The sequence below is a fragment of the Pelophylax lessonae genome (genome assembly GCF_965119305.1).
Source record: "Pelophylax lessonae genome assembly, chromosome: 5".
In the NCBI taxonomy this organism is placed as follows: domain Eukaryota; kingdom Metazoa; phylum Chordata; class Amphibia; order Anura; family Ranidae; genus Pelophylax; species Pelophylax lessonae.
This window is the reverse complement of record NC_138772.1, coordinates 65,067,309-65,139,397: the sequence shown is the minus strand read 5'-3', so window position 1 is coordinate 65,139,397 and position 72,089 is coordinate 65,067,309. Positions and strand designations below refer to the sequence as shown.

The following is a 72,089-nucleotide window of genomic DNA, read 5'->3' as shown; positions in this document are numbered from 1 at the left end:
AGATATTTTTTTACTTTCTGCTATAAAACACTTCTAATAAAAAAAATCTAATTTCTTTATTCATTTAGGCAAATATGTATTCTACTAAATATTTTTGGTATAAAAAAATCCCAATAAGCGTAAATTGATTGGTTTGCGAAAAAGTTATAGCGTCTACAAACTATGGGATAGATTTATGGATTTTTTCTTTTTTTTTCTTTTTTTACTAGTAATGGCGGCAATCAGCGATTTTTTTAGCAGGATTGCCGCAGACAAATCTGACACTAAGTGACACTTTTTGGGGACCAGTGACACCAACAGATCAGTGCTAAAAAAAAATGCACTGTCACTGTACTAATGACACTGATAGCGAAAAGGTTCAATGTGTTCCCTGGGAGTGCTTGCTAACTGTGTGTGGGAGGTGCTTTAATTGGGGGAAGACAGAGACCCGTGTTCCTGCTTAGCAGAAGCATAGGATCTCCATCTTCCCCTCTGACAAAACATTCTGCCTCTCTCGGAAATTATTATGGGGTGCCGGTGAACATTGGGTCCCCCGGACATTCTGATTGGCTCTCAATGTGTCTAATCACAGCGGGTCAACTGGGGCGCGCATGCATGCATGCCCCAGCCCCGGAAATGGAAATCACTTATGTGATTTGATGCTGAAGGGCCGTCCTGCTGCAGTATATGTATGTGAGGCAGTCTGGAAGCGAATAATGCAGAGAATGCATAAAACTGGAAAAAAAAGTAAAAAAAAAAAATATTTAGGGTTGGATTTACTAAAGGTAAATAGACTGTGCACTTTGAAAGTTGCACTCTGCAAGTGGATTTGCTCCAGAGCTTAGTAAATGAGCAGAAGCTCTGCTGACTTCCATCATCCAATCATGTGCAAGAAAAAATAAATTTTTTTGGGGGATTTTTTTTCCTTGCATGTGATTGGGTATTCTTTGCAAAGTGAAGCTTTACCTTATTTACTAAGCTCTGGAGTAACTGCACTTTTAGAGTGCAACTGCACTTTCCAAAGTGCACAGTTTATTTGTCTTTAGTGAATAATTACCTTAGATTTCCATCCCATATTAACTCCCCGGCCCCCTCAACATAGCAGAGGGAACTTCAATTTTGGAGTTTTAGGGCCGATTCACACCAGAATGTGGTGCTGGGAACTGTGTTCCATGTGCATTTTTCACACTGCATTCAAAATGCACTGCCTTTGTGATCTGCTGCTAATACATTGGGGTTGATTTATTAAAGGCAAATAGATTGTGCCCTTTGCAAAGTGCAGTTGCACCAGAGCTTAGTAAATGGGGTAAAGCTTCACGTTGCAAAGAATACTCAATCACATGCAAGGGAAATAAAAAAAAAAACAACGCATTTTTGCTTGCACATGATTGGATGATGGAAGTCAGCAGAGCTTCTGCTCATTTACTAAGCTCTGCACTTTGCTAAGTGCACAGTCTATTTGCCTTTGGTAAATAAACTCCGCTTTTAACAGCTCCCCAAACGCAGGTCACAAATACAGTTCTGATGGTACAGCAGTACCATGCAATTTGGTGCATTTTTTAAAAAGTGCATGTGTCTACTTTTTGTGCATTCTGGTGTGATTCCAGCCCATTCAAATGAATGAGCTGCAAAAATGCACTGCAGGGGAATGCATAGGAACATGCATCACATTCCTGTGCAATTCTGGTGTGAACAAGCCAATAAATAAAAGTACAAGTAATACGTAAGCAGCATTTATATCGTTTTTTTTTTTTTTTTCAGTTATACTTTGTGAATGAGAACAAATATAAAGTAGAGGTTATCCAACTTGGCTGCAAAAGTGTAAATACCTTTTGGCCCTCATTCACATTGACTGCGGCTTGACTTCATCTTAAATTGCACGATTTCAAAGCCGTATGTCAGTGCAACTTCAAGTGTGATTTGGAAGACATCTGTGAGACTTCATGATATGCCTATTATAGCACTGTAAAGGAATCACTGTGTTCCAACTGAAAGGAAATTACATATATCTCAAACACCTCCCAACGCTGTTTCGTCAGCCTACGTCTGATGTCATCAGGAGTTACATAACCGCTGATTATATATTCTTATACAATACATGCTGATCCCTGTCTTCTCTAAAGTAAGTACAATACAACCTTCTTTTTTAACCACTTTACCACCGGAGGATTTTGCTGTCTTACGTCCAGGCCACTTTTTTGCGATTCAGCACTGTGCGACTTTAACTGACAATTGCGCGGTCGTGCGACGCCGTACCCAAACGAAATTTACGTCCTTTTTTTCCCACAAACAGAGCTTTCTTTTGGTGGTATTTGATCACCTGTGCGATTTTTACTTTTTGCGCTATAAACAAAAAAAGAGCGTTTATTTAAAAAAAATAACAATATTTTTAACATTTTTTTATATGAAATTCCCCCCAAAAAAGATGTAAAAAACAATTTTTTAAAAAATTTTTGGCCAATTTGTTTTCTGCTACCTATGTTTGGTAAAAAAAATCACAATAAGCGTATTTTGATTGGTTTGCGCAAAAGTTATTGCGTTTACTAACAAAGGGAAAGATTTTTGTCATTTTTGGTGTTTTTTTTTTAACGCGTAATGGCGGCGATCTGCGATTTTTTTTGCGGGACTGCGACATTGCGGCAGACAGATCGGACCCTTGACTGACATTTATGACACTTTTGGGGGTACCAGGGACATTACTGCAGTAATCAGTGCTATATATATGCACTGTTACTGTAAAAATGACACTGGCAGGGAAGGGGTTAATTTTATTGGAGAGGGAGGGGTTAATGTATGCCTGGTGCTTACTGACGTGTAGGGGGGGAGGTGACTGTGTAAGACAGGGACAGATCGGATGTCCAGCTATGCTGAACACTCCGATCTGTCACTTCCTGTCACTATGGAGATCCGCCCGCTTGTGTTTACACAGGCGGGCGGATCTCCACACTAGATCCCCGACGATCGGGGGAAGAGCGGCGGCTGCTCCTCCCCTGGCCCGACTCCCGCTGTGACTGAAAACAGCGGGAGCGAGCCTCCGGCGGCGCGAAAGCGCCGCCCAGAAGGGGGAGTGTCTGACAACGTAGTACTACGTCGTCAGACGATAACGAGCCACTCTGCCGCAGTAATATTACTGTGGGCGGTGGTAAAGTGGTTAAATAAATGATTTGATATCAGTGGCGGCCCATTGGGGGAGCAGGGGCGCCGCCCCCTCATCCATACGTCCGGCCCCTAATCTGCATGCAGGGCGACGGACGCATGGATTCCAATGGGTTTTTTTTTTTTTTTTTTTTTAAGCACGTGATTAGAGCCAGAGGCTCTAATAGGCTTCAAAAAAGGGAGGGCTCGGGAAGCAGAGCTCTGCGCCCTAAGCCCACCCAGTTGTGTGACAATAGCGAATGAATTCTCCTCCTGGCCAATCAGATAGCGGCTTCTAAAACCCATTTCCCAATTGGCCGAAAGGAGAAGCCATGCTATTGGCCAAGGAGGAGGAGGAGGGAGGAGATGCAGGGGTAGCCCACTGAGGAGACTGAGGGGAAAGCCGCCGCCGTCCCAGGGTGAGTGAGCCGGCGACCGGGGAGGATGGGTTTAGGTGTGCGGGCTGGAGCTGGTGTGGTCCGGGGGGGTATGGTGTGGCCCGTCTGCCCCCCCCCCCCCCCCGGCCCGGCCCATGAAGCAACAGCCGCCACTGTTTGATATACTGCACCATGAGAGTGTTTCTTCCTCTTCCTCTCTATATGGCAAGACTGGAGCTTTGAATACTCTATTTATATTTATTGAATGGATGAAAGCAGGGGTTTGATATCATTCCTGTGACCTCATGTATGACGTCTTGCATTTTCCCATATGTGTATTTTGACTACCTGTAATAGGGGTCAAATTAGTCTGTTGAGTGTTTACTGGTGGAGAGGGACCTTTCCTATACTCACTGAGGACATCATTCATCTGTGGGATTTATACATGGACTTCACAATTTTTAAGTATTTTTAATAATTCAAATGAAGATGTATTTATTTGTTTATTCACTGTGCCGATATGTAATTCATGATATAAGAGCATGGTTCCTTTGTTTCTCTTCTTGCACAAGACCAGTCCCTGTAGCTCCTGCCTCCCCGTAATTCAGCGGTCTTGTGCATGTTAGGACATCAGGAACAGTCCATCGCTGGATTGTGGGGGATCGCTGTTTGCCAGTGGAGAAGAGGACAGGGTGAGTATACAACTTTCTACTCTCCCCTGTAGAAAACAAGCAGTTAACCCATGCACAGCCCTACTACAAGGGAAGATTTTTTTGCACGGAGTTGGGCTCTAACTTTTTTTTTTTTTTTTAGCTTAGCATTGAGTTGTGCAATACGTTTTTTCTTTTAGACAAAAGGAAAAAAAAGAGATCTGCATAGATGAAAGGCAGTACCACAACTAAGGGCTCGTTCACAGATGTGTGCTCTTTGAAGAGCAATGTTCTGATCACTCTTCAGAGAGCATTTGACAGGAGGTAAGGAGGCATTGCATTTAAGGGGGCATTATGGGGCACTTGCAGAGTGCCCCATTTTACTTAGCGTAGCGACAGGGGGTATAACTCCTGCCGTGGCTGCCAGCAGAGCATTACAGTTGTAGCATGTGTACACCCCCAGCGGCTGCCTCTGCAGCTAAAGGTTCAACTGCGGGTTTTACTGCCCCCTCCTGACCAACTACTAGTGTCAACAAGCTCTTAGTGTAAAATGTACAAAATTGCCTATTTTCACTCTATTTTTTCTATTGTGTCAACCTGTAATAACAGCAAAATACACCAATTACTCAAAAAGAAATAAAGTACATTTGAGAATATTTATTTTACGTTCTTGTTCTTTTATAGCATGATGTGCGTTCATGGTCAGTTATCATGATCACAAATGCTGTGATGAAAGTAAATGAATACATAAATAACCAAAAATATCTGTAGTTAAATACGGTTTTGATCCCTTTTTTGGGTGCATTTTCTTGTCATTGAATAGCAGTCCAATTAGCAATTTTAAAAAATTCAAGAGACTGTACACATATTTTTAAAATTTTTTTAAATTTTATTTTTTTTTTGGTTTGGAGTTTTGGTTTGGGCTGCTGTAAATATATGATCAGACCCTTAGTGCCGGTTCACACTACGTCGCTCCGACTTCGGGGGCGACCTGTGAAGTCGCGTGTAGCGCGACTTCGGCGCAACTTGCACGGACTTCATAAAATCAATGTCTATGCAAGTCTTCTCCAGGTCGCCCCGGAGTAGTACAGGACCCTTTTTCTAAGTCGGAGCGACTTGTGTCGCTCCTATTAGAATGGCTCCTGTACTACACAATGGGAGCGTGACGGACCGCGACTTGTCAGGCTGACAAGTTGCGGTCCAAGTCGGACTAGTTTGAATGCGGTCTTACTGTGCTATTTACACCTATGTATTAAGTTCCCCTCTCTTGTTAAACACTGAAACAAGATGTATTTATATCATTCTGATTTATCTGACCTATGATCTACCTGATGGGTCATTCATGGTATAATATCGCCACCTAGTGCATAAAAAGAGAATGACAATTTCCTATAGAAATGCATTGATGACATTTCCTTTTGGTCAGCAGAAGGCATTAGGCTTAGGGTATTGGCCCAGAGGGGTTGATATACTAAAGGCAAAAAGACTGTGCACTTTGCAAAGTGCAGTTGCACTCTTCAGGTGCAGTTGCTCCAGGGTTTAGCAAATGAGCACAAGCTCTGCTGACTTCCATTAAAGAGGTTGTAAACCATCTCATGGAACTTGTACTTATATTAACCACTTTACCACCGGAGGATTTTGCTGTCTTACGTCCAGGCCACTTTTTGCGATTCGGCGCTGTGTGACTTTAACTGACAATTGCGCGGTCGTGCGACGCTGTACCCAAACGTCCTTTTTTCCCACAAACAGAGCTTTCTTTTGGTGGTATTTGATCACCTGTGCGATTTTTATTTTTTGCGCTATAAACAAAAAAATAGCGTTTATTTTGAAAAAATAACAATATTTTTAACATTTTTTAATATGAAATTCCCCCCCAAAAAAATGTAAAAATCTAATTTTTTTTTAATGTTTGGCCAATTTGTTTTCTGCTACCTATGTTTGGTTAAAAAAAAAATCACAATAAGCGTATTTTGATTGGTTTGCGCAAAAGTTATTGCATTTACTAACTAAGGGAAAGATTTCTGTCATTTTTGGTGTTTTTTCTTTTAACGCGTAATGCGGCAGACAGATCGGACCCTTGACTGACATTTTTGACACTTTTGGGGTTACCAGTGACATTACTACAGTAATCAGTGCTATAAATATGCACTGTTACTGTAAAAATGACACTGGCAGGGAAGGGGTTAATTTTATTGGAGAGGGAGGGGTTAATGTATGCCTGGTGCTTACTGACGTGTGTGGGGGGAGGTGACTGAGTGACACAGGGACAGATCGCAGGTTCAGCTATGCAGAATACTGCAATCTGTCACTCCTTGTCATTTAGGAGATCCGCCGCTCTGTTTACACAAGCGGGCGGATCTCCAAACTAGATTCTCCGACGATCAGGGAAGAGCGGCGGCGATCGCCGCCGCTCCTCCCCTGGCCCGACTCCCGCTGTGACTGAAAACAGCGGGAGCGCGCCTCCGGCGGCGCGCAAGTGCCGCCTACAGGGGGAGGAGTCGCTGGACGGAATCGTGCCACTTTGCCGCAGTACAGTCCCAGTGACTGGTCGGCAAGTGGTTAAAGGCTTACCAATAGGTACTGTAATATATCCTAAACTTGCACCGTTTAGGAGATGTTTACTTTTAAAGCAGCTGATGACGTCATCGGCATGGCCACCTGTGCTGGAGAACGTGAACCAGGAAGCAGGACGGCCAAACATGTCGGCCGTCCTGTCGCTGAGCTGGCAGCACTGCAGGGGCTTCAGGTATTGCACTGCATTTTCAGAACATTACAGCAGCTGTAGATTGAAAAGGAAAGGTCATTTTTATTAAACGTTCAATTACAATATGATTTGTGTCGCAATTGTATATGCTATATTGTTTTTTTTTTCCCCACGGAAGTGGAGTTATTTTTTGAAAAATAAAGTTATAAAAAATAATAAAAAATTAAATAATACAAATAAAAAACTATTGACACCAATCTCTGCCCTACTGACCCTGTCAGCATATACAGTATACACATGCACACACATACGTGTTTAAGCTTTGAGGTGCACACTCTAATGCAATAGGCTATGCGCACCAATGACTGTAAGCCAAGAGTGCTAAGCATGCATGATCCATACCTCCCAACTTTCTGTGATGGGAATGAGAGACACCTATTAGCAAAAGTATGTAGGCATAGGACACACCCCCTGCCACACCCTACTAACGAGGAATAAAAAAAAAAAGCACTTGTCAGTTTAACTAATCTTTTTTTTTTTTTGTATACCACTACTATTTCTTTAGGCTGGGTTCCCACTGCCACACAGAGTGTCTCAAAGCAGGGGTCTAGAGAGTCCCTGTTTACCATTTCAGGTCCGATTTCAGTCCAAATTTTTGGCTGAATTCGGACCTGAAACAGACCGGAAGATGCACAGAACTCTTGCGCAATTCGCCCTGGAAGCCGCTCCGGAGATATTTGAACCGGCTTCATAGAAAGCCGGTCACAATCTCCTGACATGCAAAAGGGGAAGCGAGGAAACCCACATCCAATTCGCAATAGTGTGAACCCGGCCTGATACTGGCTTCTGATATTCACAAATTCAGCAAATTTAGAATTTGGATGAATGGTTTAGCACTGGGAAACACTTTTTGAAAGATAAATGAACTGCTTTAAGACCGGAAGGATTTGCCCCCTTAATGACCAGGCCCTATTTTGTGATTCGGCACTGCGTTATTTTGACAGACAATTGCACGGTCGTGTAGCGCTGTACCCAAATAAAATTGATGTCCTTTTTTCCCAAAAATAGAGCTTTCTTTTGGGGGTATTTGATCACCTCTGCGATTTTTATTTTTTGCGCTATAAACAAAAAAAGAGTGACAATTTTGAAAAAAAAAAAAAACAACATTTTTCACATTCTGCTATATAACATTCCCAATAAAAAAGAAATTTAAAAATCAAAATTTTTTAACATTTCAGGCCAATTTGTTTTCTGCTACATATTTTTGGTAAAAAAAAATTGCAACAAGCGTATTTTGATTGGTTTGCGCAAAAGTTATCGCATCTACTAACTGCGGGAAAGATTTATGTCATTTTTATTGTTTTTTTTTTTTTTTCTATTAATGGGGGTGATCTGATATTTTTTGCGGGACTGCGACATTGCGGTGGACAGATCGGACCCCTAACTGACATTTTTGACACTTTTGGGGTGACCAGTGGCATTACTACAGTAATCAGTGCTAAAAATATGCACTGTTACTGTAATAATGACACAGTATAGGTGATCAAGGGGTTAAATGTGACCCTAGGGGAGTGATTCTAACTGTGGGGGGGCGTGGCTTGTGGAATGACCATGGAGACATATGATCCAATATAGAAGGATCACAGGCACTCTGTGATCATTCCAGGGAGAAGAATGGACAGCTGTGTTTACAATAGCCGGCCGTCTTTCTCTCTCTGCGGGGAGCGATCGCTGGTGTCAGGCAGCAATCAGAGCCGACTGACACACGCATCGGCTTCCCCACTGCCGAGTGGGGGCGGGAGCACGCTGCGGGCAGCGCGCGCTCGTCCCCTAGCTTCTCGTGCGTGACCGACGTAGGTCTACATCGGTAGTAAACAGGCGACGGGTGGTCAGGAAGTGGTTATACAGACCAAAATGAGGATCAAAAGAGGAAGAACAAGGAACTTTGTTCCAAATCAGGGGCAGTTCCTCAAAATCAGGGACAGTTCCTCGAAATCAGGGACAGTCCCTCGAAATCAGGGACAGTCCCTCGAAATCAGGGACAGTCCCTCGAAATCAGAGACAGTCCCTCGAAATCAGAGAAAGTCCCTCGAAATCAGGGACAGTTCCTTGAAATCAGGGACAGTCCCTCGAAATCAGGGACAGTTCCTTGAAATCAGAGACAGTCCCTCGAAATCAGAGACAGTCCCTCGAAATCAGAGAAAGTCCCTCGAAATCAGGGACAGTTCCTTGAAATCAGGGACAGTCCCTCGAAATCAGGGACAGTTCCTTGAAATCAGGGACAGTCCCTCGAAATCAGAGACAGTCCCTCGAAATCAGAGAAAGTCCCTCGAAATCAGAGACAGTTCCTTGAAATCAGGGACAGTCCCTCGAAATCAGGGACAGTTGGGAGCTATGCATGACCTCGTGTGTCTGAAATAAGAACTGAATTGCCTTGTGGCAACCAATCAGATTCCGAGGTTCATTCTGCATCTGTCATTTACTAGTGCAGATCTGAATTTGCTAAACACATTTTATAGAAAGCTGTAGGAATATCTCAGCCCCACCAAAGTGCTTGAAATAAAGAATATGTCAGTGTACAACAACACGAATGTGTGGCGGCACTCCATAAAACCGTGGAAGAAACACAAGGCAGTTGATGAATGTAGTGCAGATATCAGTGTATGTAGCAATTAGCTCTCATCCCATATGTGTTCTGAAGTAGGTGAAGAATACAACCGTATCCAACCCTGGCTGACATAAGTGCGTTATGCAAGCAAACATAAGCTACCATATGCATCAGGCTTCTCGGAAAGCATTTGCAAGCCTTTTAGGCAGCATCTGCAAATCTCATGCTAATCGTTTTTACTCTTCTCACCGAGGCGCAATGTGCGGGATGGTGATAAACTGAGGTTTAAATTCAATTTTTTTAGATAATGCGGAACATACATGTTTAATCATTGACAACGGCTTGGTGTTGATCACACAACGGCAGAGCGTGCATGAAGGAAAGATGCATTCAACGTTCATAATCCTCAACACATCAGTTAAAGAGACTCTGTGACTATTGTAAGGGAATCGCTCAAATGTTTTGCTTTTCATCAACTCCAGTTCATCGGGGAAAGTATGTTTTCTGGGCTTTTGGCACACTTTTATTTCAAAGTAAAAATCCCAAAAACTCACACAAGGTTACCCTTGCAGGGTTTTTCAGCATCACCCGCGGAGAATATACATTTCTCAGCCTCCTGGCTGTCACAGCTCGCCAACCTTGCACTACACAGGCTCCTGCTCAGTTACAAAAATCAAAGAAGGAAGGCGCACACACCTAGTGCACAGTGGCGGCTGGTGCTCAAAAAATTTGGGGGGGCGCAAACAGAAAAATGTAATAGGCATTGCTTTGTGGCAAATAACGCTGTAAAAAATTGCGTGACTTTGAGGTCGCAAAAGTGTGAAAGGGGCCTTCAGTAATTAAGGTATAGTGTGCCCCCTTTCAATGCAGAGAGACCAGCATGCCCCCTTTCAATGCACAGTGACCTCCCTCTCAATGCACAGTGACCAGCGTGCCCCCTTTCAATGCACAGTGACCAGCATACATGCCCCCTTTCAATGCACAGTGACCAGCATACATGCCCCTTTCAATGTAGTGACCAGCATACATGCCCCTTTCAATGTAGTGACCAGCGTACATGCCCCTTTCAATGCAGTGACCAGCGTACATGCCCCTTTCAATGCAGTGACCAGCGTACATGCCCCTTTCAATGCAGTGACCAGCGTACATGCCCCCTTTCAATGTAGTGATCAGCATACATGCCCCTTTCAATGTAGTGATCAGCATACATGCCCCTTTCAATGTAGTGACCAGCATACATGCCCCTTTCAATGTAGTGACCAGCATACATGGCCCTTTCAATGTAGTGACCAGCATACATGCCCCTTTCAATGTAGTGACCAGCATACATGCCCCTTTCAATGTAGTGACCAGTATACATGGCCCTTTCAATGTAGTGACCAGCATACATGCCCCTTTCAATGTAGTGACCAGCATACGTGCCCCTTTCAATGTAGTGACCAGCGTACATGCCCCCATTCAATGTAGTGACCAGCATAAATGCCCCTTTCAATGCAGAGACCAGCGTGCATGCGTGCCCCCTTCAAAGCAGTGTGCGCCCCCCCCCCCCCGAGGCATCACTTCACTTACCTCACACTGGTGCAGTCACCGTGCCTGGCGTGCTGCTGCTGCTGCTGACGGGAGTCTGGACTCGGGAGACTCGGTCGGACTGTGCTCTCGTCTCTGGACGGACGTCTTCTTCCTCCTCGACCTGCATGCACGCCGCTGCCCTCCTCTCTGCCGGCGGGCGGGAAGGTGGCGTCGGGACGGTGCGTGACTAACGCATGCACCACCCCCCACGCGACGTCACCCGGGATGTCCTCTATGATTGGTCCAGGCTGGAGTCTGGACCAATCACAGCCAGGACAGCGCCACAGTGGGGAGATGACACTAAGAAGGCCGCCAATCGGCACTTTACGTGACGCACGCGGGGTGCAAAACGGACAATTGCGCAGCCGTGCGACGCTGTACACAAATAAAATTGATGTTTTTTTTCCCACAAATAGAGCCTTCTTTTGATCACCTGTGCGATTTTTATTTTTTGCACTATAAACACAAAAAAAACAACAATTCTGAAAAAAATATATATATATTTTTCACTTTCTGCTATATAACATTCCCAAAATAAAAATGTAAAAATCAAAAATTTTTAACATTTTAGGCCAATTTGTTTTCTGCTAAATATTTTTGGTAAAACAAAAATCGCAATAAGCTTATTTTGATTGGTTTGTGCAAAAGTTATTGTGTCTACTAACTATGGGAAAGATTTATGTCATTTTTATTGTTTTTTTTTACTAGTAATGGCGGCGATCTTTGATTTTTTTGCGGGACTGCGACATTGCGGCGGACAGATCGGACCCCTAACTGACATTTTTGACACTTTTGGGGGGGGGACCAATGACATTAGTACAGTAATCAGTGCTAAAAATATGCACTGTTACTGTAATAATAACACTGGCAGGGAAAGGGTTAACACAGTGGGTGATCAAGGGGTAAATGTGAGCCTAGGGGAGTGGTTCTAACTGTATGGGGGGATGGACCTTTGAAATGATCATAGAGACCTGTGTCCCTTCATAGAAGGATCAAAGGCACTCTGTGATCATTACAGAGAGAAGAACGGTCAGCTGTGTTTACAACAGCTGACTGTTCTCTCTCAGCGGGGAATGATCTCGGGTGGCAGGCGGCAATCGGAGCCACCTGCCTCATGCATCGGAGTCCCCTATGACAAGTAGGGGCAGGAGCCCCCTAGCTGCAGGTGTGCGACTGACATAGACCTACGTCGGTTTGCGCAGTAGGGGCTGCCTGCCGCAGTAAAACTGCGGCGGGCGGTCTGGAATCGGTTAAAAAGGATAAAAATGGGTACTCACAAAGTGCAACTGACAATTAGCCATAGGAACACACAATGCTAAGCAGTACGGACGCACATGTGCCGTTCCCATCAAGGAGTGTGGAGCTGATGCGTTTTGGGGGCGCACCCCCTTCCTCTTGAGTAACCTAGCTCTGAGGAAGGGGGTGTACCCCCGAAACTCATCAGCTCCACACTCCATGATGTGAACGGCACATGTGCGTCCGTACTGCTTAGCATTGTGTGTTCCTATGGCTAATTGTCAGTTGCACTTTGTGAGTACCCATTTTTATCCTTTTTAATATACAAATAAATGTTGTTTTATAATGCACTTCTTTGTTTGTTTTTTAGTACCAGTTCGGATTACCCAATCTGAAGAGGGCTGCATCTGCCCAAACTTGAAATTGCCATTGTCCTTTCTGCAGCAGAGGACCTCTGAGCACTGGAAGTGACTGTTATCTTTTGTGTTCCTGCCCAGTTACACACTGATTTACTGAAGGCAAATAGACTGTGCACTTTGCAAAGTGCAGTTGCTCCAGAGCTTCGTAAATGAGGTAATGCTTCAGTTTGAAAAGAATGCCCAATCACATACAAGGAGAATTAGGGAAAAAAAAAACATTTTTGCTTGCACATGATTGGCTGATGGAAGTCAGCAGAGCTACTGCTCATTTACTAAGCACTGGAGCCACTGCTCTCGCAGAGTGAAGTTGCACCTTGCAAGGTGCACAGCCTATTAGCCTTTATTAAATCAACCCCACTGTCTCATAGGCTGCATTCACACCCCGGCGTTTTGAATCACGGCACATTTGCCATGATTCTGCCCGCGATTTCAAAGCGGCGAGGTGTGAGTGACATATCGCAGGACACACATTTGAGATGCCATTCATTAGAATGGGCAACAAGCTTCACGCGATGTGGTTTGCTGCGATTTATCGACCGTGATTATAGGTGCCATTCAGATGAATGGCATCCCTAATGTGTGTTCTGCAATTTGTCATTAACACCTGGGTGCTTTGAAATCACGGGGCAGAATCGCTGCAAATCTGCTTGCGATTCAAAACACTGAGGTGTGAATGCAGCCTTAGGAATTGATTTACTAAAGGCAAATAGACTGTGCACAGGGCCGGCGCTACCTGTAAGGCAACCCAGGCAGTCGCCTAGGGCGAAACTCAGCAGGGGGCGCCAGCATCCTGCCCGCTGCACCGGAATCAATATAGACCGGCGGGTGCGGGCGGCGCCCCTCATGCTGTGATAGCTTGTTCTAGCTGCGCCCTCGGCCCCCTGGGCGCTTTTGAGCTGAGTGACAGTGAGTCTCAGGGGCAGGGCTGAGTGCCGAGATCCAGTGTCCGAAATCTTCGTATCGGCGGTACCGCGCATGTGCACTAGGTTTCCCCTGCCGATGACGTCAGCCGGCAGAGAAGACGAGGCAGGGGAGACCTAATGCACATGCACGAGTCAGGACAGTGGGAAAGTATGACTCAGTGCCGACTCCACCAGCCACCAGGTAACTAGTCACCGACTCTCACTGTCTGAAGGGGTTTTAACCCCTTCCACTAGGGATTGGTGGTGGGAGGCTGCCTGGAACACAGGCTCTCCATTGGTGATGGTGAGGCTCCTCATTGGTGAAGCTCTCTAAAGCCCCGTACACACGCAACGATTATCGGCCGACCGATCGTCCATCTTTTGTCCAGAGTGGTGTTTTGTTGGTTGGAATGTGCCTAGATGGCACACGAATTTTCTCGCCCAACAAAATTCTACTTCAGAAGTGATGTCATGTGTTGGTTTGCTTTCTTTGTGTTCTTTCTTCATGCCCAGACTTGCTCATTAGATTTTTCCCTGTCGAAATCTGTACTGACTGCACGAAAATCGGCCATGTTTTGACGGCAGACAAAAATGTTATAGTCTGCACATTTTTTTCGGCCGAAAAGTCTGATTCGGTTGTCGGAAGCATCATACTAACAAGCCAAAAATCGGTCGTTGGACGAAAATTCCCTGCCAATTTTCGACGCGTGTGTACGAGGCTTAAGTCTCTATATCATATAGACTATAATATAGAGACTTAGAGAGCCTCACCAATGACTCTATCACATAGTATTGTAAATTAATAAATGCAGGATTAATGTATCTGATTCTTGCTTGATTTTTATGGAATGGAAGTATTGATTTTCCTCTTTGTTTTCCAAACTTCTTTTTATTAGGTTTGGAGTATAATTTTTTAGTGTGGCTGTTTTTCTTGAAAAAAAGTCTTCTCTACTTCTCCTGTGCTCCCTGTTTGTATTCTGCAGCCAGATTTTCTTAGGCCTAAAGGCTGCTACATATTTTAGGTAAAAAAAAAATCGCAATAAGCGTATTTTGATGGTTTGCGCAAAAGTTATCCCGTCTTCTAACTACGGGAAAGATTTATGTTATTTTTATTGTTTTTTTTTTTACTAGTAATGGCGGCGATCTGCGATTTTTAGCAGGACTGTGACATTGCGGTGGACAGATCGGACCCCTAACTGACATTTTTGACACTTTTGGGGGGACCAGTGACATTACTACAGTAATCAGTGCTATAAATATGTACTGTTACTGTAATAATGACACTGGCAGGGAAGGGGTTAACACTGTGGGTGTTACATCATGATACTGTAGTCCCATGGTCCCATGGTCTCCAGTGTCTCCCATTTCAGTCAGCTTCCCTGGACCTCTGGGTTTAGCTCCTCTTAACCACTCCTCTGGTCCTCAGGACAACCTTCTGCGATCGCATGACCTCCCTCCAGGACTCCGCTCTCCAGCCAAAGACCTTGCAGCACATGTGCTCCTGGCTTTTATACAGCATCCCAGAATGCACTGAGGCGACCTGCCCTCTACCAATCATCAGGACTTTATCAAAGCCCATGCACCCATTTGTCAGGTTTCCTCCCACTGTTCAACATGCCTCCCTATTGGACCAGTGTGAAACACTCTCCAGACTGAATGAATCGCATACTGAGCACAATGAGCAGACCTCACTAACAGATCCTGCTCTCTGATTTACCTGCAGCCCCTCTGGTAAGCAGACAGAGCTCAAAACTATACTTCCTCACTAGTACTTACCTAGAAGGGTGCTACACTTGTATGTGATTGGGTATTTTTTGCAAAGTGAAGCTTTACCTAATCTATTGCTCTGGAGCATCTGCACTTGCAGAGTGTAATTGCACTTTGTAAAGTGCACAGTCTATTGGCCTTTAGTAAATCAACTCCAAAGTATCACTTTCAGGCCACAGCCTGGTCAGATCTGACCCTCTCTCCTTGGGTCCAGGTAGACACTCTTCACCTCTCCACCTATAAGACTGCCCCAGCAGAAGCTTGTCTTCAGGGGAAAAGAACCCTGAACCATCCCCTTGAATAAAAAGTCTGTGCACACCTGCACTCTCAGGCTGCTGGTCTCCAGTAAGGCATGGGCACAGGATTAGAGGCTTCATACCTCCCAAGACTCTTTGTGAAGCCTCCAGACTCCAGAACCTAATCCATGAGTTACCAATCCTGTAGAAAACTGTAAAACCATTTTACCACGCATTTCATTTTTTTTTTTTTTTTAATTTTAACATGGGTTCCTATGGAACACGTTCACATCAATGCATTTTTGTTGCTCTGTGTTTTTGGAAAGGGTCAGGGACTTTTTTTCCTACAAAATGCAGCATTTTGCATGTAATAGACTTCAATAGGAACGCAGTAAAAATGCAAGTCCTTGTTTTTTTTTATACGTTTCTGATGCGTTTTTGACGTGTTTTGCATTATTTAATTTGCCCAACAACAAATTGGCCGAATAAAAAGAAAAAAGAATCAAAAACGCATCAGAAATGCCTCAAAAACACGTGTCTGAAAAAGCGGAAAGCACAGCAAAAAGCACTGCTGAATCTCTCAAAAGCAACATGCATAGGTGTGAATGAAGCCTTATTCTTGTTTGGGTGCGCTGGTCAGCATTGCCCAATGCAGTCCCAACACATACACAAAGCAATTTGCCTCACGTCCTATCAGTGCCAGGACATGGTCACGTAGAGCCCGGGTCAAACAGGCCAAACTACCCCCCCCCCCCCCCCGAAAGTTTAAGCATTATGTGTAATGAAAATCCCCCTAAAAAATCCTGAGCAATAATCTGCATGCTTACCCCCTAAGCAAAAATTCCCCCTCCTCCCAGTACAACTCCACCCCCTTGCTGAAATTTCCCCCTCTCAGCACAAATCTTTGCCCCCCCCCACCCCAAAAAAAAAAAAAACCTCACCCCCTTCTAGCACAGTTCCTCTATTACTAAAATGCCCCCTCCTAGTACATATCTCCCCCCCCCCTTCCACACACACATCAAATACCCCCCTCCCAGCACAAATTCCACCCAAATTTCCCCTCTTAGAACAATACTTATCCCCTGCCGCCCCCCAAACTCCCCCTTCCAACACAAATCTCCTGCCCTTCAATCTCCTTTTGGCACCCCCCACCTCACAGTGCCCAGGGCAGCTATCCCTTCTGCCCACCCCTTGTCCTGGCCCTGTGTCCTATCGTTTTAGTTCACACCAATACACTGCTTTGGCTTTTGCTGAAAAAGTAGGACAGGTTACAACGAATCACAACGTGCTAAGGCACATAAAATTGAATGAAATGCAATCTTTTCAGTAAAGTTAAAAAAGAGAAAACTGCAACACAGCTCCAATGCACATGCGTTGTGGTGCACCACAATACTTGGTAACACACAACCCTGCATTTGTTGTGTTGCAAAAAATGCTGCATATCCATTTTTTTTTTAACATTTTGGTGCATTCCCAGCAAGAAATGTCTGTATTAATGCAATGCACATCAACATGCAAGCAAGGTCATTAACACACATGCATTACCCCTTTGCACTGCATGGGCAAAATGTGAACCCAGCCTGAATCTGCCATGCCTTACTATAGAAGTGCCCACAGTTATGCAGAAACTAGAATATTTTCACACATTGCTGTGCAGCCCATTACTCTGTGTTAGCTATCGCTGGCAGCAGAACCAAGCCACAAAGTGACAGTTGGCATAAACTGGAGTTTTCTATTAAGATCCTGCAAAGGAAAATGAGCTTGGTGTAAGTATAGGTGTATGACACAGTAATAGAGCGCCCCCTGCTGTATTCACAGACACATTCACTGCTCAGTGTTTAAATTGATTAAGAAAAAGGATCCAGCCGCAACCTTTAGTTTCTAAATTTACATCTCAGTAATAAATGCATCTTAATTCAATCATCACAATTTGCACAAATGCACAGTACCTATTATTATTATTATTTTTATTCTTAACGTAAATCTAAAGCCAAACCTTTTTTTTTCTTTTTTTTTTTCAGTGTGGGATACAATGAGGAATGGTTAAAACTTCTGCCAGGTTTATTTTATTGGATATGTGTCACCTTGGGTAGATTTCCTTTCATTTCCTGTCTCCGAGACATAACAGGATATGAGAGGAAATTGGCTCTCAATGGAAGAGTTTCTGAAACTTGTCCCTGTTGTCCATAATAGATACAAGTCGGGGGGGGGGGGGGGGTGACAGCCCATCACACTCCACCTATAACTCAAACGTTTAATTTTTGAGTAGACGAACACCTAAAATCTTCATATAGGATTGTTCAGGTGGTTGTTTGGCACATAAAAATGATTAAACGCAGGTAGACAGAGATTTCTAGCTCTTAACCGCTTGCCGACTGCTCACAGTATATTTACTGCGGCAGTCAGCCCCTCACAGGCAGAGTGACGTAGGGCTACGTCGCTCGCCTGTGAGGCTCTGGGGAGCGAGCGCGCGCCTGCGGATGCGCGCTCCCGCTCCCGCGCAGTCACGGACCCCCCCGCGCATGTGACCAGCGGACGCGATGTCCGCCGGTCACTCGGTGATCGGCGGGGGAGAGGGAGAATGTCAGGCAGCTTGTGTAAACAAGCCACCTGTCATTCTCCTCGCTGTAAAGACACTGATCACACGGATCTAGTATGTAGATCCGTTGATCAGTGTCCTTACAGCTCAAGCCACAGCCAATCACAGTTAGAATCACGCCCCTAGGGACACACACAGCCCCTCCCTCCCAAATAAAGTTAACCCCTTCACTACCAGTGTATTTTTACAGTAACAGTGCATATGTATAGCACTGATTACTGTAGAAATGTCACTGGTAACCCCAAAAGTGTCAAAAATGTCAGTCAAGGGTCCGATCTGTCCGCCGCAATGTCGCAGTACCGCAAAAAAAATCGCAGATCGCCGCCATTACACGTTAAAAAAAAAAACAACAAAAATGACAAAAATCTTTCCCTTTGTTAGTAAATGCGATAACTTTTGCGCAAACCAATCAAAATACGCTTTTTGCGATTTTTTTTACCAAACATAGGTAGCATAAAACAAATTGGCCGAAAATGTTAAAAAATTTTGATTTTTACATTTTTTTTTGGGGAATTTCATATAAAAAAATGTGAAAAATATTGTTATTTTTGCAAAATGTACGCTCTTTTTTTGTTTATAGCGCAAAAAGTAAAAATCGCACAGGTGATCAAATACCACCAAAAGAAAGCTCTGTTTGTGGGAAAAAAAGGACGTCAAATTCGTTTAGGTACAGCATCGCACGACCGCGCAATTGTCCGTTAAAGTCACGCAGTGCCGAATCGCAAAATACCCCCTGGTCGTTTAGCAGGAAAATCCTCCGGGGCTTAAGTGGTTAAAGTGACCCTGTTGTTAAACCAAAATTCTCCAAAACAGCTTTACTTGTAAAAGAAGGGTGTACATACTTACCTCTCCCCGCAGCTCTAGTGATGCGGAATTGTCCCCTAAAGTCTGCAGAGAAACTGACACTTCTGGGGAGAACGATCTGCTGTGTCCCCTGTTCAGTACCAGGGTCATAATGTACGACTGCGCCCCCTTCCCCTGCTGCTATGGCATGACACAGAATGGGTGTACAACCCTGCGCCCATTCTCTGCCTGCTCACGGGGTGTGCACTGCACATGCATGGCCAATCGCTGCTAGAAGGTAGTTGTGCATGCGCTGTGTATTTTTATGTCAGCTGGTGGTAGATGGGGAGGATAGTGGGCAATGTTGGGGCACACTGTGACGGCAGAATCTGTCAGAGCAGGCATGAATAGCTGAAGTCTGGGCTATGTCTATGTTATGAGTAAGCACGGGTGATTCGTGTGAAACGCGTAAACTAACTATGTTCCTGTACTTTTGTCTGGCATGGTGACAATAAAAAACTTTCAAGATTTTGATGTCACTGCAGTGTGCCTCCATTTTTCTGTCTTCATTTGCATTTTCGGTGGAGAGCCGGAGTGAGCACTTTCAGTGATCATCATCCTTTTGAATGCCTGAGCAGGGTACACAGGGCCATCTTATCGCACGGCACGCTGGGCAGTTGCCCGGCGCCCCCCCCCTTCCCAGCGACCCAGCCCCATCCAAGCATTGGTCCTGGCTCCCGTGTGCATTACGCCACTGAACTTAGCAGGTGGCAAGTGCCTGCCAGCCCTGCGCTGCTGTCAGTCTACTTGGGCTGTGGAGGAGGAGCCCACAACTGCAGGAATGCCTGTCCACCTCCACGGGAACAGGCTCACACAGGACAGTCGGGTCTGACTCCCATCCGTGTGTGTGTTCACTGGACCCAGCCGCCAAACCTAGAAGCTGTCATTAGCCTGGCACTGCTGTCAGGCTAATCGGGCCATGGAGAGGTGCCCACAGCAGCAGAAGTGCCTGCCTGCTTCCAAGGTCTGCCGGGAGACAGGAACACACCAGGACAGCCCCAGCACAAGCCGTAAGGGCAGGGGCACTGCTGTAGAAGCCTAAAGTGGAAGCCAGGAGAAAGGAAAGAAAGACAGAAAGGGTAAGTACTAACTTGTGCAGGAATTAATATTGTTTTCTTGTTTTTCAAGCTCATGTTATATTGTCCAAAGGTTTTGTTAATATTTAAACACTGATTTTGTTGGAGGTACCAATAAATATTGCCTTATCAATAATTTGCATTTTTATTCTTGTGGGTGATTGTGTAGGCGGGGCCCCAGTGCGCTGCATTGCCGGGGGGCCTATAATGCTCTTAAGATGGCACTGGGTGTACACATTGTGGTGAGAGCAGGCATGAAGCTATGGCCCACTGGTATTCAGCCACTGATCTGGAGAGTGCTGTAAAGGGAGCACGAGCTTCTTCCATCGCTGCACCTGGGGGCTCCTGTCCCTCCTGCCCACCCCTTGTCCTAGCCCTGTCCCTGTAGGACTGAGTGTTTTTTCCCACCAACCCCTACACTAGTACACTGCATTGTAGCGACATGGAAGTCAGCTGTAGAAACCACTGAACACTGCATAATCCTAACAAGCCACTAATCAACCCCCCCTCACCATAGCATTTTTTTTTTCTAGTATGACATACTTTATTTATTCATGTTTATTTCATTATGTTGTTTAGTGATGTTGCATTAACCCCAACCACAAAAAACAAAAAAACAAAAAAAAAACTTTACTTTATAATAATCAGGACACTGAATACAATTTAGTTTTTATTTTCTTTCATGTCAAGTAAAAAAGGAAAATATAATCATGTATACTACAGAAAACACTAGACGTATTACCATTTGGGCATTGTAAATAATATAATTAATATAATGACAGCAACTAACAAATAAGGCAAGTTGGTGAAATATAAAATTGTCCGGATCTATGAGAGGGACACAACTATTAGGCCCCGACCACACTTAGTGATTTGGAAACGTGGGCAGAATTGGCAAAATTCTGCCCGCTATTCCAAATTGTGCTCAAATCGCAGCAAAGAGCGCAATGCACATTTGGGTTTCATTCATTCCTAATAGCACCCCAATCGCAGTGTGATTTTGCCATGATTGCCGTGAATGCACCATAACAAAACATGCAAACATCGTGGTAAAACATGTAAAAACGTGCTTATTTCCAGACCAAAATTTGGACCATGAACTTCTTTGCCACAGCAAATGCGCATTGGGCAGCCCATTTATTTTAATAAAAATGCGTGTTAAATCGCAATTAAAAAAAAAAACACATGCTTCCGCCACATGAAATGTGAACGGGGCCTGAGTACTGGAGTGATTGAGAAAACAATACATACAAATGTCATCAAGAAAAATTTCCAGGTATTTTTTTTAAATTGCCATCATCCCCTACACACCAGCTGGAAGTTCAGTGACAATACTACAGTCATTTAAAGCAGTATTAAACCCAAAAGCAAACATTAATTACTTTGCAGCTTACCAATTCTTAGATGTGATGGCTGCATTAGTTTTCTTTTTTAGGCTTTCTTTCTTCTATTTTCATCTGGTGATCCAGCCAGCAAGTCTGTTGTTCTTCAAAAGCCCAAACTCTCCAGCAGAATGTATCAGTGTACATGGAGGAGACCACGTAACAATAACAGAGTGATGCAAAATCTTTATCCCAAAGGGAAAAAAAAAACTGGTGGGAGCTGGAGTTTCGCTTCAAATTGTTAGTGTATTTAACTCTGCTAATACATTTTACATTCCCCTCCCTCAGACTGTCTGCTGTGCCTCATGTACTCATTCATCCAGAGTTGTGTCTCACTAATACTGGAGGTGTGTTACTTGCCAGATCACCAGGTGAAAACAGAGGGGGGAAAAGACAAAGAAAAGAAAATGAATACAGCCATCACATCTAATGATTGGTAAGCTGCAATATGCACTGCTCTGTCTGGGGAAGCATATCCATGGAGGGACGCACAGATCTCTATAGGCTAGACAATGACACCCTGACTGCCATTAGGTATTGGGATGAAACCTTTGGACCCATTGTCAGACCCTACGCTGGTGCAGTCGGTCCTGGGTTCCTCCTGGAACACGGCAATGCCCGGCCTCATGTGGTGAGAGTATGCAACCAGTTCCTGGAGGATAAAGGAATTTATATCATTGAATGGCCCCCACGCTCCCCTGACCTAAATCCAATAAAACACCTCTGGGACATTATGTTTCGGTCCATCTGACGCCGCCAGGTTGTACCTCAGTCTGTTCAGGAGCTCAGTGATGCCCTGGTCAATATCTGGGAGGAAATTCCCCAGGACACCATCTGTTGTCTCATTAGAAGCATGCCCCAACGTTGTCCGGCATGCATACAAGCACATGGGGGCCATACAAACTACTGAGTACCATTTTGAGTTGCTGCAATGAAATTTCAGCAAAATGGACGAGCCTGCTGCATCCTTTTTTCACTTTGATTTTCGGTGTGTCTTTGAATTCAGCCCTCTGTAGGATGATAATTTTAATTTCCATCAAACGATGTGGCATCCTTTTGTTCCTAACACATTACCCAGTCCATATCAGTATAGATATCCAGCATGATAGTTTTCCCTATTAAGATCTGATGTGTTTTCAAAGTGTTCCTTTCATTTTTGGAGCAGTGTATTACATTTTGGGTTTTGGGTTTAATACCACTTTAACTGCTAGAAATATAGAACATATACACTCAAAAGTCATTCTGTTTTGGGGGGTGGAGTGGGGCAATAATTGATTGCCCACCAAGACTTCATCGCTATCTGGGACCCCAGTATGGTCTTCTCCTTCATCCCTAAAACTGGCCATACACGTTATAATCTGATGGTACAATCCCAATTTCTTTAGGATAATCTACACCTACGTAGTACATGGGCTTACCTCAATAATTCATACAGTCAGTATCCAACCAGGTAAGCCCTTGAATTACATAACTGTTATTGGATCCAACCCTTACCATATACATTAGTTTTATGGTGGCCATACATGCTTCAATTTTAGCATCCGCTTGATGTGTGATTTGATGAAAAGGATCAAATCTGCAAACAATTGAATAGCCATAACTTCCCTTACAATCGATTCAGACTCAATTTGCATTCGATCAAACTGAGTCAATGAATAGCCATAACTCCCCTTCCAATCGAATTCAGACTCATTTTGCATTGGATCAAACGGAGTCAATGGTCCAGGGTGGAAAATGATCAACTGTTTTGCAATGCTTGGCAGTGCTCTACCAGATTAGGAGTTTACAAGGTGGAAACAGAGATTGGTCATTTATGATTGTAACCTACAATCATATGTTATTTATCCATCTAAATCGACTTGCCCACTTGTACCATATGGATTGAATGGGTTGCTGACAATAGATTGATTATTCCTATTAGAAGAGATTGTCTGGAAAAGAAATTGATAATTTATTAAAAGCGCGTATGGCCACCTTTAGGCTTTGTTCACATGTTCAGTAGAGTCTACTGCCCCTCTGAAAAGCGATCTGTGGTGGATTGCTTTTCAGAATCAGCTGACATGCTGAACCCTGGCCCCTATAAAGTAGTGGAATTTGCTTTGTTGGCGAGAAGACCCCCACGCCCGTGTGTGAAATTTGTTTCTCTTGGTTTTTATTGGCTAACCCCTACCAACTGCCATTCCCCTGTCCATTGAGAGTATCCTTGTCAGCCACTGAGGACAGGGGAAGGACAGTTGATGAGCTTATCCCTGAAGTCTGGCCCCGAGTGACATAGTGAAACTAGTTTCAGTGAGGCACACAAAGGAGGGTTTTCCAGCCTTTAAAGATAATGGACAGGTTCAGGTCCTCACTTTTTCTGTTGCACTTTGTCACGGTTTTAACTTTTAAAGGGTAAAATGGCTGACAGTTTAAGCAGTTTACAGACTAGTGACTGTATATGATATAATATAAATGTAGGACTGTTACAGGGCTAAAAGAGGTGATGGCAGTGCAATGACAAAGATTACATCATAGCTTTAGTATATAGTACAATTGGCAGTAGAATACTGGGTACATTTGAAGTCATTGGTGAATTCTGCGAATCCTGGAGCTGAGACCAAACTGGAACCTAAGACAAGAACAGATTGTTAGAAAACGGTCATCCACGAACCATAGAAACTCCTTATATCAGAAGATAGAAAATAATACAAAATAATTATTTTGATATAATGTTAATGTAGTATCCTCCAAGTTAGGTTGCTAGGAGTTTAGGCAATTTTTTTTTATTTAATTTTTTTGGCTTCTCTGTAATCAGTAAAGCAGTTATTGATTGCTTTGGGCTGTTCTGGATCTCACAGGCTGCGGGTTTGATTGCTCTCCCCTGCTTTCTAGAGGTTTCTGGAACATAGGAGCTTGAGTAAGGCAAATGAGCAACATAAATATGTATTGTGCTTCAGCCAATCCCTAGGGAGGTGTGCCCAGTAGGTGGCAGGGGAGGCATATATGGTCTGAGCTGTAGAACAGCAGGGTCTTCTTCCTGTTGGAGGGATTACACTCATCTGGAAGGGGGTGTCTACCCCCTGCAGCTTTTCCACTGACTCAAGCTGTTGTTCATCAAGGTCCCAGCTGTGGCATAGCTGGGGGGCCTACTTCTAAAAAATATATTTTTTTAAGCTAACCAAGGGAACCCTCATCCAAAGACCTGGTCTGGAGAGCTCACTGACGAGTACCTGGTGTAGTTAAAGAGAGTCTGTCTGTCCTGTGGCATTGTGAGCATTAACCTCTCCCTCAATGAAGAGTGTCCGGTGGATACTTGAAGGAGGCATCCGGTGATCCTGTGACATTGGGAGTACTGACCTAAGCTCAGGGTCCTAGTGAATGTGTACTGTTTTCCTTTGGATGGAAGAGCCAGTGGTAGCTCTAACTGGGATAGCTTTTAAAAAGGACTCAGTTCCCCCATCAGTGCTTGTTTCTCCATAGAGAATGTTCAGGGAGGATTAGCAAAGTGGAGTGTCCTGCTGCAAATATTCTGTAGATCTGGATTTTCCAATATCACCTTACATTCCATCCAAGTTCCTCAGCAATATAAATCCATAAAAGGCATCCCCTAGACTGATTACTGAGCCAAGAGTAAGGCTTCATATACACCCTGCCTACAGGCGTGGGAAAACGCCGCAATTTTACCACGGTTTTCCCATTTCGCGTTTTCCTGCGGTCAAAATGTTCCTATCCTGAACGCGATTCTTCTGCATTTAGGAAAAGGAGGTTGAACCTCACCAAACCACAGCAGCTCCTAAACTCTGCTTAAAGCCAATGGGGTTGATTTACTAAAGGGAAAAAAACTATGCACTTTGCAAAGTGCTGCTGCACTCTGCAAGAGAAGTTGCTCCAGAGCTTAGTAAATGAGCAGAAGCTCTGCTGACTTTCATCATCCAATCATGTGCAAGCAAAAATGCTGTTTTTTTTATTTTCCTTGCACGGGATTGGGTATTCTTTGCAAAGTGACGCTTTACCTCATTTACTAAGCTCTGGAGAAACTGCACAAGTACACAGTCCATTTCCCTTTAGTAAATCAACCCAGATACTTAAAGTGACACTAAACCAAATTCTTCAAAAATAATCCATACACATTCACTACTGAACCTGTATTTTTCATTAAACAGTTTCTTACTGTCGTTTCTGCCTCGGATTGTCCTATGAGGCTGCAGGACCCCCCGACCCTCTCTGTCTGGACAGTGCTGATTGGCCCTGTGCAGATAACATTCACTCTCCCAAGAAAAAAGAAAAACTCTTTAGCCATACACACCAAACTGAGCATGTGCAGCTTTTCCCCACCCCCAGCTCCGTACTATCAGGAAATGATTAGGGGACAATGGGAAAAGGGGAGGATCACAATGCAAAGGATTAATCCCTTAGGTTCCACAGTGAGTATAAAAAGGATGTTTTACTGCATATACAGACTGATTTTACTGTTGTGTGTTTAGTAACACTTTAACCACCTCCTGCACGTCGTATACTCAAATGACGGCGGGCGGGATCTCCTCTCATTCTGGGCCAACATCATATGACATTGCTTAGTCTCGCTGTGATCGCGCACTCGGGGGCGTATAGCAAGTTGATCGTGGTCGCGCCGATTTCCTGGGACACAGCGTGACCCCTATCTCAGTAAAGAGCCGACGACGCAGCTCTATACTCATGTGATCGGCTGTGTCCAATCACAGCCGGTCATATGTAAACACGAAAGTGCCGTTTATAGGCTCTCCTTACTTCACACTGACAGAGTGTAAGGTGAGCAGTATCTCCTTACAGGGGAGACCTGTACAGGTAATCACTGCTCTGCTCATAAGTGTCGCCCATAAGTGCCCATAAGTGCCCATTAGTGCCCATCAGTGCTGCTTCTCTGTGCTGTCTATTATTGCCCATAAGTGCCACCTATCAGTGCCCATTAGTGTTGCCTATCAGTGCCCATCAGTGTGGCATATTAGTGCCTCCTCATCAGTGTCGACTCATCAGTGTCCATAAGTGCCCCCTCATAAGTGCCCATCAGTGTAGCCTCTCAGTGGCCATCAGTGCCGCCTCATCAGTGCACACAAGGAGAAAAAATACCCAATTTCCAAAATTTCCTGACAGAAACTAGGAAAACATTTTTTAAAAATACATTTCGGTCTTCTTTTATTTAGCAAAAAAACAAAAACAAAAAATAACAGCAGTTATTAAGCCCCCGTTCACACTGGGGCGACCTGTCAGGCGACCTGGTCGCCTGACAGGTCGCCGTAGGTCGCCTGGCATAGAGAAGCTGTGGACCCGTTCTAATAGGAGCGACACAAGTCGCTCCGACTTAGAAAAAGGGTCCGGAGCTTCTTTGGGGCAACCTGGAGCGACCTGCATTGACTTCAATGTTATGAAGTCCGTGCCGGCCGCTCCGACCTGTGAGGTCGCCCCAGGAAGTCGGATCGCCCCAGTGTGAACGGGGCCTTAATGCCACCAAAAGAAATCTCTATTTGTGTGAAAAAATGTATAAAAATTGAATTGGGGTACAGTGTTGCATGACCTCGCAATTGTCATTCAAAGTGTGACAGCGCTGAAAGCTGAAAATTGGCCTGGGCAGAAAGGGGGTAAAGTGGTTAAGAATACATACTTGAATAGAATGTTTTTTTTTTTTTAAACCAGAGTTTGGTGCCATTTTAATGGTATTTATCATGAAAATAAATTGAATAGTAACTTGTTAAAGGATCCCCATTCACTGACTGTCTAAGTGAAATGGATGCAATCTTTGTAATAAAGCTTGCTGGATGCTTTTTAACAAATGGGTCACATTTCACTTAGGATGTACCAGATGTCAAATATTGAAGATCTCTTATGTTATAGGGAACATCTAGAAATAGTAATTGTTAATCTGAGCACTGCAGTATCGCAGTTGGCTTCCTGTGCCTAGCACAGCCTTTCTCAGGCCTTTTACCTTGGAGGAATCCTGGAAAATGTTTCTAGTCCTAAGGAACCTTCACTAAAATATATATCTACAGCTCACTGTACATTTACATGATCAGCAGCTTGTAGAGAGTTCTAAATAAGGAACGAGATTTACTCCCACCGCCCCCCTCCACTCTATATAACAAAATTATCTTCACAGATAATCCTAAAATTAAATGAATAATACACTGAAAATTGTAGTGACTAATTACTTTAGTGATTTATGTAGGCAAGAGATTAGTTTGCCAAAGTTCTATTCTCAAGGCACCCTTATCCACCACTGGAGGAACCTCAGGGTTTCACACAACTCTGGCAGAGAAAGGCTGCCCTAGTGCCACATAGCTGTGCATTTCCAGTGTGATCATCAGATTTGGAGTAGGATTTACTATTTTTTTTATTATACATATATTTATTATTGATGTAACTACTATGCTGCTGAATGCTCATCTTGCTGGAGAGGAAGCTGTACCTAAGGAACTCTACTGCAAGAATCTCCCGGCACCTGCTTCATTCATTCTGTGGATCTGTGCTTCCTCCACCCCTTTTGTTTGATCATAAACCCACTCGGCATTCAGATAACTGATCATTGGGGGGGGGGGGGGGCTTTATTATAAGGAAGCAAAGTCCTGTCTTTACCTAGAAGGCCACATCCACAAAGCATGGAACAAGTCCTGTTAAAGGAGAAGTTCAGCCAAAGCTTGTGAATCAAAGGAGTGCAGTTTGTTCTCGTGTGACGCATTTACAGCCTGATGTCACAGAGCCATTCCAGGTAGGAGAAAGATGGTCGGGATTCCACCCCTCCTTAGCTCTGTCCTCCAGTGATCTCAGGAGGGGCAGAGCAAACAGTGGTGATCCACAGTCATCACTCTCTGCTCAGGGAAGCCGGGAGAACTGATCATTTAGCCTCACAGATATGGCCTTCTACTTCTTAGGGTATGAAGGATCTTACCCTCAGCCAGGTTGTGGAGGTTGCAGTAGTTGATGCCATTGTCCAGCACAATATACCAGGGTTCTGATACAGAGAATGCCTGCGAAGTTAGACATTAAACATTGTTAGGTCTTTTATAATTCTTTACTTAAATTCTTTAATTCTCTAAATAAATGAAGTTATCACATTAGCAACCACATAGAATGAAGGAGTCTATGTAATCTATATCACTGTACTCTATTTCTGTAGACCATTTTTGTTCAAAAGAAAACCATCTGTGAGCTTCTCTTTTTTATCTTTGCTTTACATATTTTAACTTCTTCATGGCAAAGGTAAAGCAAATCTTAGCGCCTGAAAGCAGTTTTGCAGCTTTGACACGTGTTGGTAAAACTGTACATATCATCTCAACTACTTTGTGTATCCAGGCGGATTTTATCTTTTTTTTTTTTACAGGACAAATTGGGCTTTCATTTGGGCATAAATGGTAATGGATATCTCCTGATTTTTTATCAAGTTGGCTAAAAATATTTTAAAAAATGTAGTGCTACTTCCGCAGGGGCCGCTAAGTAGTGTATGTTCCTCTGTGCAACCTTGACCCTGTGAAGTTTCCAGCCCCTCTGACACTCTAGGTTCAGACATGATGTGTATACCTTTAAATAAGACACCGACACAATGCAAATAGACTTCAGCCTTTTTAGGTTTTACTTAATCAGGAAAAGGGAGGAAGTCTAATCCACATTTTCACAGATCTTACTGTGAAAAAGCCTTTCTGTATTTGGAGATTAAATCTCTTTTCCTCCAGACGTAAAGAGTGCCCCCTAGTCCTCTGTGATAACCTTAAGGAGAATAACTACACCAAGTTCACTATACGAACCACTAATGTATTTGTAAAAGTTGACCATATTCCCCATTAATCTCCTCTAGTCAAAAGAGAATAAATTCAGTTCAGCCAATCTTACGCCAATCCAGCTGAGCTCCTTTATGCCTCTTATCAGTTTCCTTTATTTCCTTTTTATGTATTTTGTTCTAATCTTTGTAACATTTAAATTATGGTGTTCCTTCATTACTCTTTGGATCTTTTAACAATGGTGGGGTGCTTCAATTTCTATTCTTGTTACATCACAATACAAGCCAGTAAGACCATGGAGATCCTCTGGGGTGTTGAAGCCTCCTGCCCGGGAACTTTAAAGTAGCAATACCATAAGATAACCTTACAGGTCCAGTGCTTTTTTCCCACTTTCCTCACCTAACCCTACCCTAGATCAAACCCTGGTAGCTAGTTTATCTTGACTGAAGCCCCGTACACACGTACCGATCGTCGGCCAAACGATCGGCCGTCTTTTGTCCGCGGGCTGTCTTGTCTGTTGAAAAGTGCAAAAGACTGCACACGAATTTTGTCGGCCAACAACAGCCGACTGCAGAAGTGATGTCATGTGATGGTTAACTTTCCTTGTCTTTTTTCTTTTCTGAGCATGCTCAGTCTTGCAAATCTGCTGTCTGTCGGCCGAAATCTGTACTGACTGGCGAACAATCGGCCGTTCTGGGGTCGGCATACAAAAATTTTAATGCTTGCACGACAGATTCTGTTCGGCCGAAAGTGCGCTGTCGGCTGTCGGAAGCATCATACTAACAAGCCGAAAATCGGCCGATCGGTCGTTGGCCGAATCTTTTCGGCCAACAATCTGCACGTGTGTACGGGCCTTAAGGCACCCCATATGTAATCCTCACCCTCATCATAACCTCTAACCAACCCAACCACTTTTACCCCAGCTACCTGCAAAATACCAAAACACCATTGTTGGAGTAAAATTGGCCGTAACGGCCCTTTATTAAACCAACAAAATATAACAAACATTCCTTAAAACAGGAACCAAAATAATAACACAACAACAAGAAACATAAGGTTGCCGATGTTTGGAGGCACCAAGTATCAATTATCCACTTTGTATCTGCGTAACTACTTACACGGTCCCCAGCCGCACCACACCGGCTCGGGGATGACCTCAACATTCTGAAGATACCTCACAATTTTAACCTACCAATTAACCCACCATTAGCTGGCATTCCACAGGTGACTCCATACCTTAGATGGGTCCCTAAACTGATAAGCACAGCAGGTTTTTTAAACACCTCCAAATACCCCAACCACCAAGTCATGAAGACCACTTACAGATGAACAAATCCAGTGCAGGAGCGGGCGGGTGGGAACGTTCTCCCCCCCCATGTGCTCCACCAGAAGTTGGGAAGATGTGCAATCTTCTTGAAGACCCCCCCCCCCCTTGCAGTCCCTCCTCCCTGCTGAAAGCCACCAATTGGGTATGTGACCAAAGAACTACCTGGTTAACCCTATCTCTCCCTGAGTACCCTGTCTACTCAGTCATGCTAGCCCTACGCTTCATTTATTTATTTTTTGCTTTGGGCTATACTTTTTGATTTTTATTTAAGGGCTCTTTCACACTATCCATCCGTCGGACGGACTCCGTTTATCTCAGAGGGGGATCGATCCGCCGATCCCCCACTGAGCAGGAGGATGACAGCTGTTCTCCACGCTGTGTGCGGAGACACAGCTGTTAGTTCCCCATACACCTCTATGGGGGAATCGGATGAGAACGGACCGTCGGTCCGATCCGCTGGACGGATGGAAAATAGGGTTTCCGTCCGTCCAGATTTGACGGATCAGATCGGATGTCAGCGGACATGTCTCCGCTGAAATCCGATGCCCCATAGGGATGCATGGGGGGACCGTTCAGATCCGCCAAAAAAACGGACAGGCGGATCTGAACGGTTCGCCTGTGTGAAAGGGGCCTAACACATTTCTTTTGTTTACATACTTCTCTAGCAAGAAGAAAAAATATACAATGTATAATTTTTCCCAATTCAAGAGCAGAAAGTATAGGGGTGGGAGCTGCAGTTACTGATCACCGTGATAGCCAATCACAAAGATCATGTGATTGCAAGCTGGTCCAACAGCTCTTGATTGTCAGTATTAGCTGCGGTCGCAGTTCGATCTCTGTCCTGGGAGGATGCTGTGCAGCGAGTTCCACAGGTACACACATAGGCGGCCCCATGGAAGAAGGCTCACTTCAGTGAAGCTGCATATTTGTATGTGCTTGGCAGGAAGGGGCTAAAGCAGACTCTGCTCAATCAATGTGCACCCAGTGGAACCCTTTGTGTCTGTGGGGTTATACTTCCTAAAGCAGTGTTGTACTGTACGTAGGTAGAGATGTACCGAACTGTTCGCCGGCGGACAGTTCCCGGCGAACTTCGCGTGTTCGCGTTCGCCTCGGCGGGCGAACATATGCGATGTTCGGTCCGCCTCCTATACATCATCATTGAGGCAAACTTTGACCCTGAACTTCACAGTTAGCAGACACATTCCAGGCCAATCAGCATGCCTCCCTCCCACACCCTCCCACCTCCTATAAATAAGCAAGGGCAGCATCCATCTTAGATCATTTCTGAAGCAGTGTGTTAGTGAGAGCAGGGAGAGTGCTGCTGATGCTGCTGCTGTTAATAGCTAGGGACAGTTGTTAGTCAGTGTTCCCGGTCTTGTTAGTCAGTGTTCTTGGTACACTCCTGCTGTAAGGACAGCACCCCAAAAAGCCCTTCCTAGGGCTGGTATTTGAGTTTTTTTTTTTGGATATATATATATCTATTGTCCCCAAAAAGCCCTGTTTAGGGCTGGTATTTGTGTAATTTTTTTTGTTCTGTGATATATATATATATATATATATATATATATATATATATATATATTGTCCCCAAAAGCCCTTTTTAGGGCTGGTATTTGAGTATTTTTTATATATATATATATATATATATATATATATATCTATTGTGCACTGCAGTTGCCTGCCCGCTGTGTGTGAGATGCCACAGACCCACCACAGACTGTATTGTGTGCACACCACACTCATTTCGGGTGGCACAGGCACAGTACCTTGCATTTTAAAAAATATTTTTTTTTTTCCTCTGTCATAATTGCAGTGAGTGCTGTGTCAGGTCCACAGAGTGTACTGTACCCACTGCAGTGCCCACCACTGATATATATACGGTGGCACAGTGTACTGTGCCCACTGCAGTGCCACTGCCCACCCACCACTGATATATACGGTGGCACAGCAGCTTGCAAATTAAAAAAATATATATTTTTTTTTATAATTGCAGTTGCCTGGGTGCCAGTGACTGTCAGGTCCACAGAGTGTACTGTGCCCACTGCAGTGCCACTGCCCACCCACCACTGATATATACGGTGGCAGGCATGACTTTTTTTGGATTAGTGTCTGGGGGGGTCTAAAAAGTGTACCTGTGATGTTTGAGCTCTGTAGCATGTCCAGAACCAGAAAAAAAAGATCATATAGGTGTAAAAGGGGTTCCCACCATCCCTGCTCTACTGAAAAATTATCTTTTTTTTCTGGTTCTGGACATGCTACAGAGCTGAAACTTCACAGGTACACTTTTTAGACCCACCAGACACTAAATCACACACAAAAAAAAAATGTTCTTAAAAATTGTCATTTTTGACAGAGTGCCAATTATTGAAAAAAAAAAAAAATTTCTTTGGATTTATTGTCTGGGGGGTCTAAAAGGTGTACATGTGAAGTTTCAGCTCTGTAACATGTCCAGAACCAGAAAAAAAAATTAGAATTAGGGTTAGGGTTAGGGTCAGGGCTAAGGTTAGGGTTATTTTTAGTGCTTAGGGTTAGAGGGTTAGGGTTAGAGGGTTAGGGTTAGAGGGGGAGGGGTAGGGGTAGGGTTACTAACTCTAACCCTAAGTATCTCACCGTAACCCTAACCCTATCCCCTAACATTAAACCTAATCCTAACCCTCTAACCATAACCCTAACCCTCTAACCTTAACCCTAACCCTCTAAGCCTAGCCATAAAAATAACCCTAACCCTAAACCTAACCATAATCCTAACCCTAATCCTAACCCTAACCCTAGCCCTAACCCTAACCCTAGCCCTAACCCTAACCCTAGCCCTAACCCTAATTCGTAATTTTTTCTGGTTCCGGACATGCTACAGAGCTGAAACTTCACAGATACACTTTTTAGACCCCCAGACGCTAAATCCAAAGAAATTTTTTTAATTTTTCCAATAATTGACTCTCTATCAAAAAGGACAATTTTTAAGAACTTTTTTTGTGCGATTTAGTGTCTGGGGGTCTAAAAAGTGTACCTGTGAAGTTTCAGCTCTGTAGCATGTCCAGAACCAGAAAAAAAATTAGAATTAGGGTTAGGGCTAGGGTTAGGGTCAGGGCTAAGGTTAGGGTTATTTTTAGTGCTTAGGGTTAGGGTTAGAGGGGTAGGGGTAGGGCTACTAACTCTAACCCTAAGTATCTCACCGTAACCCTAACCCTATCCCCTAGCACTAAACCTAACCCTCTAACCATAACCCTAACCCTCTAACCTTAACCCTAACCCTCTAAGCCTAGCCATAAAAATAACCCTAACCCTAACCCAAGCCCTAACCCTAACCCTAGCCCTAACCCTAGCCCTAGCCCTAGCCCTAACCCTAACCCTAATTCATAATTTTTTTCTGGTTCCGGACATGCTACAGAGCTGAAACTTCACAGGTACACTTTTTAGACCCCCCCAGACGCTAAATCCAAAGAAATGTTTTATTTTTTTTTTTTTTTTTCCAATAATTGGCTCTCTATCAAAAAATGACAATTTTTAAGAACTTTTTTTGTGTGATTCAGTGTCTGGGGGTCTAAAAAGTGTACCTGTGAAGCTTCAGCTCTGTAGCATGTCCAGAACCAGAAAAAAAATTAGAATTAGGGTTAGGGCTAGGGTTAGGGTTAGGGCTAGGGTTAGGGTTAGGGCTAGGGTTAGGGTTATTTTTAGTGCTTAGGGTTAGACGGTTAGGGTTAGAGGCGTAGGGGTAGGGTTACTAACTCTAACCCTAAGTATCTCACCGTAACCCTAACCCTAGCCCCTAACACTAAACCTAACCCTAACCCTTAAAGCCCAGTTCCTGTCCCATTTTGGTCAGTTCTGGTCTGTTTGCGGTTGTTTGCGGTGCGTTAAACGGGGAGTTTGGTCTGTCACTGTGAAGCGGGCGTAACCCTTACACTACCTGATCGATACAACATCATACCTGATCGTATACACACACTGGATGTTTTAAAGCACGTTATTCCAAACAATTTAGGAATGTTATGTGATTTATTCCCTTTATGGATTAAAACCCGACTCTGCGTCAACTACGTCATTTTCCATGGGAGTTTTGCCATGAATCCCCCTCCGGCATGCCACAGTCCAGGTGTTTGTCCCCTTGAAACAACTTTTCCATTACTATTGTGGCCAGAAAGAGTCCCTGTGGGTTTTAAAATTCGCCTGCCTATTGAAGTCTATGGCGGTTCGCCCGGTTCGCCGGTTCGCGAACATTTGCCGATGTTCGCGTTCGCCGTTCGCGAACATTAAATTTTATGTTCGCGACATCACTATAGGTAGCTCAGATTTACAATGAGGCAGAAGTTCTTATCTGTGTATTTATTTCAGGGCCACTGACTCAAAGCTTTGAAGTCAAAGGGTTAGCATGTCAGCCAAGCAACTAGCATTTTCAGAAAATGAAGACAGCCTCCGTAAGGCTGAACTCAAGCCCCACATCCCCCGATACAGTTTCCTGTTACAATAGTAGTTTAGCATTTGTTTAGTTAACTTAGAATATACAGTATTTCCTCCAAGGGAATAGGATGACTCTACAACTTTTGCATGTAATATTCTTTATTACATTCACAGATTGACATTAAATTAAATCAATGCATTAAAGTATTTAAAAACACACAATAAAAACGTGCAAGGTCCCTTCTGTGAATATAATAACCCGGTATCGATATTGAGGAACTGTGTTTTTTTTTCACCATGAAAATCATGCAAAGAACTTAAGCAAAAACCTGAATCATATATTGCAAAATAATCCACAGCTCCTCCAAGCACATAATAAAAACAGTACACTAAAGTCCATTTATAAAAAGCTTGATGTGTGAAAGGCTCAGAATTTGCACATCCATCACAAACAATTGGTTTATTGTGTGTAGAGCCCCCTGTGTATAGTAGGTACACTTAGATGGGCTCCTATTGTAGCCAGAGGAGCCAGGGTTAATTGGTTCTTGGGAGTTAGGTTCGCAGTGCTCCAAGGGCTGATTCTCTTTTGACTCCCCCTGGCTTCTTGAGCTTAGGAAAGTTCTGGGACTTGGAGGGCAGAGGAGCAGAGATAAGACCTGAATATTTACTATATAGGGTCTCTTCCAATCCCTGGGTAAGGACAGCCCAGAAGGTGGAGAGATAGCCCTTAAAGATTCTGAAACCTGGCCATGTGGCAGCAGAGTCCAGGGTCCTGTGGCCTGGGAGGCTCTGCCTTTGGGCAGGAGAAGCCAGAGAGAAAGAGAGAGAGAAAGCAATTGAGAAAGCCTCACACCCTTTCAGCCTTAGCAGGGCTTAGCTGGGTCACCCTTGGAGCAATTGGCACCTGTCCGCCAGGAGGCCTGTTTAGCAGTCACCACATGGGCTACAGGATCTTTCCAAGGGACTAAGTAGCTTAAATTCTACACCCCAGAGCCTATAGAGGAGAAGCAGCCAGGTGCAATACCCAGTTAGCTATCTACAGGGGACATCTTAGAGCCATTTAAGCCATCACAGCTATCATATAACTTGGCTTGGGGATTCTAGTGAGGAGCCAGGTGCTTTGGCATTACTCTGAGGAGGGAGAGTACCTGCAGTCAGAAGTTCATAATTGATCTTTTATCAGTTGGGCTGTACAGGTTGTCCAATGGGAGCACAGCCTTGTGATCTTTATGGAAGCCAAAGACAGTTTGTTGCATGTCCTCAAGTTATTTTACACTACATTTCTGAGCATCCCAGATCACCCTTTCCTCATCGAAGTTGATTCCCCTATTAAAAAAAAAAAAAAGAAAGCCCTTGGACCAGTTTCTGCCTACAGAGTGTATGCTGAAAATACTTGGTACCTGGCTGTGTATGCAAAGGGGGACGCAAAATCCAGCGGCCCCTAAGGGGGTAGCTCTACATGTGTAATATGTTTATTATCTATAATTGTCAGCTCCATCTACTGGCCATAAAGCAGTATTCTCATGAAATACCTCCATATTGTATTATGACCACTAGATGGAGCTGGTGATTGTAGGAAATAAACATATTACACACTTTATGACAAATATTCATGAAAGCTGTGGGAATGTATTAGGCATAGCAACATTTTAATAAACTGCCCCTTTTGTGCAGTTCTGTTATTACATGGGGGGCAGCTTAATGCACTAAAATCACATTAAATCTTTGCAACTGAAAAAACAACAACATCAACAGTGTCTACATTCCCTTCCAGCTTTTTTCAACATTTTCTGTTGTCTGAAATAAACCACGGGCATTAAGATACATACCGACACCTTGCAGGATTGGATTGCAGCAATAGGCCTCAACTTAAACGTCAGGTCATCCACATAATCGTGTATCAAGTTCCTGTGCTTTGCCACAATATAATGTTCATTGGCTGACTGGAGCTAATAAAACAAAAATGACCTTCATGAGAAAATAATATTGATATGTTATATACTGGATCTTAGGTATAAAATTAGCTTAACCCCCCCCTCCCCCCCCCCCCGAGTGCTGGCGCCTCCTGGTCCTTTAAGTGGTTTTAGATGCTGGGAGGTGGTAGCTGGCATTTCAGTCATGTAACCGCCATGATTGGCTGTCACAGTGGTCACATGATTGGAAAGCATGCGGGTTGTGCGCTCTTGGCACAGCATTGTTTACATTATGGAACGCATGTACAGTATCTCACAAAAGTGAGTACACCCCTCACATTTTTGTAAATATTTTATTATATCTTTTCTTGTGACAACACTGAAGAAATTACACTTTGCTACAATGTAAAGTAGTGAGTGTACAGCTTGTATAACAGTGTAAATTTGCTGTCCCTTCAAAATAACTCAACACACAGTCATTAATGTCTAAACCGCTGGCAACAAAAGTGAGTACACCCCTAAATGAAAATGTGAAAAATCTGGCCCAATTAGCCATTTTTCCTCCTCGGTGTCATGTGACTTGTTAGTGTTACAAGGTCTCAGGCGTGAATGGGGAGCAGGAGTGTTAAATTTGGTGTTATCGCTCTCGCTCTCTCATACTGGTCACTGGAAGTTCAACATGGCACCTCATGGCAAAGAACTCTCTTAGGATCTGAAATAAAGATGGCCCAGGCTATAAGAAGATTGCCAAGACCCTGAAACTGAGCTGCAGCACGGTGGCCAAGACCATACAGCGGTTCACCAGGACAGGTTCCACTCAGAACAGGCCTCGTCATGGTCGACCAAAGAGGTTGAGTGCACGTGCTCAACATCATATCCGGAGGTTGTCTTTGGGAAATAGACGTATGAGTGCTGCCAGCATTGTTGGATAGACATTATTACTGGCTCTCTGTGCTTCTCTACACAATGCAAGCAGACAATGACTGTATGGGAGGGGTGGAAGGGTGCTGATAGCTTCTGAGAAATGTCACATCACATTGTCGCAGTAATCCACTCAAGAGCCCTCAGTTCTGATGCAAGCAGTGGGCTGGCTCTTGGGAGGAGTTATGCAAATATCAAACAAATACATTAGGAGGAGTTATGCAAATATCAAAAAGTCTTGATGGGTGGATGTCAGTCTGGAGACCACCCTAGGTAACGCCCACATGGGTCGCTGAGCCTCCATTAATTGAAAGGACTGAAATCAAAAGGGGGCTCAGGGACAGTAACACTGGAGGAAAGACCAGATGATACTGGATGTCCTCTAGCCAGGAAATGAGATGGGCTCTGTGCAGACATGGGAGTAAGTCACACATGTGCAAGTCACAAGCAAGTCTCAAGTCTTAGGCTGGCCATACACTATACAATTTTCTTATTCAATTTCCTTTAGATTTACCTTAAACTATGTAGTGCAAGGGCCTGCCTGATTGCATACAAATTGAAAGTTTGTAGGTTTGACCCTATATTACATGGTTTTGGTAAATCTAAAGGAAAGTTGCACAAGAAAATTGTATAGTGTATGGCCAGCCTTAACCTTCAAGTCTCAAGCAAGTCCCAAGTTACTGTGGCGAAAAGCAAGCAAGTCAAGTCGAGTCCCTGCTAGAAGTCAAGCAAGTCAAGCCATTTATATTGGTCAAGTCACAAATCAAGTCAAAATACTGATCTACCCCAATTTTCTCATTTAAACCAGTTAAAAGTCAGTGGTCAGGAAAGGTTTTGTTTTATTTTCAACATTAACAAAACTGCTTAGTGCTTTTTCTTGGCATATTAAAGAAACACTTTGAATGCCCAAACAGCTCAAAATCCTTCTTCTGGTCATGTTTCAACACCACAGTCACTAAAAACATGTTAAGCATTTGCATTGTTAAACAGCCAGTGTCCTAAAAATCAGAACACACTGAGGTGTTTTAAGTGACTGTGGTGTCAGAAACATAACAGGCACATGCATTTTGCTTTAACACATCTTGAGAAAATGCAAATATTTAATAACTTAAAAAAGTAAAGTCATTTCGAGTCATATGTCTCAAGCCAAAGTCAAGTCTCAAGTCATGAATACCAAGTCATAGTCAAGTCGAGTCTTTTAGTCATTTTAGTCAAGCAAGTCTCAAGTCCTCAAACTGGTGACTTAAGTCAAGTCATGTGACTCAAGTCCCCCACCTCTGGCTCTGTGTGACTTGCTGTCGCTTCTAATGCACACTGTGAGAAGTTTATAGTGTGAAGTGAAATCAGAGTAAGCAACTCCAGTACAGGACAGGAGTCTGTACAACTTTAGAAGACCCTATCACAATCTAGGCAATTCTACCTGGGCATACAATGAATAACTATGAGGTGGTATCAAAAAGCTTTGAGACTGGTTTTGTAACATGCCAACAGATGGCAACACAAGGTTTCACCCACAGTCACAGGCCTTCAAAAGTCAGTGTGCCAAAACACATCGTCCTGTGTACATCGGGAGTTGTGCAACTGGTGCTATTCTGACTACGTCTGCTATGTCATCATGGACAGCAATGACGACAACAACGGCGATGCTGCAATGAGTCGTTCAAGGTGTTTTGAGTGGCACACACACTTCAAGAGCCGAAGAACATCACTGGAAGACGACGAGAGATCAAGAAGACCTTCAACGAGCTCAACCCCCAAAAATGTCGAAATCATTCGGCAACTTGTGCATAATGATCGTTGGATAATAATCACGTGTGCCACTGAAAACACCTCGAATCACTCATTGAAGCATCACCGTAAACTTGCTGTATCATGTCATATGTCTCTGTGGCAGATTTGCCCAGTTTCACGCAGAATTTCATGTATGGTCTTTGCTCTAACTTTCTGTTCATGACAAAATAGCAGACATGGTAACGCATGTGGACTTAATATAGCACCAGTTGCACAGCTCCCGATGTACACAGGACGATGTCTTTTGGCACACTGACTTATGAAGGTCGGTGCTCCTGGTGACTGTGCGTGCAGCCTTGTGCTGCCATCTGTTGGCGTGCTACAAAACTAGTCTTGAAATCTTTTGATACCACCTCAGACATAGGGAGGGGTTATCTCCAGTAAAAACCTGCATTAACAACTTCAGCTCTGGAAAGTTTACCCCCCTTTATGACCAGACCATTTTTTGAGATACGCCACTGGGTTACTTTAACTGAGAATTGCGCGGTTGCGCAATGCTGTACCTAAACAAAATTTATTTCCATTTTTCCCCCACAAATAGAGCTTTCTTTTGATGGTATTTGTTCACCTCTGTGGTTTTTATTTTTTGCGCTATAAACAAAAAAGACCGACAATTTTGAAAAAAACATTTTTTACTTTCTGCTATAAAATATATCCAATAAAAAAAAGTAAAAAAAAAAATCTAATTTCTTCATCAGTTTAGGCCAATATGTATTCTGTTACATATTTTTGGTTAAAAAAAATCCCAATATGTGCATATTGATTGGTTTGCACTAAAGGTATTGTATCTGCAAACTATGGGATATTTTTATTTATTTTCACTAGTAATGGGGTCGATCAGCGACTTATGAGGGACTCTGATATTGCGGCGGACAGTCAGGACTCTGATACTTTTTCAGGACCAGTGACACCAATGCAGTGATCAGTGCTAAAAAAAATATGCACTGTCACTGTACTAATGACACTGGCTGGCAAGAGGTTAATATCAGGGGCAATCAAAGGGATAAATGTGTGCCTGACCAGTGCCTTACTACTGTGGGGGAGGTGTTTGTACTAGGGAAAGGCATGGATCGGAGCCTCTGCTTAGCAGAGACACAGGATCCATGCCTTCTGTACAGGGCCGGCGCTACCTGTAAGGTGACCTAGGCAGCCGCCTAGGGCGCAACTTAGCAGGGGGCACCGGCATCCTGCTTCATCCAGAATTAGTATGGACCGCCGGCCGGTGTGGCGCTGCACAGGCACTCCTCATGTTGTGCCGCCTGAGTGCCTACACAGCAAGCCACACTATGTTGTGAGAGCTGAGGGCTCCAGCGTCTCCAAAATCCCCATAGGAAAGCATTGAATAATGCTTTCCTATGAGGAGGTCTAATGCGTGTGCGCGGGCATTGCCACGCATGCGCATTAGGTCTACCCTGCCAACGTCAGCCAGTGGGGGAGACCTAACGCACATGTGCGACAAAGGAGAGAAGTAGAGCCTGACCCAGCACAGAGGGAAGTCACTGAAGGGGTTTTAACCCCTTCAGCAACTTGGGATGGGGGATGGGAGGGACAGGGGCACTACAGGGTCCTGCTGTGCCAGAAAAACGAATATGTTTTCCAGGGGGCGGCAATTTTTATTTTGCCTAGGGCGGCAAAAATCCTTCCACCGGCCCTGCTCCTGTACTAACAGAACAACGATCTGCCTTTACATTGGAAGAACGCTGTTCTGTCTGTGTCCTGAAGCATCAGCGGGTGCCAGGGGGCATTGAGTCTGCCGTACCTGCCAATCAGATCCCTCTGTGTCCAATCACCCCTGTGTCAGCCAGCAGAGGCTGCAGGGGAGAGGAGGGAGAACCAACAACAGATGGGCCATTGAAGCCTTATGGGTGACGTCATGCTTCCAGACATTACCAGCCGTTGTCGAGCACTAGCACTCTCCCCTGCAGCCAGTGTCGGCTGACACAGGAGATAACGTCACCGGACCAGTGTAGGTAGAAAATAGGTAAGTATACAGATCTTTCTTACACAGGTTAGTAAGCATAAGTGTGAGGAGCAGTCAGGGTTATCCTGGAATTCCACTTTATATGTATATCCAATCTCCTAGGTCCTGGCATTACATAGTTGTTGGTATTATCAGATTGTAATGTGTGTGGCCAGCTTTGCCTGAGGGCAAACGTTTTCTGAGAATGGACCACTTACCTCATACAAGCACCGCTCTCCTCCATTTATACAGCTGTCCACAGATGTCCAAAGCTTTATTTGGGTCACCAGACTCGTGTACACATCAAAACAAGAGATTCCAAAATTCCTGCACAATGCAATTCAAAAAGATAAATAGAACAGAAATGGAGGATTGATTCCTGGAGGGCCGACCCACCCAAAGTGATATTTCAGTGTTTGGTAGATACTGGAGAATTAAACCAACTGACAGTTTCCTTTATCTCTTGTGGGCTCTGTTGGTGAGATCTCAAAACCAAGTCTGATGTGGCCATTATGAGGAGCTCCCGCTATACTTGGTGGATTTTCTTTTATGTATAATGGATCATTTTGTTTTGATTCGTTATTTCCATACATTCCATACATTCATTTAGTTTATTTTATTCATTTTCGGAATTTGTTTAGTTTATTGGAATTTTAATTGAATCGATTTGAATTTGAATTCCATTTGAAATTGCATTTATTCTGTTCGAAAACTAGAATTTTGGAAGATGGTTATATTCTTTCTGTTCCATTGTTTTTGCTATTCGAATTTGAGTTGAATTCCATTGAAATTCCATTTAAAAATTAATTTATTCTATTCGAAATAAGAATTTTGGAAGATGGTTATATTCTATTTCATTTTATTCTGTTTTTTTCTATTCTGTTCGATTTTTTCATATGCTTTTATTTTCTCTTTTATTTTTTTCTTGTATATTATATTCAAATTCAAATCTATTCTATTCCAAATTAGAAATTCAAAAGATGGTTATATTCTTTCTAGTCTATATATTTTTCTTTTCAATTCTTTTTTATTGTTTTTTTTCTATTCTATTTCTATTCTATTTAAATGTATTCTATTCAAAGTTATTACATGTGAAATTTAAATGTCATAAGCTGGTTGTATTCATTCAATTATATTCTATTATTTTTATTATATTTTATTTTCTATTCAATTCTAATCTATTATTTTCTATTCTGTTCGAATTTCAAGGTATTCTATTAAAAATTGGAATTTCGGAAGAAGGTTATATTCTTTCTACTTTTTTCTATTGTTTTGTTCTATTCAATGTTTTTCTAGTCTATTCTACTTGAAATTCAAATTTCAGAGGATGGTTATATTCTTTCTATATTATTCTTTTCTATTTTTTTTATTCTATTCCTTTATTTTCTATTCTTTTTTATTCTGCTTTTATTTTCTATTCTATTTTGTTCTGTTTTTCTCCTTATCTCTTTTCTATTCTTTCATTTTCAATTTTATTTCTTTATTTTATATTATATACCTTAATTTTCTATTCTATTATTTCCTATTCTTTTATTTTATATTCTGTTCTGTTTTACTCTCTTATATTCTATTCTTTTATTTTATATTATATTCTTTTCTATTCTGTTATATTCTATTCCATTCCTTTATTTTCTGTTCTATTTTATTCTCTTTGGAAATTCAAATTAGATTTGAAAATTATTTAAATTAAATTTGAAAACTATTCAAATTAGAATTTCGTTCAAAATTTTGTTTCACTATTTTGGATTTGTTTAAATTCATTACTATTGTCATTTGAATAATGAAAAATTTGTCTGAATTTTGGTTTGGAACTAAACAAACCGCATATTTCTAATAATGTAACAGGAGGGGATGGAACACACAAAGGCTGTTTGAGAGGCTCAGGTAAATTTAGTGTTTTTGGCTCCTCTGTAAACATTGAGTGGTGTGTGATTGTTTTTGGATGTTCTGGGTCTCACTGGCTGCAGGCTCAACTACTTCTCCCTGCTTTCTAGTAAATAGAATTTAGTGGGCTGGAAGAGGCAGACCCTTGGCGAGGGGAGGGGGGGGCACGGTTTGCTATTTTGGCTGTGGGCACTAGATGACCTTGTCCCAGCATTTTATTTTTCAGTAGTAACAATGTTACTGCTCCAACTGAGTATGATTGTGTGAAGTGTAACCCCTAGAGTACCTTTGTCACCATTATACGCCCAAGGAGTCCTTTTTTTTAAAATAATTATAATAACTATACAACAGAACATTTCAATTAATATAAACCACTGTCACAAGTTAGAGAATGGGTCCATTGAGCTGTGGCTTTTTGATCCACATTTAAGTGTGGATGGGCAGTTTACTGTACATCTGGTGGTATGGTTTCTCCCATTGGATCTGTGCACAGGATGAGATCTTCATTCCATTCAGTGATCACCAGATCATTCCCTATTAGGGGTTTATGATACCAGGCACTGATTAACCACTTCCATACCGAGTCATGTAATATGACGTCGGCAAAGTGGTTGTAAGGATCCGGGCCGCCGTCATATGACGTCGCCCGGATCTCCCCTCTACTGCGCGCCCCCGGGGGCGCGCAGCGCGGCGATCGGGGGTGAGGCTCGTCCCTCGGACATAGCCCATCCCTGATCAAGGTAAACAGCCAATAGAAATTGTCAATCACAGCCGATCACATGAGCGGCTCCAGCACGAGCCGCTCGTTCTCTCTGCAATGCGCGCCCCCGGGGGCGCGCAGAGCAGCGATCGGGGGCGAGGCTCGTCCCTCGGACAGAGTCGATCCCCGATCTAAGTAAAGAGCCAATGAAATTGGCTCTTTACCACGTGACCGGCTGTGTCCAATCACAGCCGGTCACAAATGTCAACAGAGAACACGGTAACTAGCTGTCACCGTGTTCTCCTCCTCACACACTGATCCTGTGTGAGGAAGAGAGTGTGGTAACAGCTAGTTACCAATTACAGTGCACCCCAAACACACTGATTGCCCCCCCCCCCCAATAAAGAGCACCTGTCACTAGCCCATCAAAGTACCCGAGTACCTGTCACCAGACCATCAGGTACTCAGATGACAGGTACTCGGGTACTCTGATGGGCTGGTGACAGGTACTCGGGTACTCTGATGACAGGTACTCGGGTACTCTGATGACAGGTACTCGGGTACTCTGATGACGGGTACTCGGGTACTCTGATGACGGGTACTCAGGTACTCTGATGACGGGTACTCGGGTACTCTGATGACGGGTACTCCGGTACTCGGGTACTCTGATGACAGGTACTCGGGTACTCTGATGACGGGTACTCGGGTACTCTGACAGGTACTCGGGTACTCTGATGACAGGTACTCGGGTACTCTGATGACAGGTACTCGGGTACTTTGAGTACCCGTCATCAGAGTACCTGTCACCTACCCATCAGAGTACCCGGGTACCTTCCACCTGCTCATCAGAGTACCTGACGCCTGAAGTACCCGAGTACTTGCCGCCTGCTCATCAGTACCCATCACTACTCATCAGTACTCATCAGTACCTATCACGTATCAGTACTGATCATCAGTACCCATCAGTACAGTATCACCTATCAGTATCAGTACTACTCATCAGTACCTATCACCTGCCCATCAGAGTACCCGAGTACCTGTCACCTGCCTATCGGAGTACCCGAGTACCTGCCACCTGCTCATCAGTACCAGAGTACCTGTCACCTGCCCAACAAAGTACCCGAGTACCTGTCACCCTTCATACAGCCACCATGTCCAAGTCCAAAAAGGTTTATATACGTCCCCCGTTTAAACCTAAATACCGGTGTTATGGCAGCAGATAGCTGCCATAACCCTGGTATTTTTTTAAACGGTGGACGGTTGGCTTTCCGATAAGGGTGGTCCCAGCGGCGGATTCACCGTGGGATCACCCTTCCGGGATGGCGGAAAAGGCGCCCCCCCCTCCCGCCGCGTTCCGGTCCTTTTCCCCGCTTACCGGACCCGCCGGCAGCGGGGAAAACGATCCGGTCCCAGATCCTCACAGACAGGATGTCGAGTGAGGGCAAGCTTGCCCTCACTTGACTCTATGGTCTTGGAGGACCGGAGCTACGGAAAATGTTGTTGCCTAGCAACCGGTTTAAAGGTCCTTTTTTTTTTTTCATTTTATATAATAATTTTTTTTTTTTTCTATCTTTTAGTGTACTTGTATGTTCTGAGGACTTTTTGACCCCAGATCTCACAAAAAAGAGGTCCTGTCGTGCCTATTTCTATTACGAGGAATGTTTACATTCCTTTTAATAGAAATAAAAATTATCAATTTTTATTTTTTTTTTAAACAGTGTAAAAATAAAAAATAATAAATAAAATAAATAGTAAAAAAAAAAAAAAATTAAAGCGCTCTGTCCCCGTGAGCTCGCGCGCAGAAGCGAACGCATACAGAAACCCCGCCCACATATGTAAACGGTGTTCAAACCACACATGTGAGGTATCGCCGCGATCGTTAGAGCAAGTGGAATAATTTGAGCCCTAGACCTCCTCTGTAACTCAAAGATGGCAACCTGTAGAAATTTTTAAATTGTCGCCTATGGGGATTTTTAAGTACCAAAGTTTGTCTCCATTCCGTGAGCGTGCGCAATTTTGAAACATGACATGTTGGGTATCTATTTACTCGGCGTAACATTATCTTTCACATTATGAAAAAAATTGGGCTAACTTTACTGGTTTCTTATTTTTTAATTAAAAAAAGTGAATTTTTTCCAAAAAAATTGCGTTTGGAAGACCGCTGCGCAAATACGGTGTGATAAAAAATATTGCAATAATCTCCATTTTATTCTCTAGGGTCTCTGCTAAAAAAAATATATAATGTTTGGGGGTTCTAAGCAGTTTTCTAGCAAAACAACTGATTTTAGCTTGTAAACACCAAATGTCAAAAATAGGCCTAGGCAAGTGGCTAGGATGCATGATGATGCTCCTTGGATGTTAGGCCCCTCTATATGGCTAGGCTGTGAAAAAGTCTCACACATGTGGTATTGCCATACTCAGGAGGAGTGGCAGAATGTATTTTGGGGTGTAATTTTTGCTATTTACATGCTATGTGTTAGAATATCCTATAAATTGACAACTTTGTGTAAAAAAAAAAAGGTTTTCATTTGTTTCCCACATTTTCCAAAAACTTGTGGAAAAAAATGACACGTTCAAACGACCCATAATGCCTCATAGAATATACGTTGGAGTGTTTACTTTCCAAAATGGGGTCATTTTGTGGACTTTTCCATTGTATTGGTGCTCTAGGGCCTTGAAAAGTGTGATAGGTAGTAAGAAAGTTTTATGTGTATTTATGCTCCTAGAACGCCTGAAGATGCTTCTTGGACGTGGAGTCTCTTTTTGTGGCCAGGCTGTGTAAAAGTCTCACACATGTGGTATCGCCATACTCGTAAGGAGTAGCAGAATGTATTTTTGGGTGTAATTTTTGCTGTGTACATGCTATGTGTTAGAAATAGCTTATAAATTGACAACTTTGTGGGAAAAAAAAGAAAAATAATTTTTTCTTCATTTTCCCAAGAATTGTGGGAAAAAATTACAACTTCAAAAAACCCACCATGCCTCTTACTAAATACCTTGGACTGTCTACTTTACAAAAAGGGGTCATTTGGGTGGTATTTGTACTGTCCTGACATTTCAGAGCCTCAAGAAAGGAGATAGGCAGTCAGTACATCTGGTGTGATCAATTTTCAGTAATTGGTACCATAGCTTCTAGACTCAATAACTTTCACACAGACTAAATAATATACACTAATTTGGGTTAATTTTACCAGAGACATGTAGCAGTATACATTTTGGCCCAAATGTATGAAGAAAAATTAATTTTTTGCAAAATGTTGTAATTGAAACTAAAAAAAAGTGTTTTTTAAAAATGTTTGCTCTTTTTTTGCATATATCACGAAAAAAGAAAAAACCCCAGTTGTGATCAAATACCACCAAAAGAAAGCTCTATTTGTGTGAAAAAAATGATAAAAATTTTGTTTGGTTACAGTGTAGCATGACTGAGCAATTGTCATTCAAAGTGTGAGAGTGCTGAAAGCTGAAAATTGGTCTGGGCAGGAAGGGTGTCTAACTGCTCTGTATGGAAGTGGTTAACCAGATTTCTGGTGAGAGTAGTTTTTTGGGGAATTAGTGCACACGCGGTGTGGTGAAAGCACTTTCATCGATCGATTTAATATGGAACAAATCAGCATGTAATTGATTGACTAAATCTGTAATGACTCATGGTTTGAAAAGACACGAGGTGTTATCCAGATATTAAGGAGTGCTGCTCAAAGTTTTAATTGGTTTATATTAATTGAAATGTTCTATTGTTTTATGTTATGTGCAGTGGCGGCCGGTGTACTGAGGGTGCAGTTGCGCTGCCCCCCCATCCATGCGTCTGGCCCCCTAATCTGCATGCAGAGGCACCGGACGCATGGAGTTCAATGGGGCTTTTTTTTTTGGCATCACCTGATTAGAGCCAGAGGCTCTAATAGGGCGATGCAAAGGGTGGACCCGGGGAGCAGAGCAGTGCGTCCCAAGCCCACCCATTGTGTGACAATAGGGAATGAAAATTCGCTATTGTCACACCGATCCTCCTCCTGGCCAATCAGGAGTCCAATACACGCTTCCTGATTGGCCGGAGGGCAAACCCCATGCCATTGGCCGAGGAGGAGGCGGGAGGACTGGAGGAGACGCGCCGCTGGGACCGAGGAGAAGCCGACGCCGAGAGACTAATAAGAAGCCGCCCGCCGCCGCTGCTGCTCCAGGTAAGTAAGGGGGCACGCACGCTGATCTCTGCATTGGGGGAATGGTATGCTGGTCACTGCATTGAAGGGAACACGCACACTGATCTCTGCATTGGGGGCATGTGTGCTGGTCACTGCATTGGGGGCATGTATGCTGGTCACTGCATTGAAGGGGGCACGCACGCTGATCTCTGCATTGGGGGCATGTATGCTGGTCACTGCATTAGGGGCATGTATGCTGGTCACTGCATTGGGGGCATATATCCTGGTCACTGCATTGAAGGGAGCACGCACGCTGATCTCTGCATTAGGGGAATGGTATGCTGGTCACTGCATTGAAGGGGGCACGCAAGCTGATCTCTGCATTGAGGGCATGTATGCTGGTCACTCCATTGGGGGAATGTATGCTGGTCACTGCATTGAAGGGGGCACACTGGTCACTGCATTGAAGGGGGCATGTACGCTGGTCTCTGCATTGAAGGGGGCATGTACGCTGGTCTTTGCATTGAAAGGGGCATGTACGCTGGTCACTGCATTGAAAGGGGCATGTACGCTGGTCACTGCATTGAAAGGGGGCATGTGCGCTGGTCACTGCATTGAAAGGGGGCATGTACGCTGGTCACTGCATTGAAGGGCACATGTACGCTGGTCAGTGCATTGAAGGGGGCATGTACGCTGGTCACTGCATTGAAGGGGGCATGTATGCTGGTCACTGCATTGAAGGGGGCATGTACGCTGGTCACTGAATTGAAAGGGGACATGTACGCTGGTCACTGTGCATTGAAGGGGCATGTACGCTGGTCACTGTGCATTGAAAGGGGGCACGCTGGTCACTGTGCATTGAAAGGGGGCATGCTGGTCACTGTGCATTGAAAGGGGGCACGCTGGTCTCTCTGCATTGAAAGGGGGCACAGTATACCTTAATTACTGAAGGCCCCTTTCACACTTTTGCGACCTCAAAGTCACGCAATTTTTTACAGCATTTTTGCCGCAAAGCAATGCCTATTACATTTTTCTGTTTGCGCCCCCCCAAAAATTTTGAGCACCAGCCTGTAGTATGGTAAGCAACGGGTTAAGTTGCTGTCTGCAAAATGTTACAATTATGTATATGTCTGGGAGCTGGGTGTGGCTGAAGTTAGTTGCATGCTGATGTGCAGTGAATAAAGAAGCAACCTGTACAGCTTGTCTGTGTTAATACACTACATTTTGGCGACGAGGATGGCTAGCTTTCTGGATTTACCGGCTATCGGACCGTTTGATGTGTCTTGAGACCACACTAGTCTCTCACAGCGCTGGGACAAGTGGAAGAAGGGATTTCAGCTCTATGTTATAGCCACAGGAGTGACTGCACCTGCTCAGAAGAGAGCCATGCTGCTGCATCTAGCTGGACCTCAAGTTCAGGACATTTTTGAAACCCTGGGAGCAACAGGGGAAGATTCAGACTATGAGACAGCCATGAATAGACTGAGTGAGTACTTTGAGCCAAATAAAAATATTCCCTATGAAAGATATAAGTTTAGACAGGCTGTGCAAGAACTGGGAGAAACCACAGACAGTTATGTGACTAGGCTGAAATATCTGGCAAAGTCTTGTGATTTTGGGACTGTAACTGAGGAGATAATCAGAGATCAGGTCATAGAGAAATGCACATCTGTGCACCTCAGGAGGAGATTATTGAGAGAACCTAGTCTCACACTTACTAGTCTGCAGGAGATTGCAAGAGCCATTGAACTGTCTGAGCTCCAGGCTCTGCATATTGAAACCAAGAACACTGCATCTGTCAATACAGTCTCCAAACCTACCTATAATAATAGGAATATCTGGAGTAGGAAAGAGAGTTTTCCAAAGAGGACTTTACATATCACCTGCAATAAATGTGGCAGGGCGGGACACACAAGTCAGGACTGCACTGTGGTACAGAATAAAATGTGCTATGCTTGTGGAAAGACAGGTCATTTTGCAGCTGTGTGTAGAAGTACAACCAGAGATAACAAAACCAAAGGACAATCTGCACAAGTAAATGTTATAGCTGAGGATAAAGAGAGTGCTCCTGACTGTGAATTTATATTCTCCCTGTGTTCTCTGCAAGCTGGGACATTAACCATTAAGATTGGAAATACAGATGTGTCAGTGTTGATTGACTCTGGAGCTACATGCAATGTTATGGACTTAGCTTCTTGGCACAGTCTTAATGGCAGAGAAAATCACCTTAAATTGTGTAACACCACTAAACAGATTTATACTTATGGCTCCAGTACACCACTGCAACTTAAAGGCAAATTTTATACCTCTGTTCAAACACATGAGACTGGTCCTCCATTGCAGACCGAATTCTATGTTGTAGATGGCACAGGGTCGCCTCTGCTTGGTCGTCAAACCGCAATGGCACTAGGGGTGTTACAGATTGGCCGTGATGTAGGCAGCGCAAGAGTGAATATGGTGTCTCCTGCTATTTCTGCATTGAAAGGGGAATTTAAAGATTGCTTCTCTGGGTTTGGAAAATTAAAGGATTTTCAGTTGGAGCTTCACATTGATCCACATGTAAAGCCTATTGCACAGCCAGTACGCAGACTTCCTTATAGCCTGAGATCACCTGTTGAGCACAAACTGGCAGAGCTGCTAGACCTTGACATTATTGAACCTGTGGAAGGGCCCACTCCGTGGGTATCGCCGTTAGTTGTTGTACCAAAGGGCACAGATATTCGGATTTGTGTGGACATGAGATGTGCTAACCAAGCTGTGCAGAGAGAGAGACATCCAATTCCCACTATTGAAGATGTTCTGCATGCAATGAATGGGGCAAGTGTCTTCAGTAAACTGGATTTGAAATGGGGTTATCATCAGATTGAATTGACCCCAGCATCTAGAGTCATCACTACATTTGCAAGCCATAAAGGTCTTTTTAGATACAAGAGGTTGATGTTTGGCGTATCGTCCGCACCGGAGGCCTATCAACATGTGATTCAGCAAGTGCTACATGGTTGTGAAGGCACGCATAATATTTCTGATGATATAATTGTGTGGGGAACAAACACACAGGAGCACGACGAACGTCTCCGTGCAGTGCTAAATCGCTTGAAGGAGAAAGGGTTAACATTAAATGAGAAGAAATGCACATTTCAAATGAATAAAATGACTTTTATGGGCCATGTGCTGTCTGACAGGGGCATTGGTCCGGAGGACTGTAAAATTAAAGCTGTGTCTGATGCCAGAAATCCTGAAAACCCTGCAGAAGTACGCAGTTTTCTTGGGCTAGTGAATTACTGTGCCAAGTTTATTCCAGATATGGCGACTGTCAGTGAACCTTTGAGAGTGTTGACTCGCAAAGCAGTCCCGTGGAAGTGGGGCTTTTTGGAACAAGGTGCATTTGATGAACTTAAGAAACGGCTGACTTGCGCCACAACTTTGGCTTATTTCAATCCTACTGCACACACCCAAGTTATTGTCGATGCTAGCCCTGTGGGGTTAGGCGCCATCTTGGTTCAGAGACAATGCACAGGCGATTACAGGCCTATTCAGTATGCAAGCAGATCCCTCACTGATGTAGAGAGACGTTATTCTCAGACCGAGAAAGAAGCTTTGGCTGTTGTTTGGGGATGTGAAAGGTTTCACACCTATCTCTACGGCCTTGATTTTGAAATCATCACAGACCACAAGCCTCTGGAAGTGATATATTCGCCACGCTCAAAACCATCCGCCAGAATTGAGAGATGGGTTCTCAGATTGTTACCATATCGCTTTACAGTGCGGTACAGACCTGGACCGACTAATGCGGCAGATGCACTTTCCAGATTGCCTCAGTCTTCTGCACCTGTTCATAACCTGGCAGAAGAGTACATTCGTTTTGTGGCTACTAACGCCATGCCTCAGGCATTGACACCGCGGGAGGTTGAAGAATTGTCATCTGTGGATCCGGAAATTGCTCGGTTGAGAAAATGTGTAAGACAAGGGGTTTGGGTGGATTGTGACCCAAGCTATCACAGAATCAAACAAGAGCTGAGTATTGCAGGACAACTAGTTCTACGTGGCAATCGTATTGTGATGCCTAAAGATTTACGGAAACGTACATTACATTTAGCCCATGAGGGCCATCAAGGCATTGTACGCACCAAACAAAGATTACGTGAGAAAGTCTGGTGGCCAGGAATTGACAAGGATGTGGAACGTTTGGTTTCTTCATGTCGAGCATGTCAGTTGGTGGGCAGCAAACCTAAACCAGAACCAGTAACTCACACTGTTCTACCTGAGGGACCATGGGAAGATTTAGCCATTGATCTGTGCGACATTCCATCTGGACACCATCTTTTAGTTGTTGTGGACTATTATTCAAGGTGGCAAGAGGTGGTAGTTCTCACTAAAGCTACATCATCAACTGTAATTGAGGGGTTGGAGAGCATTTTTGCATCTCATGGGTTGCCTAAACGGATTGTGAGTGATAATGGTGCCCAATTTACTTCTCAGGAATTTCAGGATTATCTGAAATCAAATGCTATTGAACATCATCGTACAACTCCATACTGGCCACAGGCTAACGGGGAAGTGGAACGCCAGAATCGAACCTTGCTGAAAGCTTTGCGGATTGCTCATTTAGAGAGAAGAGACTGGAAAAAGGAACTGTGGCGTTTTCTTTTGGCTTATCGCACAACTCCGCATACTGTCACTGGCGTTAGTCCTGCGGAACTTCTTTGTGGTCGCAAATTCAGGACAAAATTGCCAGACATTGGGGGTCCTCCTACAAGTCAGAAACCTTTTCGGCATATTGATGAGGAAAGGAAGATCCGGGCTGAACAGTATGCAAACCACCGCCGCCATTGTCAACCTAGTGGCCTTCAACAGGGTGATAAGGTGTTGCTTCAAAGTGATCGGTTTAACAAACTGGCTCCGTCCTTTGAACCTGAGCCTTATGTTGTAAAGGAGAAAAGAGGTACTCAAGTGGTTTTAGAGGATTTAGATGGACACACAAAAGTGCGTAATTCCTCATTTGTGAAGAAATTTATTGAGTCAGAAGGTCAAGTATCGGAAGATGGCGAACAGGCAAAGAGTAGTGATGATACTGCCAGTGATCCAGACTTCAATCCACAACCATCCACATCGGAATGGCCAAGAGAAAAACGAGCAACAAATCCACCGGCCTACCTTAAGGACTATGTGTATAGTCAGGAGTTTATAGGTTCAATTTTTAGTTGTTCATCCATGCATTTTGTTAATCTTATTAATACGTTGTGCATGTTATGTTTTATTCAAAGAGAGGAGGGAATGTAGTATGGTAAGCAACGGGTTAAGTTGCTGTCTGCAAAATGTTACAATTATGTATATGTCTGGGAGCTGGGTGTGGCTGAAGTTAGTTGCATGCTGATGTGCAGTGAATAAAGAAGCAACCTGTACAGCTTGTCTGTGTTAATACACTACACAGCCGCCACTGGTTATGTGATTTTATACTGGCAGCACCAAGTGTATAATATTAATTTGGTATCCTTTGCTACATAAGTGCTAGGGTCGGGGGACTTTTGTCACCTTGAATCCTTTCAATTATAACTATAAAACATAATATTTTCATTTTACAGCTGTAGTCAACTTTTACGTTGATGGCCAGTGAATACATGACCTCTTATATTGGTGGTTTGGTGAAGAAGTGACCCCTTGAAATAGTGGCTCAAACCACAGAAATACAGAAAAGAGCTCCAGACCAAAACCAGGTCAAAAAGTCCAAGATCATTTTAATTGTTGGTCAAAAAAAAGTAATACAAAAACAGCCCTTACAATAGTGGTTCAGTGAAGTGCCCCCTAACACTGCTTATCACTGGAGAAAAGTCCCTTACTTCGGTTGTCATAGTAGTGCCTGCCTATATTGGTGGTCTGCAGAAAAGGACCCCTTCATTGGTTGTTAGTGTAATGCCCCCTTGCATTGATGGTCAGCAGAAAAGGGCCCCTTTATTGGTTGTTACTGTAGTGCCCCCCTTACATTGGTGGTCAGTGGGAGAAGGTCCCCCTCACACTAGTGGTCAGTAAAGTGCACCTTTATGTAGCTTGTTTGGCAGGAGATCAATCTGACACTGCCCACTGCAAAGAAACATCCTCTGGAGGAACCCTAGGATTATATAGAACCCTGCTTGAGAAAGGCTGTCCAACAGCATGAACTATGCTTATTTGGCAGACATCTATAAACCTAGACAGGCAGTGCTGAAAGCACTGAATTTCTAGTTTTTTTTTTTTTTTTTATAGTGTACAGGATGACGGAAGGAAAGAAATAAAAAAAAGGAAGGTTGAAAAAAAAATAGGAAAGAAAAGGAAGCCAAAAAGTAAAGATGTACAGAAGAAAGGAAGTGAGAAAAGAAGTAGGGAAGGAAGGAAGGAAGGAAGGAAGGAAGGAAGGAAGGAAGAAAGGGAGGAAGAAAGAAAGGAAGGGAGGAAGAAAACATAAGAAAGAAAAGAAGGGAGGAAGGAAGGGCGTCTACAATCGCTCGATTTATTCTCCCTGGAGAAGAGACGTCTGAGGGGGGACATGATAGCAATTTATAAATATCTTAATGGGGATCCCAGCTTAGAAAAAAAGCTGTTCATTCGAAGGGATTGCATGAGGACTCGAGGGCATACAATGCGATTAGAGGAGAAGCGTTTTAACCGCAGGCAACGAGGGGGGTTCTTTACTGTTAGGGCTACAAGATTGTGGAATTCTCTACCACAAGAGGTGGTTTCTGCGGGTAGTATGGTGGCTTTCAAAAGACTCTTAGACTTACATCTCAAGGATCAGAACATTCAGTGGTATGTGAGATGATTACAGCCACACACACCTACACAGGTTGAACTGGATGGACTATTGTCTTTATTCAACCTCACCTACTATGTAACTATGGAAGGAAGGAAGGAAGGAAGGAAGGAAGGAAGAAAGAAAGAAAGAAAGAAAGAAAGAAAGAAAGAAAGAAAGAAAGAAAGAAAGAAAGAAAGAAAGAAAGAAAGAAAGAAAGAAAGAAAGAAAGAAAGAAAGAAAGAAAGAAAGAAAGAAAGAAAGAAAGAAAGAAAAGGAGGAAGAAAGAAAGAAAAGGAGGAAGAAAGAAAGGAAGGGAGGAAGGAAACATAAGAAAGAAAAGAAGAATGAGAAGAAAGGTAGAATGGAAAGAAAGAGGGGGAAGGAAGGGCAGATGGAAGCAAGTAAGAGGAAGGAATGAAGGAAGTATAAGAAGTAAGATAGGGTGGAAGGGGTGACAGAAGGAAGTAAGGTTAAAAAAAAAAATAAAATAGGAAAGAAAATGAAGCCAAAAAGAAATGAGGGACAGAATGAAGGAAGTGAGAGAATAAGTAGACAAAGAAGGAAGGAAGAATGAAAAGAAAGGTAGAATGGAAGGAAAGAAGAGGAAGGAAGAAAGAGAATGAGGAGAAAGGTAGCAAGGAAGAAAAGAAGGAAGGAAGAGAATAGGAGGAAGGAAGGAAGAATGAGGTGAAAGGTAGGAAGGAAGCACAGAAGATATTAAGGAAGAGGACAGAAGGGATGAAAGAAGAATGAGAAAAAAAGGTGGGATGAAGAGAGAGAGGAGGAATGAAGGACAGAAGGAAGTAAGGAAGAGAATAGAATAGAAAGAAGAATGAGAGGGAAAGAAGGAGGGAAGGAAGCTTCAGCCACTTTCACACAAGGTTAATGGGCTCCCCCAGTAAGGCATTTAGGCAACAAACAAAATAATCCATGTCAATCTTTCAGCAATCAAACTTTACTATACTAAAATCTGATTGGTTGCAGCAAGTTACTGCCTGTCCATATAAGCTTGTTGTTTGAATAAAAGTTACAATAAAAATCTCTTAGGAATAGTATCTATGGAAAAAAATAGTATCAAAAACGTTTAAGCCATACATACCACTCCAACCTGCATTGTGCATGGAAAGGGTTGGCGAACAGAGGCGGTGAAAGGGATAACAATGTAGTCAGTAGTAGAGGGAAGATTTTATAAAGCATTTTCCTCTGTCTTCTTGTACAGCAGAGATCTGAGAAGGAACTGATCGCAGAGTCACACCAGAAGTCACAAGAATCAGTCTGTTGCCGCTTAATTGCTTACACGGTCTCCATCATGTGTTTCCATCTGCTTCTTTCTGCCCAATGTCAGGCTGTGGTTCCACAAGTATGGAAATACTCAGAAAAGGTCAATATTGTGTGTTTCCTGCCTAATGTCAATGAGATTTCACACTTCACCCACTTCTGAAATGTGTGTTAAAGCAGCAGATATTAAAGACACAAATGATTGCAGCTCTGTAGTCATTAATACATCATTACATACATTTTTTAATACAAGCAGTGCAAGTACCTGGATGCGACCTGGTATCAGCTTCTTGTAGTCCCTGTACAGCAGGGCTGGAGTGTGAGAGGAAAAAAGCAGCATGAAGAGTCAATCAGTGTAATTGCTGACAAGAAGCATGCTGATTGTGGGTTGAATGAAGCTGGCCATTAGACTGAGGACATCTCAGCAGCAAAAAACTTTGGAAATACATTTTGTGCTTTTAACTCGAACATTAGAGAGCTCTTGATAATCAGGAAAAGCATATCAGCTTTCAGTATTAATATTATAATTATAACTAGTATATTATTAATTATTGTATTAATTTTTTTAAATTGTATTATAGGGTGGCACAGTGGTGTAGTGGTGGCACTTTCACCTAGCAGCAAGAGGGTCACTGGTTCGAATCCCAACCACGACACTACCTGCCTGGAGTTTGCTACCTGTGGGATGTTCTCCCTGTGCCTGCGTGGGTTTCCTCCGGGTTCTCCGGTTTCCTCCCACACTCCAAAGACATGCTGGTAGGTTAATTGGATCCTGTATAAAAAAAAATTGGCCCTACTGTGTATGTGAGTTAGGGACGTTAGATTGTAAGCTCCTTGAGGGCAGGGACTGATGTGAATGTGCAATGTATATGTAAAGTGCTGCGTAAATTGACAGCGCTATATAAGAACCTGAAATAATAATAATAATTGTTAGTGTTATTATTATTGATTGGTGGTTGATTTCCAAAGTTTATGTAACACATACAGGGCCGGCCTTAGGTGATCAGGCGCCCTGTCCGAGCTAATCCCGTGGCGCCCCCCCCCCCCCCCCCCCGCGCGCATTTTCTTGCACCTTTTTTGCACTTTATTTGACTTTTCTTTTTTATGATCACTAATAACTTAGCCCCCCTTACATCAGAGCCCCCCTTACATCAGAGACCCCCCACACAAAGCCCCCCCCACACAGAGCCCCCCATCACATCAGAGACCCCCCCACACAGAGCCCCCTTACATCAGAGACCCCACACACAGAGCCCCCCTCACATCAGAGACCCCCGACACAAAGCCCCCCTCACATCAGAGACCCCCCACACAAAGCCCCCTTACATCAGACCCCCCCCCTCCCCACGGAGCCCCCCACATCAGAGAGCCCCCCGCACATCAGAGACCTCCCACACAAAGCCCCCTAACATCAGAGACCCCCTACACACACACACAAAGCCCCCCTAACATCAGAGACCCTCTACACACACACACACACACACACACAAAGCCCCCCTAACATCAGAGACCCTCTACACACACACACAAAGCCCCCCTCACATCCTCACATCAGAGACCCCCCCACAAAAAGCCCCCCTTACATCAGACCCCCCCTCCCCACGGAACCCCCCACATCAGAGAGCCCCCCCTTACATCACAGACCCCCACACATAGCCCCCCTCACACAGAGCCCCCCCTTACATCACAGACCCCCCCTTACATTTTTTGAAGGAGAGAGATGTCACTTACTTTACGTTTCTGCAGCTTTTTTTTTTTTTCTTTAAAACTTCCCGCCCACACATCCCCGGGAGTGTGGGTGGGCGGGAGGAGGAGGAGAAGGGGCGGGGCGAGGAGGAGCTGACGATCTCTCCTCCCTCCCTGCACTGACGCCAGAGGAGAGATCGTCAGCTCCTCCTCGCCCCGCCCCTTCTCCTCCTCCCGCCCGCCCACAGTCCCGGGGATGTGTGGGCAGGAAGTCAGTGTGGATTCCGTGGAAGGATCGGAGGCTGAGCTGTGTGAAAGATACACAGCTCGCCTCACTGCAGCAATAGGTGATCGAGGCACGGCTGCACAGCGGGAGGTAAGCGGCGGCCGCGGCCTGTGTTAACCCTGTCCAGGCCGCAGTCGCCGCTCACCTCCCGCTGTGCAGCCTGAATCGCCTGATCCTCTGCGAGCTGTGATGGCCGCACGGCGCCCTTGTTGCCCATGGCGCCCTGTGCGGCCGCACAGCTCGCACACCCCAAAGGCCGGCCCTGAACACATATAAGAGTTTTCATGTGACAAAAGCAAACTAAGGGTCCTTGCAATGAGCTCCTTGCCGATCCCCATTGAGCAGGCGGATGATAGCTCCGTCTCCCCATTGTGTGCAGAGAGGGAGGTGTCAGAGCCCCGCTGCTCTCTATGGGGAATCGGATGAGAGCGGACCCCCTGTCTGCTCTCATCCAATCCGATCCCCTGGATGGATGGAAAATAGGGTTTCCATCCATCCGAATTTCACAGATCAGATGCAGATGGCAGCGGGTGTCAGCGGACATGTCCGCTGCCCCATAGGGATGCATGGAGGATCCGATCAGATCCACCTAAAAAACTGACAGGCGGATCTGATCGTATCGTTCGTGTGAAAGGAGCGTAAGAATTATTAAAACCCAAATCCGGGCAATTTCTTTTCCCATGCAGTCGGGCTGTGCCTGCACTGCATGGGTTATTTGCTAGTTTTGTCTAGGGGTGAACACAGAGCCTAAACTCAGCCGATCCTTCGATCCTCGGAAAAACAGCACTCCCCCACTTCCAGCAATGGACTGTTCCGGACGTCTTCACGTCTAGAGCCAGTGTATGGGCTTAATGATGTCAGGAACAGTCCACCACAAAAGACCAATAGGCCGCGGGAAAGCAGGAGCCACAGAGACGGATCTTGTGCGGGGAGGATTGAAGGATTAGGTAAGTATATCTCTGTTCTCCAATCCCCTAGACAAAAACAAGCAATTAACCTGTGCAGTGTGGGCACAGTCCCACTGCATGGTAAAGCAAACATTTAAGGATATTATAAATAAGAAATTCAAACAGATTTTGATATCTCAACCTGTTAGTATTTTACAAATACACTTTTAATACAGGTACATCTTTATCTGTTTTCAGAAAGAAAGCCAGGAACCAACTGCAGAGTTGTTGACAGACTCAGTTACAAGAGGAGACGTGTCCCTCCTCGAGTCAATCTGCAGTGTGTGCATTCTGATCTCTCCTGCTCTTCTAGTCTGTTTACCGAAACAGCTGCAATAAACTAGTGTTGTTGCTTACTGTAGATGCCACCACCTGATGGATACATGTAGAAACTCTTTAACTTTGAAATCCTGCAGTGGAATACTGTGGCGGCTGGTGCTCAAAATTTTTTTTTTTTTGGGGGGGGGGGGGCGCAAACAGAAAAATGTAATAGGCATTGCTTTGCGGCAAAAAACGCTGTAAAAAAATTGCGTGACTTTGAGGTCACAAAAGTGTGAAAGGGGCCTTCAGTAATCATGGTATAGTATTCCCCCATCAATGCAGAGAGACCAGCGTGCCCCCTTTCAATGCAGAGAGACCAGCGTGCCCCTTTCAATGCAGAGTGACCAGCGTGCCCTCTTTCATTGCAGAGTGACCACCGTGCCCCCTTTCAATGCAGAGAGACCAGCATGCCATGCCCCCATCAATGCAGTGACCAGTGTACCCCCATCAATGCAGTGACCAACGTGCCCCCATCAATGCAGAGACCAGCGTGCCCCCATCAATGCAGTGACCAGCGTGCCGTGCCCCCTTCAATGCAGAGAGACTTACCTGCAGCGGCGGCTTCTCCTCAGTCCCCCGCGTCTCCTCAGGTCCTCCCGCCTCCTCCTCGGCCAATGGCATGCGTTCGCCTTTCGGCCAATCGGGAAGCGGGTCTCGGACCCGCTTCTTGATTGGCCAGGAGGAGGATCCGTGTGACAATAGCGAATTTTCATTCGCTATTGTCACACAATGGGTGGGCTCGGGGCACAGTGCTCTGCGCCCCGGGTCCACCCTTTTCTGAAGCCTATTAGAGCCTCTGGCTCTAATCAGGTGATTAGAAAAAAAAACCCCCATTGAACTCCATGCCTCTGGCGCCCCGCATATAGATTAGGAGGCCGGACGCATGGATGGGGGGAATAGTAGCACCTATAGAGTCTAGGATTTGATACCCTACAAAACGTTGTGTCTGTGCCCATCCCCTTTTATACTTAATGCTGACTGGTTATACAGCTAACACAAAGTAGAAAAAGGGATGTCTTTCATGTATTATGAGGGACACAAGTGTAATTCCCTGAATATTTGGAGAACAGTGGGAAGAATAAGAACAAACAGCACAGGGGCAAAGTGGTTAGCACTTCTGCCTAGCAGCACTAGGGTCATCAGTTTGAATTCCAACCATGGCACTACCTGCATGGAGTTTGCATGTTCTCGCTGTGCCTACATACGCTTCCTCACACACTCCAAAGACATGATTGTAGGTTAATTAACTCCTGTCTAAATTGGCCCCAGTATGTATGTATGAATGTGAGTTAGGGACCTTAGACGGTAAGCTCCTTGAGGGTAGACACTGATGTGACGCTATAATATATATGTAAAATGCTGTGTAAATTGATGGCACTATATAAGTACCTGTAAAAAAATTTAAAAAAATAATAATAGATTGTTAGCTCTAACAAGCAGGGCCCTCTAAATTCTCCTGTATTGAATTGTATTGTAACTGTATTGTCTTCCTTCATATTGTAAAGCGCTGCGCAAACTGTCGGTGCTATATAAATCCTGTATAATAATAATAAACACCATATAAGTCCATTTATATTCACACCCTAATGGAGACATGCAGTTTGGTAATATGGCCACTAGATGTCCCCATGTATTAACAAACTATACAGATATTCTGTAAAAAAATGTTTTGGATGGATGGATAAATGTAAAGAGGAGAAGGTAGATAGAGGTGCATCTCAAAAAATTTTAATATCATCAAAAAGTTTATTTCAGCAATTCAATTAATTTCTTTTTTTTAAGTTTGATTACATTCATTTTAATGACTTTGGCTTACAGCTTGTGAAAACCCAAAATTCAGTATCTCAGAAAATTAGAATATTACATATGCCCAATAAAAAAAAAAAAAAGAAATATTGGCTTACTAAAAACTATGTCTATATACAATATAGTATGCACTCAATACTTGGTCGGGGCTTCTTTTGCATGAATTACTGCATCAATGCGGCGTGGCATGGAGGCGATCAGCCTGTGGCACTGCTGAGGTGTTATGGAAGCCCAGGTTTCTTTGATAGCGGCCTTCAGCTCATCTGCATTTTTGGGTCTGGTGTCTCATCTCCCTCTTGACAATACCCCACAGATTCTCTATGGGGTTTAGGTCAGGCGAGTTTGCTGGCCAATTAAGCACAGTGATACCATGATCATGTGACCAGGTATTGGTACTTTTAGCAGTGTGGTCAGGTGCCAAGTCCTGCTGGAAAATGAAATCAGGTACATCTCTTAAAATTAGAATATCATCAAAAAATTTATTTCAGTAATTCAATTCAAAAAGTAAAACTCATATTTTTGCCAAGTTCTGCTGGAAAATGAAATCAGCATCTCAAAAAAGCTGGTCAGCAGAGGGAAGCATGAAGTGCTCTACAATTTCCTGGTTGAGGGGTGCGCTGCCTTTGGACTTGAACAAACAAAACAAAACACAATGGACCAACACCAGAAGATGACATGGCTCCCAAAATCATCACGGACTGTGGGGAATTTTGCATTTCATTTGGAAATCAAGATCCCAGAGTCCGGAGGAAGAATGGAGAGGCACAGAATCCAAGTTGCATGAAGTCCAGTGTGAAGTTTCCACTGTCCGTGATGATTTGGGGATAGCGCCATCTTAAGAGCATTTAAGGGCCCCGGGCAATAAAGAGCACTGGGGCCCCGCCTACACAATCCCCCAAGAGAATAAAAATGCAAATTATCAATAAGGCAATATTTATTGGTACAGCAGTGCCAGGCTAATGACAGCTTCCAAGTTCGGTGACTGGGTCCGGTGAACACACACACGGACGGGAGTCAGACCCGACTGTCCTGTGTGTGTCTGTTCCTGTGGAGGCGGACAGGCATTCCTGCAGTCTTGTAGGCTCCCCCTCTATGGCCCAAGTGGCCTGACAGTAGCGCAGGCCCGGCAGGCACTTGGCACCTGCTAAGTTCGGCGGTGGGATGCACACGAGAATCTGGACTAATGCTTGGCTGGTGCTGGGTCACTGGGCAGGTGGGGCCCCCGTGCAACTGCCCAGCGTGCCCATTCAGTAAGATGGCCCTGTTTGGGGAGCCATGGCATCTGCTAGTGTTGCCCCACTGTGTTTTATCAAGTCCAAAGTCAGTGCAGCAAAATAAAGAAATGCTTGAAATATATCACTCTGTGTGTAACGCATCTAAAAAAATATATGACTTCCACTTTTTTAATTGAATTACTGAAATAAATTAACTATTTGATGATATTCTAATTTTTTGAGATGCACCTGTGGATCTCCAGAACAAGAGAATGGGGTAATCTCTGGTTACACCTGTTGTGGTGAGGTGACAGTTGTCAAAGTTGAGCTTCCCCCTCACTTCTGGAAGATTTCCCAGAATTTCCTCAATGTGCCTCTGAGACAAGAAGTTGAGGAAATCTTTAACCGGAAAACAGGCAGCAATTACTTCAGAGGTCCATCATTTTCTTTCATCTCATTCAACCAAAGCTTACACTTTAGTATATCAGGGGCCACTTCGGGCACATGGGGAGCCAAATGCATTTCACAGGCCAGGCCTTTAGGAGCAGCTCCAGTAGCTTAGATTGCAATGACTGTATGACAGCATTCCCTGCTTGTTGTTAAAGTATTAATTATCTTTACCAAAAAATTGCCTATGCAGATAAGGGGCGTCTGTAGATACGACTGTAGCATATTCATGTTTTTTCATGGCGGGCCGCATCAGCATTATGGTTACCCTCAAAGGGCCAGTTATATCTGTAGGATTAGATGTCCAGAGCACCCCACGCCCCCTTACACCCTTAGATGGGATGTCAAGAACCCCCCCCCCCACCATCAGAAGTCAAGAGTCATCCACCCTTCCTTACATCACAATGCACCCCCTTACCTTGTGCTGCTGCTAGGAAAAAAGATGCGGGTGGATATGGGAAGAAGTGCAGGGTCTGGAGGAGAACCAGAGGAGGTCTGGAGTCAGCTTTCAGAGTCTGCTGTATGCTGAGACCAGGGGAGGCAAAGGCAAGGTGGTGTTGCGGCTGCACAGAGAGGTGCAGGATCTGCAGGAGGAGTTCTGCTCTCTCTGCTGCAGATTGCTAAGAAGGGGGGTGGACAAAGATGAGCATTTCTGCAGCTGCACAGAGGAGTGCAGGATCTGGCAAAGGAGTTCTGTCCTCTCAAGATGGGGGCAGAGACAAGGGGGATGCCACAGCTGCAGGAGAGGTGCGAGGGCCACATGAAATGGCCTGGGGGGCCGCATTCAGCCTGTGGGCCTTGTGTTTGACACCTGTGGCTTAGATAGATAAATCCCCGCAAAGTATACATTGTCATCTCTCACACTAGCTACTGGGAACAACTCAACAGCAGAAATAACGAAGTCCTAAGCTCAGGAGAAACCTATCAAGCATAGAAAATATTAAAAAAAGCTCAGACCAGTCTAGCTGAAAAAAAATAAATAATAAATTTAACCAGGAACAATCCAGCTAAAAAGAGAAGTTGTTTTTTTCTGAAATCCTACTTACCTAGGTGGGGGCAGCATTGCTCCGAAGGTGTATCTGTACCCCACCGGCTCTAAGACTGAGAACCGAGTGATCCAACACCATTGATCGCTCAGTGCTCCATGAGCAGAGAGCCTGTGACTGTCAGTCACCGCTATCTGCTCAACCCCTACCCCATGATCACTGAAGTGCTGGGCTGTGGAGGGGATGGAAGCAGCTGCCTCAGGCTCTCAGCGCATTGCTGAGAGACTGAGCTGGGTGCCACTCCAGGCTCCTAGGTGGATCCCAGTCATATGGTCACAATCTTTACCCAGCCTGGACCGGCTCTGTGATGCCAGCCGACAGCAGCAGTCAGCCTGCTGTCAGCTGAAAATGGGTCACAGGAATGCAGGAAGAACTGCACTCGTGTGATCCACAGGAAAATTACAGCTAAATGAGACACCCCGCCACCATAGGACAAAACACACAGTACTTTGTCCCAAGTTGCTGGGTGCTTCCTATATCTAGTTTTGAGGTCTGACCTGCCTCCTTCACCTTAACCCACAGCAAATCTGACAACAGTTAGGAAGGAGACCAATCCATCATAACAGCAACTTGTCTCAACTCTGAGCACTTCCCAGAGAAAGGAGGAATGCAGAGAGACAGGAGACAGATACGTACCCCCTCCCTCTGCATTCATCATGTCTTGTGCTCAGAGTTGAGACAAGTTGCTGTTATGACAAATCCGTCTCCTTCCTAGCTGTTGTTGGATTAGCCATGGGAGGAAGAGGGCAGGTTGGACCTCATAATAACTAGACTTAGGAAGCACCCATAGGCGTGCGCAGGGGGTGTGCCAGGTGTGCCTGGGCACACCCTAATCACTACACTGCAGGATGGAGAGTGGGGAAAGGGGCTAGTAAATATGTAATTTACTGGTGTCTTCCTTTTCCAAATGAACATTGTGAACACAACTAGGTTTACTATGCTTCAGTTTGTGAATGAACAGGAAGCGCTCAAGCACAGAGCACTTCCCATTCATTCACTGTCCAGTGCAGCTGAGGCTGCAGAGAAAGGCATGTGTGTTTGAGCTTTGGGGTGCACATCCTAATACAATAGGCTGCGCACACCTATGGAAGCACCTAGCAATATGGGACAAATTACTACATGTACTTTGTCACAGAGGGGAGCAGAACAGTTTAACAAAAATTGTAATGATAGATTCTTCTTTAGGTCAAGGTCCCTATACGGCAGTTTTTTCTTTTACTATGCAACCATTTAATTTACGAATTGTTGGTTTTGTTTTTATTCCATCTTTTATCTATCTATAGATAGATAAATGGATAGATAGATGGAATTTAACAGATTAACTACAGGTTAGACAGGTTTATTGCAGGTTCAAGTTTCAGCAAATTACAGTGAACAATTTTATGTATTTGCCAAAGTAAATAGTTTTATTGCTATATCCCAGTGTTCTTGATATGAGTGTGATATTGATTTCCTGTAAGTTTCACTTTACTTTGGTTAGCCATTTCTAAAGCCATGACTGGTTGGCTGCCCTTGCTGGTGCATCTAGTTGTGCAGCTTTTAATTTGTGTTCCTATCACTTGTGAAGTTAAATCATTATATGGTTTTTGAACTTACAAACTTTATTGCACAAATCTCTTTTGCCTTTTTTCTAATTAATTTTTTATTACATTTGCACAGCCAGTTGCCAGCTACTCAGGACTGGAAAATCACCGCCTTTCCTGACAGACTGTGGCAGCATACATATGAGTTAACCAGGTCTTCATTCCTCCCCTATAGGACCCCAGTCCCATACATTTTTGCTCTGAGCAAGAGACTGTGTTCCTTATTTTCCTCCTCCTAAGGACCAGAATGGTTGAAGTCTTACCTTGGATAAAGTATCCACGATCGAGGCCTGGTTGTTCTGCAAGCTGTGTCCCGGAAGACATGTGGAGTCTCCAGCAGTCCCCAGCTATTAGCGGGGAGGAGAAGAGTGATAGATGCAGTGCCATGAAGAGCTTAAGCCTGGCCATTGGCAGGCAAAGCGGCAGTATGGCCTGAGAGCCTAGCTATTAGCAGGTGGCCAAAAATACCCTGGACCCATGCAGTAGCATCTTCTGGATGGAGAAGGGCGATGGATACAGTGCCATGAAGAGATTAAGCCTGGCCATTGTTCTCCCGCTAAGGACGGCCAGAAAGAACTGGAACCGTCCCAACCAAGCCATCCATCTATGAAGACTTCAGACAGGGAGGCAGAAGATTAGTCACTTTGCCTTGTGATGCCTTTGGTCAAGGCAATGAAGGGGGCATTTACATGAGTCTCCAGCAAAGCAAAAGGAAGTTCTTTAGACACCTCTAGAGAGCGTTCTAATTTCCCATTCCTAACGGAAATAAGGGACATCATTTTGGATAGGGATGGGCCAATCTGTACAATGTATAGAGCCTGCTGCAGCAATACTGACATTTCTAAAAGAAATATGTATTTTAAACATGCTCGCGGCTGTAATGTATTTCCAGCTCCTGGGAATACAGATAGAAAAATTGAAAGAAAAAAAAACAGCCCCCCCTAAAATTCATACCAAACCTTTATCCAAGCATGCGAGTGACCCCCCCCCCCTCCCCCTGAATAATACCAGGCAACATGCCCTCATTATGGGAGGGTGGGTGCTTTGGGGTGGGGCTCCAGTCTTCAGAAGATGAGTATGTGTCCTATTCTGATGATAGTGAGGATTTGGATGAGTGTCAGGCACGTCCAATAATCTCACATCAGAGAAAAAGGAAAATAAATTGTGAACATGGTGGAGAGAATGGTTTGCGGGATACTTCTCATGATGAACTGAATGAAGTGGTAAAGGGGTATAACCCAAACTGAGCTCAAGGAGCAGCTTGCAGTGGTGACCGAGTGTTTGGAAGACACTGCAAGCAAGGCGAATAATTTAGGAAATAGCACATTTAAAGTTAAACCTCTAGTGGCTTTGAAGTGTTCAAACCTCTGTAGCCAGAGCTGAAGATTTGAATAAGCAGTATGCAGCCCTCAAACTGGTCTAATGATGCCTGGACAAAGGCCCTAAGAATGTAAGCAAAAGTAGGACATGTGGCAATGTTACTTCCTATAAGCGGGAAGCTGAGGATCTGATCAGCTATGGCAAATTGAGTCAGATACAAGGAAGGCAAGGCCTCTGGTACCCACGAGACACATGTAGACTGATTTACTTAGGGCGGGGGTCCCTAGAGAGGGAATAGATGGGACTCATACACCAGCATTGCTTAAGAAGTGGAAGCAAGTGGTTGGGAATGGAAGATTCAGTCACATTAAGGCTCCGTTTCCACTGCCGCGGCTACGAAGTCGTGCTACTTCTAGCACGACTTCGTAGCGAAAGTAAACTGCGGCTTTCAGTACGACTTGTCCCTCATTATAGAGGGAAGTCGTTCTGAAGCAGGCTCAAAAGTAGTGTACGATCTACTTTTGAAGCAGTGGAAACGGGCCGAATTGAAATCAATGGCCTTTGACTTGCTGTGCGACTTGACATGTGTCAAGTCGCACAGCAAGTCGCACTAGTGGAAACCGGCACTAAGTGTTTTTGTTGTCATATAATGGGACACATTGCTAGAGAGTGCCATGCTGTAAAGACTGGACAACAGCAGGCCTGTTTTCCCAGAACAACATGGAGAAGTCAATGCCTTTCCGTGAAAGTGTTACAAGGCAACAGTGGGCACCATACAACAATTTTGCAGTTTAAAATGGGCAGATTGAGAAATGTGAGCAGTGACCTATGTTTTTTGGCACAGGTGGAAGAAACATATAATCTGCTTTGTCTCTTACTCTTTTAAGATACTGAGCACCAAGAGGTGGAGCAGGCAGAGTTGATGACCAAGCCAGATGGGATGAGGTAGACCAGAAGATCGGATGAGAGCTTGAGGAAGATGTGGATGATTTCCTGATGGTGGCTGAATTGAAGAAGACTTTCATCTGAGCATTTCCCTATGACCAGGAGGACAAGGAAGGAGGACATGGGACTCTCCTCCTCTGGAATTTTCTTTCCACCGACTGCCAAGGACATCGCTAACTCTGCTCAAAGGAATGTTGGAGTTTTCCCAGGGACTTCGTCTGATTGCCCAGAACATACAGGAGTTGAAAGGGAATTTTTTCCTCCCATTTACAATACGGGGGGTTTATTTCACCCTTTCCTGGAGAAAGGCTTTAAGAGCTATGAGAATTCTATAAAAAAAATAAGAGAAGGAATGTTTTGCTATGGATATTTGATGATTTTATAGCAAATTTATTTGTTAAGTAGATTCTGTGTTAAGAAGCTAGGTTCCCCCATTGATCTGCAAATAACCCAGTCCGATTGGTTTAGAAGCTAAACATGTAACAAGAAGTATGTGGGGAAGGTGTTTAGGACTTCTTAAACAAGCATGTGTTCAGACTAAGGAGAGTTGTTTTTGGAACACAAAAGGAACAACATGTCTGCTTTAGAGTTGATAAGCAGTTTAGACTCTGAGCAAAGAACTATGAAGATTCTATCCTGATTCCATCTTTGAGTAACTGTTTAGGATATTTATTGCATACAGGTTCATTTTAAGAAGGTTGTTTTTTTTTTGGAGCTATGGAAGGAAAGCATGCAGCAAAAAACCTCACTGTCCTTTTCCAGATATCGAGTGCAAGCTGTTGCCAGAGTTAATTATAAGTATAATAAATATTATATAATATGAGTATTATTTGACTTTTCCTTGGGATATTGGGAATAGGAGTGTATATTTGAGTCTTGGTAATGTTTATGGTAAGTTTTGTATTATGCTTTTTATCAAAACTGCTCTTGGTGTGTCTGTTCATATATATTCACTATATTTATTTTTTATTTCAGGTTCTTATATAGCGCTGTCAATTTACGCAGCGCTTTACATATACATTGTACATTCACATCAGTATTTCAGTAGCTGTCCAGTATACCTTCATCATAAATTTTGTTGTTCCCAACTTTGATACATGCTTGGTGCACTAACAACCGTTTTATTTTTATTTTTATTTTTTTTGGGGGGGGGTATTTCTATAACTTTTTAATATAGAGTTTGGGAAGGGAGTATGGAGCTTGGGTGCAATACTTTTGTGCTTGGTGCACCATAAACTGTTTTATTAAAGTTTTTTTTTTTTTAATAAAGAAAAAAATTAAAAAAGCCAAAAAAAAAAGGGAACCACTGAGGAGGAATGCCTGCAATGCAGGATAGAGGAACAGCAATCATACCCTAAACATTTTTAGTGCTGCTGCGGAAAAAGAAAAAAAAAAAGGAAACCGCTGCTGATGCAGAAAGAGGAACACCTGCCGTGCAGAAGGGGGGACAGTATTCATGCCCTAAATATTATTAGTGTTGCTGCATCACAAAAAAAAAGAAAACCACTGCTGACGCAGAAGGAATAGCACCTGCGACACAGAAGGGGGGACAGCAATTATGTCCTAAATATTAGTGCTGCTGCACCACAAAAAAAAGTAAAAAAAAACACTGCTGACGCAGAAGGAATAGCACCTGCGATGCAGAAGGGGGGACAGCAATTATGCCCAAAATATTAATTCTACGCCACTTTTTTGCTGACGCAAAAGGAATAGCACCTGCGATACAAAAAAAAATATCAATGAGGAAAAAAAATAAGATCAGTGGGGTGACACAGAAGTGTTGTACACACCAAAACTTCAGTGGCACCACTACACTGTTATTCACAAGATTCACAACACTACAGTACACCTGACTGCACTAAACTGACTGAACACACGATCCACTAACTACCCTGTCCAATCTCCACTAACACACACTATACATGGCTGCCATTTAAACAGCCTTATATAGTGTGGATGCCTTAGCCCCTGAGCCATAATTGGCAAAAGGCACCCTGGATCTGACAGTACATTGTGCTGTGATTGGCCAAAATATACAGGTCAGGTGTATGCTTTGGCCGATCAACAGCAGCCAATGCACTGCCGGATCGCAGTGCATTATGGGGCGCTCATCGGCGGGTGAACTTCCCGCCGAGTGCCCCATTTGTTCGCCTGTTCAACAAACACACGAACACCCAATGTTGGAGCGTATCCCTAATTTTGGATGAGTGGAGTAAGGTCGCGAGATATACTGTACCTCCTTTCTGAGCAAGATGGCCAAGCTTTATCTATTCAGAGATAAGGTTGTGAAGCATCTAAAGGCTGCCTCTCTAATTGTTGAGGACTTGATGAGGCAATCAAGCAGGTGGCTCTTCCTTGGAGGATGCAGTGCTGGCCTGAAGTCGGTCTGGGCTCTTGTGGCCATGTTTAAAGCAATGAAAACATGAAAGGAGAATGTGGACGCAGTATTCAAGAGCATTTTCAGAAAGTCAGTAGTTCAGGAGCCGGAGCTGGTGTGGGTTTCCATGGTGGGGCTCCAATTGACATCATCTGCATAGTGGCGTGGGTTTATTCTCCCTTCAGCTATGGCAAAGCGAGTGCTATGGCTGGGGCCTGGGCTTGCTAATCCCTTTGAGAGAGCTTCACCTTTTGGCAAGCTGGATAGCACCATAACCCGGGCCACAGTTGGCAAGTTGAGTCTTTCCTCAGAACCAGCATCTGCTAAGATGACACAGTCTAGAGGACAAAGTTCAGAGCGTGCGAGAGTCGCACATTTTTACAGGTCAGGTCAGAATTTTATGAAGAGCTGGTAAAGAGGCCAGATATGCCCCCAGAAGTATACTAAAAGCTTAAGAGACATGCAAAAATCCGGAATATTGCTGCACTCCTTGGTAACTTTATTGAAGCATTAAAATACCGTTTATGTTCCTGTCATACCTGTGATGTAATTTGAGTGCTCCAATAAAGTGAACAAGGAGTGCAGCAATATTCCGGATTTTTGCATGTCTCTGAATCTCACAGACAAGCTGTGCAGCACCCTGGGTTCCTGTTCAAAACATGTGAGAGTCGATCACTCATCTAGAGCTGCATTTCTTTGGCTATACTAAAAGCTTGACCTTGGGTGTCCAAGAAGCTACTGAGTTTGAGCCTCTGGCCTACTGGGATACCGGGAAATTTCCTGGTAGGCCGGCAAGTTCCCCCTGCCCTGGGGCTGCTAAGGACCTGTAAAAAAATGGCTGCGGCCGGCTCGACATGCGTACTGCGCATGCGCCGCCACCGCTTGGGAAAGCCATTACACGTTCGGCTATTCCCGAGACGGCGCATGCGCAGTGAACTGTTGGCGCTGGGCGGTACCATTTTTAAATGTAAAGCGCATCACCAAAAGGTAAGTGAGACTCCTCAGGTGATGCAGTGCTGCGGGCATGATACAGGAGATTCACGCACTGCTCTTAAGGTCTATCCATAGATTTTCAATTATGTTGAGGTCAGGAGATTGTGAAGGCCATGGCAAAACCTTCAGTTTATGCCTCTTGATGTAATCCCCTGTGGATTTTCGAGGTGTGTTTATGATCATTATCCATTTGTAGAAGCCATCCTCTCTTTAACTTCAGCTTTTTTCCAGATGGCATCAAGTTATCATACAAAATTTGCTGAAATTTTATTGAATCCATTTTTCCTTCTACTTGTAAGATGTTCCCTGTGCCACTGGCTGCAATACAACCCCAAAGCATGATTGATCCACCCCCGTGCTTAACAGTTGGACAGAGGTTCTTTTCATTAAATTCTGTGCCCCTTCTTCTCCAAACGTACCTTTGCTCATTCCGGCCAAAAAGTTAAATTTTAACCTCATCGGTCCACAGAACTTTTTTCCAAAATGCATCAGGCTTTTCTATATGTTCATTTGCAAAGTTCAAATGCTGATTTTTGTGGTGAGGACGTAGAAGAGGTTTTCTTCTGATGACTCTTCCATGAAGACCATATTTGTACAAGTATCTCTTTAGTGGAATAGTGTACCACAACTCCAGTGTCTGCCAGATCTTTCTGGAGGGATCGTGCAGTCAAACCTGGGTTTTAAATTGTTTTTCTCACAATCCTGCGAGTTGTTCTGTCTTATATTTTTCTTGGTCTTCCAGATCTTGCTTTAACTTCCACTGTTCCTGATGACTGCCATTTCTTAATTACATTCCGAACAGAGGATATTGACATCTGAAAACACTTTGCTATCTTCTTAT

General features: G+C 44.0%; 1 protein-coding gene across 1 annotated transcript; it reads right to left on the bottom strand.

Moving 5' to 3' along the window:
* Positions 1–23,620: 23,620 nt before the first annotated feature.
* LOC309557181 (uncharacterized protein) lies at positions 23,621–56,395 on the bottom strand. The gene is made up of 5 exons (XM_082259840.1): positions 56,099–56,395; positions 41,735–41,843; positions 36,761–36,880; positions 28,381–28,459; positions 23,621–24,090 (listed from the first exon to the last, which is right to left on the bottom strand). Exons 1-5 carry the CDS (start codon positions 56,194–56,196, stop codon positions 23,999–24,001), a joined length of 498 nt encoding a protein of 165 aa, XP_082115966.1. The 5' UTR covers positions 56,197–56,395; the 3' UTR covers positions 23,621–23,998.
* Positions 56,396–72,089: the final 15,694 nt, after the last annotated feature.

What these genes read in the sequence shown, in the direction of transcription:
- LOC309557181 (XM_082259840.1), bottom strand. Translation starts at nt 56,196, where the DNA reads ATGCTTTATAAAATCTTCCCTCTACTACTGACTACATTGTTATCCCTT. An exon ending in GAGAGCGGTGCTTGTATGAG is followed by an intron (nt 36,881 to 41,734) that starts GTAAGTGGTCCA and finishes TTGTTTTATTAG; the next exon opens with CTCCAGTCAGCCAATGAACA. An exon ending in TCCAATCCTGCAAGGTGTCG is followed by an intron (nt 28,460 to 36,760) that starts GTATGTATCTTA and finishes CTAACTTCGCAG; the next exon opens with GCATTCTCTGTATCAGAACC.